Source organism: Pelophylax lessonae (assembly GCF_965119305.1).
Source record: "Pelophylax lessonae genome assembly, chromosome: 5".
Classification (NCBI taxonomy): domain Eukaryota; kingdom Metazoa; phylum Chordata; class Amphibia; order Anura; family Ranidae; genus Pelophylax; species Pelophylax lessonae.
In genome coordinates this window covers 27,289,223-27,361,311 of record NC_138772.1, presented here as the reverse complement: position 1 = coordinate 27,361,311, position 72,089 = coordinate 27,289,223, and the positions used below count along the sequence as shown (strand labels likewise).

Sequence of the window (72,089 nt, the reverse complement as noted above, 5' to 3'; positions counted from 1 at the left end):
ATGTTTTTTTGGGGTGTCATTTCACATATAGCCGTGGCATGTTTAAGTAATATATCATTTAAGTGACAACTCTGTGTAAAAAAAAAAATAATAATAATTTTTGGCATTTTCCCGATACTTGTGGAAAAATAAAAAATAATCTATGGACTCAACATGCCTCTCAGTGTCTACTTTCCAAAATGGGGTTATTTGTTTTTTTTTTTGCTATCTTGACATTTCAGGGCCTCCAAAACTGTGATAGGTAGTGAGGAAGTAAAATAAGCAATTTATGTCCTTTGAAAATGGTGTTGAAAAAAGGCGGTGATTGGTTTTCGGAGCCCCGTACACAGTTAGGCTCACAAAAAGTCTCACATGTGTGGTATGTCATTTTCCCGAAACTTGTAGATAAAAATATAAAATATTCCATGAACTCTCAACAAAAAGCTTGTGGTGTCTACTTTCTAAAAGGGGGTCATTTGGGGGGTGTTTGAACTGTCTTGGCATTTTATGCCCAATATTAGAAGAAGCTTATGTCACACATCACCCACTCTTCTAACCACTTTCCTTCCATTTTCTTGGTCTATATATATAACATTTTGCTTTAGTTAAATTCAAAGTGCTGCGCTACTGTAAATTACATAAACAAACATTAATATATCAATCAAAAATTGTGCATAATCCAGTGAATAAATATACATTCAGTCCAATGAAGTCCATGCAATACCAAAGTGACAAGTAAATCCGAATTTCCACACCAAGAATGTCTCCACCACCAGATAAATTCTCCAAAGGGCTTACCTATATATGACTCTTAAAATTTTAGAGAAGTCATATATTGCACAGTATGGGTGTGTCAGCTGTTACACCGGATCTCTTCCTTGCCATCAGCATCCAGACAACCCAAAGAGAAAACACTTCACAAATGCCCACCAAGATCCCATAAAACAAAAAAAGCAATAAAAAAAGTGAAAGCACTTGCATATGGTAAAACGAACAGCCCTGTCACATTTATAATCTCCAAGCCAAAAGACGCACTTCCGGGGACATGTCATGATGTCACAATGTAAAGCTCCGCACAGATGACATATTTCGGGCATTGAAGACATGGGGCCTCGTCCCACAAACTTCAGTCCCTGCTCATTCCTCTTGGTCACAGGCACCTTCCTGGAAAACAACAGATATTTGATGACCTGGAAAAAAGAAAGTTGTGCTTTTCCCCTGTTTATTTTGTGTTGTCACACATATTATTGCTGCTCAAAGTTGTATGCGCAGTTATTTTCCCACTTAACATTTGATAACCTGGGTCTGATCTGTTTGTAGGCTACAGAGTCTGTAACCGAGGGGGCTAGGACCATTAGAGATGTTTTCCAGCCAAACACATTTCTTAAAGGGATTGTAAAGTAAGGCCCGGAGCAGGAGCGGAGAGAATAGTGTAGGGCCAGCATGACTAGGTGGACAGGGGAGTGGTAGGGGTTAATTTATTAGGCACAAGTTTATGCAGGGTGTGTGTATGGGGGGGGGAGCCTAGGTTGTTTAGGCTTAGTTTGGGGGAGGTGGGGCTGGCAGGCAGGAAGAGGTGGGATCTGCTGGGTGCCAAAAAAGTCCCCTCACTCGGTAGAAGCAGCGTCCCTCCCTCCCTCCCTCCCTAATGTTCCAAATCTATTTTTTATGGTTTCTTGGTGGGGTTTGTTCTTTTTCTTTGTTTTGACAGGTTTGCCTGGGATGTCGTGGCAACTGTGGCGTTTTTTGTTGGCAGGTGCAAGAACCTTTAAGTCAAGGTAATGGTTCGGGACCCACTGGTGGTAGGCTCCCTCTGGTGCGTTCCAGTTGATGTCAGTTTGACTGGAAGGTAAAATGGGTACACTGCAGGTAGAGTGTTGTCTCAGAGCTGGCGTTTTGTGTTTAAGTGGGCCCGCAGTGTAGTATTTATCTGGAACATTAAATGGGGGGCCTCAAAGACCAACAAAAGCTTTAACTGTTTTTTGATGTTTCTGTTTTAAGGAATGTTTTTTTCCTTTATGTTAATTTATGTCAATTTAATTTGGAATTGGTTAATAAAAGGGCTGCTATGGCCAATGGTATTCCACTCACTGTGTCGTCTCGATTATTGGGATAAGGTAAAGGTAAAAAGGGGTGCAAGTGGGTGGTGGGTTGACCATTCAGCCAGGTTATAGTGACATCTGTTCTACACTAGTCAAGGCAGGAGGTTTTTTTTTTAATCTTAATGCATTCTATACATTAAGATTAAAAAATCTTCTATGTGCAGCAGCCCCCCTCAGCCCACCTAATACTTACCTGGGCCCATCTTTATCCAGCGATGATGCAGGAGTTTCTCAGCTGCCCGGACTCCCCTCCTCATTGGCTAAAACAGCAGCATGGTGCGATTGGCACCTGCTATTGTCAATCAAAGTCAGTCAGCCAATCAGGAAAGAGAGGGGGTGGGGCCGGGTCACGGCTCTATGTCTGAATGGACACAGTAAGATTTGACTCAGCTTGGGTGCTCCCCCCGTAAGCTGCTTGCTGTGGGGGCACTCAACAGGAGGGAGGGGCCAGGAGCACAGAAGAGGGACCCGAGAAGAGGAGGACTCGGGCTGCTCTGTGGAAAAACCAACTGCACAGAGGAGGTAAGTATAACATGTTTGTCATTTTAAAGAATTAAAAAAACAAGACTTTACAATCACTTTAAGGGGTGTGAATTAAAATAGAGAAACAGTATATCACAATTGGTGGCAGAGTGTAAATCCCTTCCTTTTCTTTAATCACTTCAGCCCCGGAAGGATTTGCCCCCTTTCTGACCAGGCTCTATTTTGGGATTCGGCACTGCGTTATTTTAACGGACAATTGCGCGGTCGTGCGATGCTGTACCCAAACAACATTTACGTCCTTTTTTTCCCACAAATAGAGCTTTCTTTTGGTGGTATTTTATAGCCTGTGCAATTTTAAATTTTTGCGCTATAAACAAAAAAATAGCGACAATTTTGAAAAAAAAAAAAAAAAAAACAATATTTTTCACATTCTCCTACATGACATTCCCAAAAAAAAAAATTTAAAAATCAAAATTTTTTAACATTTTAGACCAATTTACTTTCTGCTACATATTTTTGGTAAAAAAAAATCACAATAAGCGTATTTTGATTGGTTTGCGCAAAAGTTATCGCATTAACTAACTACGGGAAACATTTATGTTTTTTTATTTAAATTTTTTTTACTAGTAATGGCGCCGATCTGCGATTTTTAGCTGGACTGCGACATTGCGGCGGACAGATCAGACCCCTTACTGACATTTTTGACACTTTTGGGGGGACCAGTGACATTACTACAGTAATCAGTGCTAAAAATATGCACTGTTACTGTAATAATGACACTGGCAGGGAAGGGGTTAACCCCATGGGTGATCAATGGGTTAAATGTATGCCTCATGCTTACTGACGTGTGTGTGTGTGGGGGGGGGGGGGGGGTTGTGACAGACACAGAGATCACAGGTTCAGCTATGCTGGATCTAGTGATCTCTTCCTGTCTGTCACTGAGAAGATCCGCCTGCTTTGTTTACATAAGCAGGCGGGTCTTCTCACAGTTTCCCAGACGATCGGGGAAGGGAGGCGGCAATCGCCGCCTCTCCTCCTCCCGCCTGACTCCCGTTGTGTCGCCGCCTGAATCACTAGGAGTCCAGTGACGTAGGTCTACGTCGCTGGACCCAGGGGAGCCGCGGTGCCGCAGTAATATTACTGTTGGCAGTCGGCAAGTGGTTAAAGTGGATCTATCCCCTAACTGAATTGCCTTTTGTATCATAAACAATTGCCATGTGTTTTTTTTTTTTGGAAAATTGTGATTTGACCTTTTTTTATTCCTTTCCCCCATCTTGGTGCCGCTGATCTCCCTCTGGCTTCCTTCGGTCACCTCCTGTCCACATGCACACTCTCCAGTGTCCAGCTCATCATTCCTCTGGACCAGCTTCATGATAGTGAAATAGTGAACCATACCTGAGCCCGGCCATTTGTACTCTCCATCAGGGGAACATTGGACAGGGTGATAATGCAGGAACCCAATTGGGAGACAAATGTCAAGCAATAAATGGAAGTGCCTAGAAAAGGATCTTCATGCAGGAACACCAAGGGTTATTCTGGTGAAATCTGCAATTTGAAAACAACTTTTGAAATGAACTCTTTTTTTAGTGTTTTAGGTTTATGTCTACTTCAACATCTACCCCAGGATGGGACAAATTGAAGGGTCTCGAAAATGATGTCACAGATTAGTGGTGCAGTAGGAATGGGCACAGGCAGAAGTGAAGGTCAGGTACTAGCTAGAGTCAGCGCAGGCGGAGTAATGGAGTACTTAAGACAAGCCAGGTCAGTAACTGGAATGAAATGGGAACGCTGGGGACAAGACAGCACTGAATCATAGCACAGGCTCAGTTTAAATAGCCTGTTTGTCTCCGATGTGGGTGGCAGATGCACTTGCATGCACCTTTTCTAGGTGCTTATGAAGGACCATGAATTAGCCTATGACCATACATAGGAAGCCATCCAGAAGAGCCATATTGTCTGCTGTTATGCTCTTTCCAGAGGCGTAACTAGAACCTTCCGGGCCCGGGTACAAGACACCATAAAGGGCCCCCCTGACCCCCAGCCATTGGCAAAATGCTAGGGCCCGGTGACAAGTGCAACTTTTGGGACCCTGGTAGTTCAGCCACTGGTGTCATTATTTTTTTTATTTTAGTTATTTTATTTTTTACCAGTTTATTTATTTTTTTCACAATTTTATTTTTTTACAATTTTTTTACATTTTTTTTTTTGCGGGCACAAGAGCTTGGGGCAGCAGGCGGTGGATAGGAGGGGTGGCATATAGAGGAATAGACCCCCTTTATTTTCCTCCTGCAGCAGCTAAAAGGCTGCAGGAGGAAAATGAAGGGAATTGGTTCCTTTATATGTCGCCCCTCCTAGTCAGGTGTGCAGGTGGCTGCATGGGAACCCTGGAGCATGCAATTGTGGCAGTGCTGGTGGGGTAGGGGGATGAGCGGCAGTGCTGGGGGGTGGGATGAGTGTCAGGGCTGGGGGGGATAGGATGAGTGTCAGGGCTGGGGGGGATGGGTGGGATGAGTGTCAGGGCTAGGGAGGGGGGTGAGTGTCAGGGCTGGGGGGGGATGGGTGGGATGAGTGTCAGGGCTAGGGAGGGGGGATGGGTGGGATGAGTGTCAGGGCTAGGAAGGGGGGGGATGAGTGTCAGGGCTGGGGGGGGATGGGTGGGATAGTGTCAGGGCTAGGGAGGGGGGGATGAGTGTCAGTCCTGGGGGGGATGGATGGGATGAGTGTCAGGTCTGGGGGGGGGGATGGGTGGGATGAGTGTCAGGGCTAGGGAGGGGGGGATGGGTGGGATGAGTGTCAGGGCTAGGGAGGGGGGGATGGGTGGGATGAGTGTCAGGGCTAGGGAGGGGGGGGGATGGGTGGGATGAGTGTCAGGGCTAGGGAGGGGGGGATGAGTGTCAGGGCTGGGGGGATGGATGGGATGAGTGTCAGGGCTGGGGGGGGGGATGAGATAAGTGTCAGGGCTGTGGGGGGATGGGTGGAATGAGTGTCAGGGCTAGGGAGGGGGGGATGAGTGTCAGGGCTGGGGGGGGGAATGGGTGGGATAGTGTCAGGGCTAGGGAGGGGGGGATGAGTGTCAGTCCTGGGGGGGATGGATGGGATGAGTGTCAGGTCTGGGGGGGGGATGGGTGGGATGAGTGTCAGGGATAGGGAGGGGGGGGATGGGTGGGATGAGTGTCAGGGCTAGGGAGGGGGGGATGGGTGGGATTAGTGTCAGGGCTAGGGAGGGGGGGGATGGGTGGGATGAGTGTCAGGGCTAGGGAGGGGGGGATGAGTGTCAGGGCTGGGGGGATGGATGGGATGAGTGTCAGGGCTGGGGGGGGATGAGATGAGTGTCAGGGCTGTGGGGGGATGGGTGGGATGAGTGTCAGGGCTAGGGAGGGGGGGGATGAGTGTCAGAGCTGGGGGGGGGGATGGGTGGGATAGTGTCAGGGCTAGGGAGGGGGGGATGAGTGTCAGTCCTGGGGGGGATGGATGGGATGAGTGTCAGGTCTGGGGGGGGATGGGTGGGATGAGTGTCAGTCTCCAACATAAATTAGTTTCATTTGGAAACCAGTTATGGAGCTTCCTAGGCGTGACATACCACCTTGTTATAAGCTTATAGTTCATCTCTTGTATTCTAGTGCATCTAACTGGTTCACATGCCAGCCTCAGTATCCTCTGGATCTGGTCGTCTGACAGTTCACAGTTCAAGTCTGCCTCCCACTTTCTTACCCAAGGTAGTTCTGGTTGTTTGTCTGGGTTTGTTAGTAGGCCATAAGTGATTGACAGGGTCCGTTGTAAATTTCCTGATTTTACACATGTTTGTTCGAATTTTGTTAATGCTCTGTCAAAATCATTTGAGGTTGGCAGTGATGCTAAAAAGTGGTGTAATTGAACTGCCTGCCAAAATGGCATATTAAATGGTCCTTCCCTGTCCGTCAATCCGGCCACCGAAGGCCACTTTTTGTTTATTAAAAAAGATGAGGCCTGTTCCTGCCCTTTTTCCCTTAGTACTGTAAACTGTCTGTCGTCCATTCCCGGTAGAAACCGAGGATTGCCTAATATTGGGAATAAGGGAGATCTGTCCATTGTCAATTTAGAGTATATGTCTGGTCTTGTACAAATACGTAGTGTGTTTCCAATTATTGAGTGATCTTTCAATTTCTTAGGTATATCTTGGTAACACCACATAGCTCTCTTCAAATTTACTTCTGTTTGGGCCTGTTCCAGTTCTACCCACAGTTTAGTGCCCGAGTGGTGCCACCAATCCAGGACTCTACTCACATGGGTAGCCTGATAATATGCTTTCATATCTGGGATAGCTAAGCCTCCTATTTTTTTAGGTAACGTAAACGTTTTCCTGGCTATACGCGGTTTTTTGTTGGACCATATATATTTTACATATAAAGAATTTATTACCTGGAAAAACTTGCTAGGTATCTTCACCGGTAACGCCCGAAATAGATATATAAATTTTGGTACTATGATCATTTTCAGCAGATTACATTTACCGAACCAAGACTGCATTCCTCCCTGCCATTGTTCTAGGAGTCTTTTAGTTAATGCTATCAAGGGAGCGAAGTTGAGGTCATACACTTGCTCTAGTTTCGCCGGGATGAGTGTTCCCAGATATCTCACTGCCGTTTCATTCCATTTGAAATTAAAGTTATTTTTCAAAGCTCGTATTTGGGTCGGGGACATCCCCACTCCCATTGCCTCCGATTTCCCAAAGTTAATTTTTAAATTTGATATTGCCCCATACCTTTTAAACTCCTGTATAAGGTTCGGCAGTGAGATACCTGGGTTGGTAAGGGAAAACAACATGTCGTCCGCATAGGCGGCTATCTTATATTGCTTCCCTTTTACTCTTACTCCCTCTATATCTGAATTTCTCCTAACTGTACAGAGGAATGGTTCCAATGTCAATGCAAAGAGGAGGGGTGATAGCGGGCACCCCTGCCGTGTGCCGTTTTTTATTGGGAATGTCTCTGATAAAATCCCATTAGCCTTCACCCGCGCTGATGGGTTTGTATAGACTCTGGTTATCTTATCTACCATCGATTTTCCTAGTCCTATATATTTGAACACGGCGAACAGGAAGGGCCACCCAACCCGGTCGAATGCCTTCTCTGCGTCTGCGCTCAACACTACACATTGCTTCTTTTCCTCATTTACTATTTGTATCAAATTGAGTATCCTTGTGGTATTATCTTTTGCCTCTCTTGCTATCATAAAGCCCACCTGGTCCAGGTGTACTAATTTTGGTAATACTTTTGCCAGCCTGTCAGCTAAGACTTTGGTGAATATCTTTAAATCTACATTTAGTAGAGATATTGGTCTATAGCTGCCACATGCTGCTGGATCTTTGCCTTCCTTTAAAATCAGTGAAATGTGTGCCGCTAAGGTGTCTCTATTTAGTTCCCCGTCTGACTCTGTTGCATTATACAATTTTACCAGGTATGGGCCCAGGGTTGGAAACAGTAGATGGTAATATTGCATTGTTAAACCATCTGGTCCTGGAGCTTTCCCTGGTTTCATTGCCTTTATTGCCTGTTGTACCTCCTCTATAGTTATTCCTGTTTCTAGGGACTCCCGATCTTCCTCCGCCAATTTGGGTAGTTGTGACTGATCCAGGTATTTTCCAATCTCCCGGTGTGTAGGTGGATCTCTTTTTAGGTCATATAGGGTAGCATAGTATTCCTTAAACACTTCTGTTATTTGACTTGGTAGGGTTTTCTTAATCCCTCCTGCTGTTACAATATGTGGTATGTATGACCTCAACTTCTGCTCCCGTACAGTCCTAGCCAGCGTTTTTCCGCATTTATTTCCTGCCTCGTAATTCAGCCTACGACATCTCTGTATATCTGCCTTAGCTTTATACTGTAGTAAATCAATGATCTGTTTTCTAATAGATGTTAACTCTACCAGTATGTTGTTTGATAGTGAGTATTTATGTTTTGTTTCTAATACTCTAAGTCTATCCAATAACTGCATCATTTGTTCATTTCTTTCCCTTTTTATGCGGGCGCCATGTTTAATTAGGATCCCTCTCATCACTGTCTTGTGAGCCTCCCAGAGAATTCCAGTTCGACACTCAGCTTGATCATTAGTCTCAAAGTAGGCTTTAAGCTCTTGATTTACTTCTCTTAGAATTTCCTCTCTTTGTAATAGACTCTCATTCAATCTCCAACACTGTCTTTTCTGTAGGGCATTCGTTGTCAGGCTATATATTATTGTAATAGGTGCGTGATCTGACCAGGTAATGCTGTTAATGACTGAGTTTTTAACTGCCTGTAACTGGGCATGAGGTATCATAAAGTAGTCTATTCTAGAGTAGTTCTTGTGTGGATTTGAATAAAATGAGTATTCCTTTTCGGTGGGATGTTGTAACCGCCAAACATCAATCAGCTGAGCTTTGTATAGTGCCTTTAATATTCGTCTACTTATTCTAGTCGACAATGCTGAGGTTCCCGTAGAGGTGTCTACTGCTGGAGCTAATGGAGCGTTAAAATCTCCCCCCAGGATCAACTGACCCTCTGAGAAGCTCACAAGACTACTCAGTGTTTTCGATAAGAATACATCCTGTTTATTATTAGGAGCATAAAGGGTCGCTACTGTCACCTGTATTTCGCCTATTAATCCTTTCAGGAATAAAAATCTTCCCTCTGGATCTTGTCTGCTATCCTGTAAAGTCCAAGGGACATCTTTTGCTATCAGGATCGAGACCCCTCTTGATTTTGCATGTATGTTTGTAGAATGGTATGTATATGGGTATAGCCTATTTTTGAGGTAAGGTATTTTATCTGTCCTGAAGTGCGTCTCTTGTATTAATGCTATGCTGACGTTATGTTGCTTAATCTCACTCATTAGTATCCGTCTTTTTTCTGGGACATTTAGTCCTTTGACATTATACAAAGTAATTTTTAAGTCTTCCATCTTCAAATGTTCCTATCCCACTAGGAAATGGGGACTGAGAAAGGAGATACCAGAGGAGAGAGAGAGAAAGAGAGGAAGATAAGAGTAAGGAAAGAAAGAGAGAAAAAAAAAAAAAAAAAAAACCCCCACCCCTCTTCCCACCCGTCGGCGAGGGGTGGGAAGAGATCCGAGCTCGTAAGAGATCGGGTCTGTCCCTCGTCGACTCGGATAGTATTCCTATCCTTTCCTCACCCCGCACTGCTAAGTGCGTCCTGTGTGAGTTTCTTAAAATAAGGGGCTTGCACCGGTGTGACTTCCCGCCGCACTCTAGCATCTCCTACCCTTTCTTCTTCAAAATAAAACACCCGGAGAGAAGGGGGAAAAAGAAAAAAAAAAATTTGATGTCTCTTTAGATCCGTTTCCCCCTCTACCCATAGAAGTGGACCGAGTCCATGAAGAAGTGGAAGACAAGGGCGAGGAGGAAGGGCAAGGAACAAAAAGAACAATAGGGCTATCATTGTCCCACCTCCCCCTCCCCCCTCTCAACCTCCATATCCCATTATGTCCCTCTATTCAAACAGACATTCCTCTCCTATATCTCTCTTCTTATATAGTTCTTGTCTTAATACAGCCTAATACAGATTTTGTATTATCTCAAACCTCCCCAATAGTTGAGAGAGAGAAAAAAAAAAAAAAAAAGAGAAAAAATATACCAAAATCATATTTCGTGTGTTTATCTTGTAAGGGGTGTTATTTCCAAAAGTAAAACCCTCGCCTTTATTTCTTGTGTGAGAAAAAAAAAAAAAAAAAAAAAAAAACCCTGATGGTTTCCTTAGAGTGATTGTGCATTAGTAAATCCTAACACGTGACCTAATGTCCCAATAAAAAAAAAAAAAAAAAGAGATATGCCAAAATCATATCTCGTGTGTTTATCTTGTAAGGGGTGTTATTTCCAAGAGTAAAACCCTCGCCCATATTTCTTGTGTGAGAAGAAAAAAAAAAAAAAAACAAAAAAAACAAAAAAAAGAGATATGCCAAAATCATATCTCGTGTGTTTATCTTGTAAGGGGTGTTATTTCCAAAAGTAAAACCCTCGCCCTTATTTCTTGTGTGAAAAAAAAAAAAAAAAGAGATATGCCAAAATCATATCTCGTGCGTATATCTTGTAAGGGGTGTTATTTCCAAAAGTAAAACCCTCACCCTTATTTCTTGTGGGAAAAAAAAAAAAAAAAAAAAAAATCCTATCCCTCACTAAACTCTATATGGGATATACTATAAATTACGAAAGTCTCAGTCCTATTTTTTTTTTAGTTCTTCGTGAATTACTCATCTTCTGCTTAAATCTTCTCCTCTTCTCGCAGTTGTCCCTTTCTCATGCTGTTGGGGATACTGAAGCGGTCCCTCTCTAGGTAGGGAACTCAACCAGTTATTGATCTGTATAGGTTCTGTTTCTATAAACCGGAAAAATGCCATTCGGTCTTGATACGTCCTCAATTTGTAGTGCCTGTCATTTCTACGGAACTTTATGGAAAAAGGGAAGCCCCATCTATATGTGCACCCTGCTTTCTTAGCTAATTCCATTAATGGTCTTAGAAGCGCTCTTCTCCTTAGTGTCCCTCTGGAGAGGTCTGCATATACTTTTACTGGTTCTCCTTTCACTGTTATGTCCTGGGCTTCCCATGCCGACTTCAAGATCATTTCTTTGTGTGAAAAATAATGTATTTTACAGATCACATCCCTAGGCCTCCTGTTCTCCTTACTTCTAGGGCCAAGAGTTCTATGAATCCTCTCTATTTCCAATTTTTCTGGATATCTGTCCTTCAAGATCTGTTTAAAGACCTCCTTTGCTGCCTCCGCTAAATTTTCATTACTAATAGTTTCAGTGATGCCTCGCAGACGAAGATTACTACGTCTACTCCTATTCTCCATATCCTCCAGCTGTAGTTGTATTGCGTCCTCTGTCTCCCTCTGTGCTTCACATTTTAGTTCTAAAGCTGACAGTCTCTCCTTTATCGAATTAATTGAGGCCTCTTCATTTTCTAAGCGGGTTGCAATAGTTTGTATATCTTTTTTAACTTCCTGGATCTCTTGCTGGTGCTTCTCCTCTATTCTATTGATCATTGTTTCTATATCCGCCTTAGTCGGTAGTGCTTGTAGTAAGCTTATCAGTTCCGAGTTTTGTGTAGCGGTCTGTGTAAGCATACAGGGTATCGGCGTCTCTCTATGGCTGCTCATTGAGCTATTAGGTTCCCCTGTAGCCGAGAGAGAGGTCTCTAAAGAATTTGGTATATCACTAGCCTCTGGGCTTGTGGGTGCCATTTTTTTACCTTTGGAAGCTTTCTGGCTATTAGAAAAAAAACGCTCAATTTCTCCCTCCGTTTTACTTGCTTGCGTCTTTCCTATACTCTTTCTTCCTCTCCGCCTTTTAGCCAGTGTCATCCTTCTCTTTTATCTCCTCAGTAACCAGGTTCCTTACTTTGGAGGTGTATTTTGGTAAGTTAAATTCTCTTACCCTTGAACACTTGTATAATTTTTAGGGATATTTGAGAATATTGAGAGTAGGGTCCCGCACCTCCGCCACCCAGCTTTAAGATAGGGTATCTTGCTTCGTGTTCAGCGTCACTCCTTATGCCCCAAATACATCGTGATACTCACGGTTCCTGATTTAGTTACCACCTTCCTCAGGCCCTTTTCTCTTTTTATGTAAGGTCCGATATTTTCAGACTTTGTAGGGAGCGGGGAGCAGGAATATTCCGGTGTAGGGAGGGGTGCAACAGTCTCTATAGTCCGGAATCAAGATATATGTTCCCCAAAAATGGGGGTAGAGATGTATGGTCTATAATGCTGGTGTTATAAGATCTCTATCAGACAGAGCTAGGGTGCCGAGTCCCAGTTCGAGGGAAGCCGAGGGTGCAAAGTCCCTGTCTATAGGTACAGAGGGACCCAGAGTCTCTATACCTATCCACAGGTATGTAGGGTCTGTGGAGGTGGAGGTACAGAGTCCCCTATAAATATACAGGTAGGGGAGCCCAGTGGGTGTATATAGTATTTAGAGGTTTTGCATAGTAATGTCCAGGGTCAAAACAGCGTGGTCCAGACAGCAGGTTAAATCTGTACTGATATTCCCATAGCTCCGTGGCCCCAAGGAAAATTACACTTCTTACTATTTGCCGCGTCTCCCATACGAGTTATATGCCTTGAGCTTCAGAGCAGCATGAGCGGGTGGCTGAGCCAGCCCCTGGTGTTATGCTATGCTTCCCGCCTGGAATGTATGTTAGACTCGAATTGAGTGTATAATCAATAGGTGGCTTTGCTCACCGCTTTGTCCAGGGTCGATGCTGGTGTCTCGGCGGGTGCTCAGTCACCTCCGCTCTTCCAGATCGTCTCCACACCGTGTGGGGCTGCTCCGCTCATATCAGCCCCGGCTTCGGCTTCGGCTGTGGCTGCGGCTGCGGCTTCGGCGGGTCTGGCTCTCCCTTCTCTCTCCGAGTTTGCTCGTGGAGACGCAGATCGCGGCGGCGCTCGTCACCCAGCGGCACTCACATTACCGCTTCCGGTGCACGCCCCTCCTGCATGCACCTTTTCTAGGTGCTCATGAAGGACCATGAATTAGCCTATGACCATACATAGGAAGCCATCCAGAAGAGCCATATTGTCTGCTGTTATGCTCTTTCCAGAGGCGTAACTAGAACCTTCCGGGCCCGGGTACAAGACACCATAAAGGGCCCCCCTGACCCCCAGCCATTGGCAAAATGCTAGGGCCCGGTGACAAGTGCAACTTTTGGGACCCTGGTAGTTCAGCCACTGGTGTCATTATTTTTTTTATTTTAGTTATTTTATTTTTTACCAGTTTATTTATTTTTTTCACAATTTTATTTGTTTACAATTTTTTTACATTTTTTTTTTTTTGCGGGCACAAGAGCTTGGGGCAGCAGGCGGTGGATAGGAGGGGTGGCATATAGAGGAATAGACCCCCTTTATTTTCCTCCTGCAGCAGCTAAAAGGCTGCAGGAGGAAAATGAAGGGAATTGGTTCCTTTATATGTCGCCCCTCCTAGTCAGGTGTGCAGGTGGCTGCATGGGAACCCTGGAGCATGCAATTGTGGCAGTGCTGGTGGGGTAGGGGGATGAGCGGCAGTGCTGGGGGGTGGGATGAGTGTCAGGGCTGGGGGGGGGGATGGATGGGATGAGTGTCAGGGCTGGGGGGGATAGGATGAGTGTCAGGGCTGGGGGGATGGGTGGGATGAGTGTCAGGGCTAGGGAGGGGGGTGAGTGTCAGGGCTGGGGGGGGGATGGGTGGGATGAGTGTCAGGGCTAGGGAGGGGGGATGGGTGGGATGAGTGTCAGGGCTAGGGAGGGGGGGATGAGTGTCAGGGCTGGGGGGGGGGAATGGGTGGGATAGTGTCAGGGCTAGGGAGGGGGGGATGAGTGTCAGTCCTGGGGGGGATGGATGGGATGAGTGTCAGGTCTGGGTGGGGACGGGTGGGATGAGTGTCAGGGCTAGGGAGGGGGGGATGGGTGGGATGAGTGTCAGGGCTAGGGAGGGGGGGATGGGTGGGATGAGTGTCAGGGCTAGGGAGGGGGGGATGGGTGGGATGAGTGTCAGGGCTAGGGAGGGGGGGATGAGTGTCAGGGCTGGGGGGATGGATGGGATGAGTGTCAGGGCTGGGGGGGGGATGAGATGAGTGTCAGGGCTGTGGGGGGATGGGTGGAATGAGTGTCAGGGCTAGGGAGGGGGGGATGAGTGTCAGGGCTGGGGGGGGGAATGGGTGGGATAGTGTCAGGGCTAGGGAGGGGGGGATGAGTGTCAGTCCTGGGGGGGATGGATGGGATGAGTGTCAGGTCTGGGGGGGGGATGGGTGGTATGAGTGTCAGGGCTAGGGAGGGGGGGATGGGTGGGATGAGTGTCAGGGCTAGGGAAGGGGGGGATGGGTGGGATGAGTGTCAGGGCTAGGGAGGGGGGGATGAGTGTCAGGGCTGGGGGGATGGATGGGATGAGTGTCAGGGCTGGGGGGGGGGATGAGATGAGTGTCAGGGCTGGGGGGGGATGGGTGGGATGAGTGTCAGGGCTAGGGATGGATTAAATCAGCAGCAGTGGTGGGGAATGGATTCAGGGACACTTACTTGCTGTAAGTGTGCACTGGGTTCCCCCTGCATTGCTGTCTCTCTTGGCTCCCTCTGCTCCACGTGTCTCCTGTGACATCCATCCTCATCCAGCATCACAACCAATCCCCCATCACTGTACTGGGTCAGCAGATCGGCTCTCAGACAGAATGCCCCTTCATCAGCCTGCAGCTGCACGGACCCGGCAGAGACTGTGTGGGCGGTCCGCTGCGCTGTGCAGCAAGTGTCTCTGTTCCGTCTGGAGTATAACCTAACCAGAGAAGTCAGCGGGCCCCCCACAATGGCGGGACACCAGGGCCCGGTCGCAAGTGCGACTGCTGCACCCCTGGTAGTTCCGTCACTGGCTCTTTCTGCAACTCCCTGGCTTACAATCAGTGTTCTAATTCATCCCAAAGGTGTTCAGTGGGGTTGAGGTTAGGACTCTGTGTTGGACACTTGAGATCTTTCCACACGAAACTGGTGAAGCCATGTCTGTATGGAGCTGGCTTAGTACACAGGGGCACACTCATGCTGGAACAGAAAAGGACCTTATTTTCACCAAACTGTTACCACAAGATTTAAAGAGCACAATAGTAAAAAATGTCTTTGTTTTTTTTTGTAGAACAAATAGTATTCTTCACTGGAAACACTTGAGCTCAATCATTGGAAGGATGCCGGCATAATTTTGGCTGCATATTGTATTCATGCCGCCGGCAAATTGCAGCAAATTTCTGTAGTATATACAATGCAAATTTATTTTGTGTACTTTTCCATCCTTATAATTAAACAATGGCACACAATACATACACTATTTCCTGTACACAGAAGCAATGTTTGGATGCTGTTAAATTTGTAATTGTACAATTATTTCTATATAAAATAATACTTATTATGGAATGACCACCCTAAATAAACCGTACAACAAAAACAACTGGACACAAGTGTAGAAAGCAGTATCTTAATGTATCCTAAACCAATAGTAGTGTGAGACATTTGTTCACACACATTGGGGTTGATTTACTAAAGGCAAATAGACTGTGCACTTTGCAAAGTACAGTTGCTCCAGATCTTAGTAAATGAGGTAAAGCTTCACTTTGCAAAGAATACCCAATCACATGCACGGAACATAAAAAAAAAACAGCATTTTTTTGCTTGCACATTATTGGATGATGGAGGTTGGCAGAGAATCTGCTTATGTCCTAAGCTCTGGAGCAACTGCACTTTGCAAAGTGCTCAGTCTCTTTGCTTTTAGTAAATCAGCCCCATTATATCTGTATTTTTTCTCCATAGAAGTTAAAGTGCATGCCTGGACAAAATAAAAAAAAATATTTTCAATAAATCTCTGCATTATATGGCTGTTGCCCCATGTTTTGCATCAAGTACAGAAAAAAAGTTGTTGGTCTGCTAGAAATCCAGTGAGCTCCTAACTTCCTGTACACTCTGCCCATTCTGCACTAAAATCAATTATTCCTCGCCCAATTAGTACCCTGATTTGTCACACTTTGCCCATCTCACAACCACAATGATGCACTACTAGATCTATGTCTATGGCAGGGGTCTCCAAACTACGGCCAAGCAAGCCACATCTGGCCCACTAGGAGATTTTATCTGGTGTGCAGTTAGGGTCAGTGGTGTATCCTCAATGTGCAAAGACTGAGAATGCAGGTCAGCAGAGGCTGCTTATGGTCTCTGCCAGGGGAGGGCTGCAAGCCTTAGGCCTGGGGGGCAAATCCAGTCAACTGGCCCATTGAACCATCCAATCAGCTCACCATCCATGCCCACCTGGTTTTATAATGGATATTCATATTATGAAGCAAGACAAATATGTTACAATGTGGTAACATAATTTATTGTTAATAGAAACAAAGGAGGTTTAACAAAAATACAGTAAATTGCATCACACCAAGCGGGGCCTAAGAAGATCCTTTCGGGCAGAGTTCAAGGGAAGTGACTGTGTTAGTATTGTGCTGGCCGGGTGCAGGAGCATGCTCTGCACACTCATATCGCTCCGCTGCAGCTCTGCAAATATAACATTGTGTAGTGGCAATCGGCAGCTGTATACAGTGTCTGGCCCCTACATTTGTCCAGCCCTGAGTGCAGCCTTTTTACCCAGCATCAGAGTGGCCCGGGGGCAATTGCCACCCAGCCCACCTTCCCAGTCCTCCCCTGGTCTCTGCCTCCTCCCACCACCCCCAACCCGCAGTCTGCAGTCCAGATTCACACTGGCGCCCCAGCAACCAATGATTTGCTTGCCCTAGTGTTAACAATTGAACATAACTTCCTTCAGTCAGACCAGCCCTGGCTCCTGGCATAATGTTACAATGTGCTGTAAGCCTTACAGTGGTGATGGGGACCCTGATGTAGCAGAAGATTGATGTAAGAGAGACTCTGATGGAGACCAAGGCAGAAGCCTCTGAGACGGGCAGGTCCTGATTACACCCCCTTGTGAAATCGAATTGAATTACTGCACTTTGCATATGAGTATTTTTTTACGATAATGCCCATATCTACATTTCTTAAGATAGGGAAGGAGACATAAAAAACTGGCTCTACCAGCACAGTGTTGGGGTAGTTACTCAAAAAATGTAACTAGTTACTAATTACTAGTTACTTCTGTAAATTGTAACGAGATTACTTTACTAGTTACTGCATTTGAAAAGTAACTTCACTACTTATTACTTTACTTTCCTCTTTCTTAATTGACCGTGTAGAAGAAGATACATGACACTCTTTCTGCATAGAGTTTATTGTATAAACACAGGCTTTGGGAAACATGAGAACAAAACCTGAAAAAAACAGAATAAAACAAAGTGCAACAAAAATTCATAAACTTCATCCCTCTCTATTCTTCCAAATAACGATTGTATCGCACGGCTTGGGTAACGCAGGAAAGCGCGTTCCTATAGCCTAGTAAAGTAGTGTAGTTACCAATATTAGTATTGTAACTAGTTACTTTACTTCGTTACAAAAAAAAGTAATGTAGTTACTGTAATCAGTTACTTTGTAACTAGTTACCACCAACACTGCACCAGCATAGCAGGTCTTCCATCTGCAATGGCTCCATAGTTATTGGAGTCCATTTAGGAAGTCCACCAGTGCCCCTCTAACTGTAGAGATTACTTTCCAGCTACATACATTTTCTAAGATATACAGATTAACAAAACAAAACTCAACTAGTCCTACACATATATGTAGCACTGCCCCCCTGGGAGCTGCTGAGAATGGATTTCCCTGGGTTACCCATAGCAACAGTCCATGAAATCTTAGGCCTCTTTCACACGGAGTGGACCGTATTTCGATCCGCTCAGGCACTTTTTTTTTTGTTACGGACACTTGTGTCATCCGGTCCGTATGTCCGCATATCATCCCATCCGTTTGCGGATGATATATGGACATAATGTATGTCTATGGGGATTGCGGATGTCAGCGGATGACACCGCTGACATCCGATTTTGCTTCCTTTCCGTTTTTTAAATGGAAGAAAAATAGGGTTCTGTTCCGTTCCAAAAAACGGAACAGAACTGAAAGGACGCAAATCGGATGTCAGCGGATGGTCATCCGCTGACATCCGCAATCACATTGACATGCATTATGTCCGTATATCACCAGCAAACGGATGGGGTGATATACGGACATACGGAGCGCCCATGTGAAAGAGGCCTTTGTACTTTAACACTTGGCTCAGTCAATGAACAGTCCAGGGGAGTTGGTTTTTTGTATTTTATTTGGAACCGGGATGGGGGAAGGGATGAGTGGGATACTCCAACTTAGTAACTATACACAAACTTAAGGACATCTAACTGCGGTGTGTGCGGCAAGGCCGCTGCTTCACTTTGCCACTGAGGTGAAGATTTAACCTTCTCAGCGGTATTCCCGAGCGTGGCTCGGGGTTAAATTTCAGAGCCGAAAGTGGTAACCGCAAGCCACACTCGGGGTACCGCCAGAAGCATCGCTGGATCCTGTAAGCAGGGTTACTTACCTTGTCACCGGGATCCAGCGATGTGTCTCGGCGATGTGCGGCGGCGGTTCTTCCTCCCGATCCTCTCCGTGCCCCGGCTTCCGTCTCCTGCGACGTGACGTTTGCAGGGGGGTGGAACCGGCGGCAAATTCAAATGTAAAAAACACCAAGCACACTGATACCATTCAAAATAAAAAAAAAATCACATTAGTTTGCCCCCCAGTGCCCTTTCCTGCAGTTTTACTGTACTTTTTATGTATATATATATATGTATATAAATATATATATATATATATATATATATATATATATATATATATATATATATATATATATATAATAAATGTATACAGTTGGTTTGGGCTGCTCATTCACAAGAATTACATGCAAAATAATGGTACCGCTTTCAGCACCTAAAATCCGAAAGAATCATACCGCCAGGGAGGTTAAAGAATGGACTTTACTTTAGGTTTCTCTTCAGGGTCTAACTTGGCACCCCCTTTCTTACTCGCTGCGTGGGCTGGCACCTGTCCACTGACTCTCCCTGGAGTGGTCCCCTTCCTGGGCAGACCCCTGGCAAGCTTCCCGGTACTCACGGACACTGTTTTTCCTCAGGTAGCTCTGCCACTTACTCCACAGTCAGTATCCTGGACTTCCTGGCTCAGCTCCACACTTCTGGTCCACCAGGCCTACTGCCTGTGGCCACTTTCCACACTGACATGAGGAGAGACAGCCATCACCCTCCTCCTGGGACCTGGCTTTCCGCCCAAAGACACCCTGTCACATGTGCCCCTGGCTTTTATGACCAATCCCAGGATGCACTGCGGTTGTGCCCTCCTACTGGGACAGCCACAAAAGCCTGTGTGTCACTGGCTGGGTTTCCTTCACTGTCCAACAGGCTCACCTATTGGATACAGTGGGGGCACTCCCTCAGACCAAGTGAATCACACCTGGACACATGTAACAGGCAAAACTAGAAATCCTGCTCCTTGATAAGCCTTGATAAAATGCCTTTACCTAGCACCTGACTAGGATGGTTCTACATCTATATGTAGTGCTACCCCCGCAGTGGCCACTTGGTAATTTGGTCTTTCTGTTTTGCATCCCATTTCCAAGAACAACCCTAACCCTCTGACACCCCTGGTTGAATGAAAGTAACTGCAAGCACTTATAAGAACATAACAATATAAGATTGTCTACACCAATCAATTATGTCCATAAAGATAAACCTCGTTTACCAATAAATCTATAAATAAATGGTGGACTTTAAAATCATCTATAATACCATAATGTGACCAATTTGTAATAACAACCTAGTAAAAAGGTGAAATATGTATCTCTGTTTCTATATAAAATTGGTGACTTTTAGTGATGATAAAATTGCAATTACTTGTGTTATAAAACCTTATGTGACATAAAAACGCATGTAATTAGCAATAAAATCTATAAAATCTGTAATTCATTTGTGTTTTTGTGTAATAGGTGAAAGTAGGGCTGGGCGATTTTGCCTAAAAAAAAAACTTTGATTTTTAAAGAAAAATTCGAGTTTCGATTCGATTTTCGATTTTTTTTTCCAATGCACTTAAAAAATGACTTCAGACATCAGATATAGTGTCAAAAGTGCAACTTTATTGCTATTTTAACTCCTCAAGAGTTAAAATGCGTAGAATCCCAAAACAATAGACTACTAGACATTAGACAGTAAAAGAAGACGCGGGGGCGTCGCGCTGAGCGGGGAGGGAGGAGAGCTCACTGTGTTGAGGGAGGACTGAGGAAGGAGAAGCGCTGTATATGTGTGTCTGACTCTGACGGACCACCGCCGCGCCTGGATGTTGTGACGTCAGCTGCCTGTACAGACGCACCGCCCGCTTCCTCTCCCGGCAGCTGACGTCACATCCAGGCCGGGGAGACTTTACCTATCACAGCGCGCCGCAGCCCCGGCCTGTACAGACGCACCGCCCGCCCCGCAGCTGAGGTCACATCCAGGCGCGGCGGTGGGGAGTTCGGCTGCAAGGGAGAAAAAAGTATTGTACACGAGTTTACAAAAAAAAAAACGTTTCTAACTAAAAAATCGACAAATCGATTAAATCGATTTATCGCCCAGCCCTAGGTGAAAGAGAGTCCGTGGTAAATTGCAATTAGTGACACTTGTGTTATAAAACCTTGTGTGACATAAAAACGCATGTAATTAGCAATAAAATCTATAAAATCTGTAATTCATTTATATTTTTGTGCAATAGGTAAAAGAAAGTCTGTGGTGACTAAATACAATCTTCAAAGTGCTTTTGTGCTCCAATTTGTGCTCTTGATAAAATTCAGCAATATTTGCTTCTTATCAGATGGCTTTAGGCCACAAGGACCTTGATTGCTTTTGATCCCTTTAAGGCAGGGGTGAGGAACCTTTTTTCTGCCAAGGGCCATTTGGGTATTTATAAAATCATTCGGGGGCCGTACAAAATTATCAACTTTAAAATGTGCCTGTTATATTTGGTCAAACATTTAACTCACCCCATGTGATGGCTGCAACTGCTTCTCTTTGGTGAGGTGTGTGATGTTAGCTGGTATTGATGATGTTGCTACTCGCAACTGGTTTTCCAGGTTTGAGTCGGTTAGTCTGGAGCGCAGTCGACTCTTTGTGGTGGTAAGTTTTGAAAATAACTGCTGGCGGGTACTGCTGGTAGGTACAGCTGGCTGGTACTGCTGTGAGTACTGCTGGCTCTGGCTGGTACTGCTGTGAGTACTGCTGGCTCTGGCTGGTACTGCTGTGAGTGCTGCTGGCGGGAAATGCTGGCTAGCAGCGGGGCCGCGCTGGAGGAAGAGGCGATGTTTCCTGTATTGGTCACAGGCGGAGTGCATTTGATATCACTTCGCCTGTGACTCACTCAGACTGTCAGAACAGAGCCAAAACTATACAGGAAGAATCGGCTCCATTCTGACAGATCAGCTGAGAGACACAGATTCAGCTGCATGGGGGGCCGGACCAAATGACTTCGAGGGCCGCATACGGCCCCCCGAACATAGGTTCCCCACCCCTGCTTTAAGGATAGATCAATCCTCCACCGAGTTTATCCAATGCTGGGATAGGTGGTAGATGTTCCAATCTGGATCTGGACCGCAGGATAGGGTCTCAAACAGATGTATATGGAAAAATATGATAGGGAAGCCAAAATATAGTGTAAATCCGTTTTTATTATAGTGAAAAAATAAAAGATAAAATTGGCTGCTTACAGTGTGTAGTGCCTTCTCCTGGCACTAGGTGGAAGCGCTGCAATATGTTTAGGGTGTATGGAAGTGACCACTCTGGTGCTCTGTAATAAGATACAGTTTCCTTCCCAGCCCCTGTAGTGTGGCGTGCGTTCCAGACCAAAGCAGGAAATGACGTCGCTGGTTAGCTCAGTTTCCGGTTTACAGACCACAATGCATTTCGCGGTCACTAATTGCAATTTACCACGGACTCTCTTTCACCTATTACACAAAAACACAAATGAATTACAGATTTTATAGATTTTATTGCTAATTACATGCGTTTTTATGTCACATAAGGTTTTATAACACAAGTGTCACTAATTGCAATTTTATCATCACTAAAAGTCACCAATTTTATATAGAAACAGAGATACATATTTCACCTTTTTACTAGGTTGTTATTACAAATTGGTCACATTATGGTATTATAGATGATTTTAAAGTCCACCATTTATTTATAGATTTATTGGTAAACAAGGTTTATCTTTATGGACATAATTGATTGGTGTAGACAATCTAATACCCCCATAACACACCTGGAACACATACTGATTACCAGCGCCTACTTTTTCACTTATCTACCACTTGTATTTTTTTGGCACACCACCATTAAAATAAAAAAGGGCAGCAGGTTTTTGCATTACATCAAGGGCCAAAACATTAAAACCAGGCGCCTTCACCATCTATAATCTACTATAATAATATAAGAACCAAATCTTGCTTGAGTGAAGACAATTCCCGTTTCAGGGAGGCCACGTCCAGTGCGAGTTCCAAAAAGAGAAGGCTGGTTGCACTCTGATTCTCTCTTGTAGGGCACTCCAGGCTGGAACAGTTTACAGTCCTACCACAAGCTGGTCCCTCAACAGCTGATCTGAGTTGGTGATATCAGCACAGCCATGGGCATCCCCCTTCTCCAGGACTTTTTAGAGGTTTTGGAGTGCTACCGCAAAGTGAGTGAGGCTCGCATCTTCTTATTGTCTCTGAACAACAAGAATTTGCACGTCATTTCTGGGATTGTAATTTGTCACATTCTCTCCGAACAGGCCCTCTAGGCATGTCATGATCCCTACTAAGGTGGCCTAATCTTCTGCTGGCAGAGCCATCACTGCTCGGTGGGCATCATCCTCCAAGGAATTAACAGCCAGCTCCGCAATCAGCTGGGCGGGAACCTGATACAGACATGAATTGTTTCAAGTCTCTCCTCCCACTCAGCCCAAAGAATGTTGGAGCCATTAAACCGATCCTAGGAGAGCCATGATGATTTATGCTCCTCCTTTTGTACCTGCTGTAAGAAGAGCCATATCCTGCTGAATGCCGCCAAGTGTGGGGAGGTGCAGCGTCGTGCAGCAGCAGTAAACAAACAGATTCTGGTTGCAGAGAACAGAACTTGTATTAATGCAGAAAACAACAAACCCGGCTTAAAGGTTCCCAACTGGGAACACTCACGGCATATAACAGCAATGGGCAGCAGAGCAGGTCTCAGATGTATCAACAGCATTTGTTTTGAGGAGCAGAATGCAGCCTGGCAGGTCCAAACCCAACTCCGGAAAGATGGCATTTCCCCAGCCGTTTCATACTTATCTGGAACTTCTCCCTGCTGCTGATCACTGTCTCTGTTAGATGGGTGACTTGTCCCTACACTACCCACACAAGAAATGTGCACCAAGCCTGGGTGTAAGGGCCTCAATAGGCTCTGCCTGGCAGAAGTTAGCAGCTAGAGTCATATGGGAGGGCAGCATCCAATTGGATAGCTTCCCCAGTGACCCTGGAAACCATAGAGGAACTATGTTCCTCTTGACTTCCTCTCTCACTGCAATGCCACTGCAGAAGTGCTCCATCTGTAGTGAAGAAAGTAGACTGCCCCTGCCTGCATACAGTTCCCACAGTGCATTGCTGCCTGCCTCAGTCTGATGAACTCTTCCTGCTCAGCAGCTCGCTCCTCTTGCTGATATAGCTGTTAACCAGTTCAGCACTGCAGGGCAGGAGGTACAGAGAGCAGCTGCAACCAGTGTTTCTCTCACTCTCCATTCTTAGCCAAGCACCTGGCTACACATACATTGATCCCCAAATTAATGAATACTGTAGAAAGGTAGCATTCAAAAATATGCATTCATACTAAGAATAAAACACTAACATTACATAATGTATTGCTACTCCATTCATATTAAACTGTTGTTTACCCCTAAAGCATATCAAAACCCAAGAACAAAAGCAGCAGTTTTGAGTGACGGAGGCTCTCTTTAGCGCCTCCTCAGCTCAGATCACATGGCATAGCCATAGGACTTAATTTCACTCTGAAATACCTGGTTTGGTAAGTGGAGGGGAGAGCTGAACTGGGGGGGGGGGGGGCTGTACTAGGGGAGCAGTACTGGTAGAGAGTATGAGAGAGCTGTATTGGTGGTGGGGGTGATCTGTACTAAGGGGAACAGTTCTGGTGGGGAGGGGGGAGGGGTCTGTACCAGAGTGATTGTACTGGTGTGTGGGAAGAGATCTGTACAGGTGCAAGGGGTAGCTATACAGGTGCAAGGGATCTGTACTTGTGGCAGCTTTACTGGTGTGGGAACTGTACTGGTGTGGGGGATCTGTACTGCGCTGAGCTTTACTGGTTATGGGGGAGAGATCTGTACTGGGGGAGCAGTACTGGTACTTGGGAGGGAGCTGTACTGGTATAGTTGGTGGGGAGTACACCCTGCCATAACAAATTATTATGTTAGCTTTTCATCCTCCTCAATTTATAGAGGTATGGATTTGGGTTAGACTCTAACCCTAGAAATGAACAAAATCTTTAATGATATTTCTTTGAGTGTGCTTAAAAGCACAGGTCTCACCAGTTGGTTTGGTTTGAAATAAAGTTGCATCTGAACCTTTTTGCAGTGGTTTGGAATTTCAATTTACATTTCTGTTACATTACACTACAAGACAAGAAAACCATTGAGATCTTCAGCCTTTTCCCAACCCTTTTAACACTGAGGAATCCTTGAAATAACTTTCGAGGCTCAGGGAACCCCTGATAATTATTGATAATTATTACTATATACACGTTCATTCTCGCTACATTAGTGTGACGGTCAATAAGAGAATGCTCATCACATTGAGATAAAAATATCTCAATGGGGATCTCAGCCTAGAAAAAAAGCTGTTCAGTCGAAGGGATTGCATGAGGACTCAAGGGCACACAATGCGATTAGAGGAGAAGCGTTTTAACCTCAGGCAACGTGGAGGGTTCTTTACTGTTAGGGCTACAAGATTGTGGAATTCTCTACCACAAGAGGTGGTCTCTGCGGGTAGTATGGTGGCTTTCAAAAGACTCTTAGACATACATCTCAAGGATCAGAACATTCAGGGGTATGTGAGATGATTACGGACACACACACCTACACAGGTTGAACTGGATGGACTATTGTCTTTATTCAACCTCACCTACTATGTAAAAAATTTGTGGTCAATAGGAAGAATCCCCTTGTACAGATCGGTAAAAAGATCATTGGTGTCAGTGGAAACTTATCTGAGATGCAGAAATTTCTCATTGCTCAAGTAACTCCTAGCAACCTCTGGAGGAACCCGAGGGTTCCACAGAACCCTGGTTGAGAAAGGCTGCTCTCGGGTGTCAAACCTACCTGCTCTCAAACCAGATCACCTACACCTACTTCAACATCAATGCCTTGTCATAAAATACCAATACTAATAGGAGAACGGTAAAGGATCAATACTATTTTTATATGGACCAGTTGTTCCAATGGCTAGTTTGGTGTTGGGATATCTGACACCAGCACATCACAAGCAAGGTCCACATAACTCATTTTCAAATCCCTGTGACTACTGTTTTGGATTGACGCAATCAGACAGTTATGTGCCTCCTATATGGGGACCACCAGGTCCGAAGGATTCTTTTGAGGGCTTTAGAGATGTAATTTGATTATATTTATTGACAACAACAAGCCTACAGAGATTCACTAGCACCTAGGTGAAAATTTAGGTCTGCAAACCTATTCAGGTTCTAAACTCTGAGCATTTGTCCATCTAAATCAGTTAGGATATCATCCAATTTCCTATATATCTAATGTTACAGTTTCCCTATTTTAATGGCAGTGCTGGTTAGGCAACCGGTTAGTTTCTGTTTCCAAAGAAACACTTTTCAGAACAAGTTCCCCCCCAACCCTCCCCAAAATAATTCGGCATTAGGTGACGTTATAGCATTCTTGCCAGGTTCTTTACCCCCAAGGCAGTTGGCAATGTGATGTGGGAGGTTATTTGTAAAGCAAAGAGTGGTATAAATACACGTTAGAGACTGATTAAGTTCCAAAAGCTACAAGACTCAGTACAGGTAAGTACCTTCCTATGCAGTAATACCTGCTGGTGTACATAAGGGGAGGGGCATAACAGTGGAAACTAAACTGGAAGTGACTAAATACTCTTTGCTTCCAGTTTCTTAGGCTTGGTTCACATCTATGCAGTTTGCTTTTGGTCATTACTGCAATGCTCTTTGCTGAGCCTTTTCGCACACTTGATTTTGCAAGGATTTTGCCCTAATTTGCATTTTGCATTTTATATGCTTTTTTTTTTTTTTTTTTTTGGCTAATTTATTGTTGGGCGGATAAAAAAATGCAGATTACAGCAAATTTGCGGCCAAAATCATGGCAAAAATGCACTACATGTCCCATAGGACAGGTCCATAGTGCGTTTCTGCACTGCAAAAAGCACCACAAAACGCATAGGTGTGAACTAGGCCTTGGACCATAGAGACCATAGAGACCTTGGGGCCATTCTGGTTCCCTGATCAGCTCTATGATCAGCACGTGGAACTGCTGGCTGCAGACATGGTTCCTCCGGTGGAATGGGTGGCAGAAGGCAGCAGGGGGGGATGGCTATTTAGCTGCTAGGAATGCTTCACTACACATCCCATTGTCCATAGCTCATCCTGGAAGTGAGCAAGAGAGGGTGGCTTCATTCCTACATACAGGAGGACCATGGAGTATGAACGTCGCCACCTTCTAACCAGAAGTCAGACCACAGAAGCAAAAAGACATTTGGAGGAGGGTGAGAGCAATAGAAGGGACTTTCCAAGTTAAGAATAAATACCTGAAAATAAATTTATTTTTTAAATCAGAGTTTAGTGCCGCTTTAAATGACCCTGATAATATTTTGAATTTTAAAAAACCCAAAAGAACCCGCACCACTGAAGTGTGAAAGAAAAGAGGGGCAGATACACTACCAAAATGACCCTTTATAGAAAAAAAGCCCTGCACTGCTAAGAATATGTACAAATGTTATATAAGGTCTAATTCTCACATACATTGTAAGACGCTTGTCACCACCAGGACACACAGAAAACAACTGTCTTCTGTATGTCCCATTCACACTGCAACTCAGCCTGGAAATGCTCTGCAGCGTACTGTGAGAAAATGCAGGCATGCATGGCACTGTACAGCAGTGCAGTGCAAATAAAGTTTGTACAAAAACAGCCAAAAAAAAAAAAGTGAGCTGTGTGATGCGCTGTATCGTGCACCACACTGCCCCCTACCGCACTCGGGAAAGGACAGCTGCTGAAGAGGTAAAATGCTCAGGCAGCTGTCCATTCTAATGTGAATCTTTTTACATTTTGCTGGCTGGAAGTTAAAAAATTTGGAAATTTGAGTGGAGAGTTAAAAAACAGGAGTTGTGCTGGTGACTGCTTGTGGTGGCAATTAGACATGTGCAGCTCGTTTTGTTCTGAATCTAAATTCGGGTGAGTTTTTCCTTATTAGAAAATTTGGATGTATTCAAATTTCTGAATTAAAATAGTAAAGAATTTTAACGAATCTGAAATAACGAAACAAAATTTGAATTTGTATCAAATTCAAATCGAATAAGAAATCAAATTTGAAAGCAAGACTAAAATAGAATAGAAAATAAAAGAATAGAATCCAATATAATATAAAAAAGGGGAATAAAAAAATAAAATTATAGAATAGAAAATAAAAGAATATACAATAACAGAATAGAATAGAATGGGAAATAAAAGAATAGAACAGAATAGAAAATAATTTAATAGAATAGAAAATAATAGAGTAAAATAGAAAAAACTAGAATAGAAAATAAAATAATAGAATAGAAAATAAAATAAAAGAATAGAATCAAATATAATAGAAAAATGAGGGAAACAATATAAAAGAATAGAATAGAAAATAATAGAATTTACAATAACAGAATAGAATAGAATGGAAAATAGAATAGAAAATAAAATAATAGAATAAAATAGAATAGAATAAAAATAAAATATTAGAATACAAACGAATATAATGGATTAGAATAGAATAGAAAACAATAGATTAGAATAGAAAATAAAAGAATAGAATAGAAAAGAATAGAAAAAAACAATGGCATAGAATAAAATAGGAAGAATATAACCATCTTCCGAAAGAGGGAAAAACGAATTGGAATTTAAATAGAATAGTTTAGAATAGAATAGAGAAAAAGTAGAATAGAATAGAAAATAAAAGAATAGAAAAAAAATAATAAAATGGAAAAAAACAATAGAATAGAATAAAAAGAATATAACCGTCTTCTGAAATTCAAATTGCGATTAGAATAAATTCAAATTAGAATATAATAGATTAGAATAGAATAGGAAAGAATACAATATAAATGAATAAAAAATAAGAGAATAAAAAACAATAGAATAGAACAAAAAAAAAAAACAATAGAATAGAAAGAATATAACTTTTCACCGAAATTTGAATTTTGAACAGAATAAATTCAAATTCGAATTCTAATTCAAACTTGAATGTCAGTTCGAATGAAATGCCGAATTGGAATATAATTTGAATCAAAAACTAATAAATAGATTGGAACGAATTCCGAAAATGAATTTAACAGATTTAACTAAACAAAATTATTTAAATAACAAATTGAATCAAAACTAAATGATTTTTTCTGTCACCTTTTAGAACAACATTAGTTTTCTTCCCTTCCCTCAGCGTGCTAATTAAGGGGCGTGGTTTATTGTTTACGGGCGCTGCAGGTCCTATAGAACTTTCTGTAGAGCTCACATTAGAGTTTGCCAACATTTTTGCTTGCCGGATATCTGGCAAAGTGGGAAATTTGACAAAGTGATGAGTTATAAAACAGGAGTTTATAGCAGGAGTCTTCTAACCTGTAAGTAACATTTGAAATTTCCTGTAAGTAATATTAATATTGTAACTGGGATGAGTGCTAGCGGGGTTGAGGGGTTTGTGCAGTGCGCAGTGTACCGCATGTATACGATAGCCCCAGGATGGATACCGCTGTGAAAGGGGTGAGCGGGTTGCCCTTCTAGAAGCTCACATTAGAGATTTGGAGGAGCAAGTTGCAACACTGGGCAGAACTGACAACCTTGAAAGGGGTCCTCTGCTCACTGAGAAGGTGGTTAGTAGGGTTGATGTAGAGGGGTAAGTCAGGATTATCAGGTAGGAAGATGGGTTACTGTAGTCAGAGGGAGTGGTAGGAGATCACAGAAAAGGAAGGCCAGCCCTGGGTTTGAGCACTCAAACAGATTTGCCAAGTTGGGTGAAGATGTGGGGGTGGCAATCCCAGAGGTGGCAGCCCTGGATGTCACTGCTACCCTTAACAGCCAGGAGAGCAGCCCAGTAGGTGTGGGAAGGGTAGTTCAAGAAGGCCTAGACAGTTGGTGGTAACTGGGAATTCCATAATCAGAAGGACTGATAGAATAATTTGTTGCCAGGATCGCCTCAACCCAACGGTTTGCTGTCTCCCCGGTGCCAGGGTTCAGCATGTGATGGACCGGGTTGATAAATTACTGGGCATGACCCAGCAGTCTTGGTCTACCTTGCACCAATGACAGATGCAAGGAAGGTGGGGGCACCTTAAGAATCAATTTAAAGAACTAGGCTACAAGTTGAAGGGAAGGACCTCCAAGGTGATATTCTCTGGAATATTGCCTGTGCCATGCACAACATAGGAAAGACAGGGGGAGATTAGAGAGCTGAATGCATGGCTAAAGACCTGGTGTAAGAAGGAAGGGTTTGGGTTTTCAGAGCACTGAGCTGACTTTTCTTTGGTGTACAACCTATATACTAAAGATGGTTTGAACCTAAATGTAAGGGGGTCTGCTGTGCTGGGGGAGAGGTTTATTTAGCTAGGATTGAGGGGGAGGGTGAATTAGATTATAATGAGGCAGATCAGTGAGAGAGAGGTCAGTCCTTAATGATGGGTGGAATGGGGAAAGATGGGGGGAGGGCTATGGCAGGTGATAGGAAGGTTCCCATGTTACAAACAACCACTGGAAATGGCACTATTTATACTACAAAAAGAAAATGTGCAAAATGTGACAATGAAATAAAGTGTTTATTCACCAATGCCTGAAGTCTGCTAAGCAAAATAGGTGAGTTGGAAGCTCTGATGCATGAAGAATGATTTAATTAGTATTACTGAATCTTGGCTTCATTCTTCACATGACTGGGCTATTAATATTCCTGGCTATGCTCTCTTTCGGAGAGACACGGTAAAACGGAGGGGTGGTGGTGTCTGTCTCTATGTGAGAAATGATCTCTAAGCGAGTGTGAAAGAGGACCTGGAGGATGGAGAGTGTGATGAGGCTGAAGCATTATAGGTGGAGCTGGACCTGGTAATCTCAAACAATGCAGAGTTTGTTACTAATATTCTATTCTCTTTTATAAAATAAAATGATTGCTGTATACAAAAAACGGTTCTCATCTTTCCCCTGTATTGTACAACATTGTATATATTATGTGCACACCTATAGCATTGTATATATTGTGTGCACATGTATAACATTGTATATATTGTGTGCACATGTATAACATTGTATATATTATCTGCACATGTATAGCATTGTATATATTGTGTGCACATGTATAACATTGTATATATTGTGTGCACATGTATAACATTGTATATATTGTGTGCACATGTATAACATTGTATATATTGTGTGCACATGTATAACATTGTATATATTATCTGCACATGTATAGCATTGTATATATTGTGTGCACATGTATAACATTGTATATATTGTGTGTACATGTATAGCATTGTATATATTGTGTGCACATGTATAACATTGTATACATTGTCTGCACACGTATAACATTGTATATATTGTCTGCACATGTATAACATTGTATATATTGTGTGTACATGTATAACATTGTATATATTGTGTGCACATGTATAACATTGTATATATTGTGTGCACACGTATAACATTGTATATATTGTGTGTACATGTATAGCATTGTATATATTGTCTGCACATGTATAACATTGTATATATTGTGTGCACATGTATAACATTGTATATATTGTGTGCACATGTATAACATTGTATATATTGTCTGCACATGTATAACATTGTATATATTGTCTGCACATGTATAACATTGTATATATTGTGTGCACATGTATAACATTGTATATATTGTCTGCACTTGTATAACATTGTATATATTGTGTGTACATGTATAACATTGTATATATTGTGTGCACATGTATAACATTGTATATATTGTGTGCACATGTATAACATTGTATATATTGTGTGCACATGTATAACATTGTATATATTATCTGCACATGTATAGCATTGTATATATTGTGTGCACATGTATAACATTGTATATATTGTGTGTACATGTATAACATTGTATATATTGTGTGTACATGTATAACATTGTATATATTGTGTGCACATGTATAACATTGTATATATTGTGTGCACATGTATAACATTGTATATATTGTGTGCACATGTATAACATTGTATATATTATCTGCACATGTATAGCATTGTATATATTGTGTGCACACGTATAACATTGTATATATTGTGTGTACATGTATAGCATTGTATATATTGTCTGCACATGTATAACATTGTATATATTGTGTGCACATGTATAACATTGTATATATTGTCTGCACACGTATAACATTGTATATATTGTCTGCACATGTATAACATTGTATATATTGTGTGTACATGTATAACATTGTATATATTGTGTGCACATGTATAACATTGTATATATTGTGTGCACATGTATAACATTGTATATATTGTGTGCACATGTGTAATATTGTTGCTATAATTTACTGAAATGTCTGCTGAACTGATGGACAATGTAATGTTTGTATATCCTTAAATCAGTAAAATGTTTCTGACTTTTTACAGCTGTATAAATACAGAGAGGAGACTGAAAATTTCAGAAGCTGCAAGACTCTGAACAGGTATGAAGAACCTTGGGGAGTTTAGGGTGCAAAGCACAGGGGACACAATGGGGTCGAATTACTAAAGGCAAATAGGCGGTGCACTCTGCAAGTGCAGTTTCTCCAGAGCTTAGGAGATGAGGGCAAGCTCTGCTGAATTCCATCATCCAATCATATACAAGCAAAATACTGTTTTTTTTTTTTTTTTTGTTTCCTTGCATGTGATTGGGTATTCTTTGTAAAGTCAATATTCACCTCATTTACTAATCTCTGGCACAACTGCACTTGCAGAGTGCACAGTCTATTTGCCTTTAGTAAATTAACCCCAAAATCATCCCAAAGATAACAGAAATTAAAGCGTTTCTAATGAGAATTTTCTTTTTTCGTTCACAAACCTTTTATTTATTTATTTTTTTATATATTTTAGTTTTTGTTGTATTATAGATATAAAATCACAGATCTGATGTAAAGATTAATGTTAATGCTAGTAAAAGGTATTTCAAAGTTATAGAGAGAGGAGCAAATAAAATTGAGATGTAGAATATTCTTTGTAACATATTATGGTAACTGACTCTCTGTATTCTGATGTCTCCTCCAGAATGAAGACTCCGGTGGCTTTGGTTTTGCTGGTGTCGTTGGGTCTGGCTTGGTGCTGCAGCCCCCCACCTGGAGGTAAGAATAATGTAAAGGTAAAATAAAAAAAAAAAGGAGAACTAGATGAGGAGGAGGGTCTAAGTATACCCTCAGCTAGTTGACCAAAAAAGCTCCTTCAGGTATTTTAAAGAAATATGTAATACCTAAAATCAAGACCAAATACAAAATGTTTATACAGAGTCTTTTCCAATATCTCATTCTTAGTAAAATACAGCCATGTGAAAACATAAAAACACCCCATGGAAGTGGTTGACTTTTTTAATATATTTGAACAGACAGTCATTGGATGTTAATTCAAATAGTGCCTAGAGATAAACATAACATTACAAGGCTGTATTCATTTTCTTAATCCATATTTTTCATCTGGTAAAAATAAGTACACCCCTACATTTACCCATGCCTCGAATCCATGAAATTAAACTTGGGTGATGCAGACTGGGTGCCAATGATAAGAAGTATGCAGGTGGAACCTGTCTAATTTATTTCTCAGATATCTCGGTTCTGGTGGTCACTTTGCTATTGACATGTGTGGTGTCATCATGCCAAGATTAATAGAGCTCACTAAGGCCATCAGAAAGTTGTGGATACCTATGGGTCTGACAAGGCGTTAAAAAGATCGCCAAATATTTGAAATAAATTATTCCACTGTAAGGGAAAACTCTATAAGTGGTAACTGCTAATTGGTCCAGAACTGGCCAGCCTGGCAATTTCAGCCCAAGAGCTCATAGTTTGATGCTAAAATTAGTCTCCAAGAACTCCAAAATTTCTTTGTGGGATGTTCAGCTAACTTTTCCAAAATTGGGATTCATAGTGCACACATCTATAATCAGAAAGGATGGCATCAACTTAGCCAGCTAGGGGGAGAGGTGTTAAGAAAAATCCTTTGCTGGCCAAAAAGAACATCGGAGCAAGAATATAGTTTAGCATTGATACAGGCAAAGACCAGGCCTTCTGGATTAGAGATGATCGAACTTTTGAAAAGTTTGGTTCGACCAGAACACCCGAACTTCCCGAAAGTTTAGCCCGGATTTCAGAACCCCATTGAAATCAATGGGACCCGAACTTCGGTAATCAAAAAACACCATTTCGAAGCCCTAAAACCCAATAAATGCCCCTAAAAAGTGCCTAGGGTTCTGGGTCATGCCTCAGGGACAAAAAAAGTTCTTAAAAATTGTCATTTTTTATAGAGAGCCAATTATTGAAAAAGTTATTGAAAAAAAAAATGAGATTTCTTTGGATTTAGTGTCTGGGGGGTCTAAAAAGTGTACCTGTGAAGTTTCAGCTCTGTAGCATGTCCAGAACCAGAAAAAAAAAGTTTGCTTGTATTAGAATTGCAGTAGAGCAGGATAGTGGCTTCGCTATTTTCACACCCGGCTTTTTATAGGGCTTTTGTGTGGACGTGGTTGGAGGCAGGCATGACATCTGAACTTCTGTGTAGGGGGTATATGTACACACACACATGTATGTATATATACACATACACATATATAGGTGTGAAAGTAGCAGAACCCTATGCCAGCGCTAATGAAATAATTAGCAGCCATAGAGCTTCGCTCCTATCACACCTATATGTGTGTATGTGTCTAAATTCATATAAGTGTGTGTGTATATATACCCCTATACAGAAGTACAGATGTTATGCCTGCCTCCAAAGATGCCCAAAAAATGACCCAAAAAAACGCCTGCAACAACACACCTGGGCGTTTTTATTGCAGGCGTTTTTTTTGGGCATTTTTTGCGTGTCTTTGGAGGCAGGCATGACATCTGAACTTCTGTGTAGGGGTATATATACACACACACATGTATGTATATATACACATACACATATATAGGTGTGAAAGTCGCAGAACCCTATGGCTGCGCTAATGAAATTATTTGCAGCCATAGGGCTTCGCTCCTATCACACCTATTTGTGTGTATGTGTATAAATACATATAAGTGTGTGTGTGTATATACCCCTATACAGAAGTTCAGATGTTATGCCTGCTTCCAAAGACGCCCAAAAAATGCCCAAAAAAAACGCCTGCAACAACACACCTGGGCCTTTTTATTGCAGGCGTTTTTTTTGGGCATTTTTTGGGCGTCTTTGGAGGCAGGCATAACATCTGAACTTCAGTATAGGGGTATATATACACACACACATATATGTATTTATACACATACACACATATAGGTGTGATAGGAGCGAAGCCCTATGGCTGCAAATAATTTCATTAGCGCAGCCATAGGGTTCTGCTACTTTCACACCTATATATGTGTATGTGTATATATACATACATGTGTGTGTGTATATATATATATACCCCTACACAGAAGTTCAGATGTCATGCCTGCCTCCAAAGATGCCCAAAAAAACGACTGGAACAAAAACGGCCGGGTGTAAAAGTAGCGAAGCCACTATCCTGCTCTATTGCAATTCTAATAGAAACAATCTTGTTTCTATTGCGGTCACCCTGGCATGGAAGGGTTTGGTCACCCTGGCATAGCAGTCAGAGTCAGTTCACCCTACACTACACTACGGTCACCCTGGCACATAACACTTTCCCTACAGAAACTAGATTTTTGAATCTAACTATAGTGGAAAATAGTACCCTAACTACACTAGATATCCCTTTCCTCATACTAATAATTGCTAAATGACACTTTTGAAGCAGGAGTAACAGAACTGCTTCCACTCTCTTCCACATCCCTGTATTACAATGCTAGCAAATTGGCGGGGCTATCTTATATACTGGGGGGCGTATTCACTACTGATTGGCCTCTGGACCCCCTAGTCACTCCAGTCACATTCCTAGCATCCTCCTGCCCCCTCAATTGGCTTTTACTGATGGTTCTGGTCCAATCACGGGCTTTTAAAGCCGAGTTCCTGTCCCATTGCATTTTGGTCGGTTCTGGTTGCCGAATTCCGAACTTTTTCAGCAAAAAGTTCGGAATTCGACCGAATTTGGAACAGCCAATGTTCGGGTCGAACCGATGGTCGACCCGAACCGTTCGATCATCCCTATTCTGGATCAATGTGTGGATGACTGATCCTACATAGGGTTGTTTGGTCATAGTGTAGCACAGACTCGATACTGGTCCTGCTGTTTGGTCCCAGGTTCCATTCCCTGATAGACACATAGCAGCCAAGCACACCCCATTTTCACAGTCACTTTAGTCAAGGATCAGGCCCTGTATGCCTTTTTTTGTGGTTTAAGAACTGGGATAGGGTGAGGTTGAGCCTTGGGATACTCAAAAAACTTCTAACAAACAGCTAACAGAGGACACTAAATCTGCTCTGCTGAATGTGAAAGGCAACTAGATTTCAAGCAGTAAGTCCTCAACTGAAGTATAATCCTAAGAGTCCTGCTGTAAGTTCTCCTGAGGTAGTGCAAAAAAAGTCTCTAGAATTCACATGGCAGGTATTCACTATGTACTGAATACTGTGTTGCCACCTGCTGCATAAGTCAGTTTCTGTACTTGTTGCTTGTGCCCTGGATTCCTCAGATGAGCTTTTTGCAAGTTTTAGGCGGTTGGGCCAGAGTTTTCAAAAAGAAAGTCCTCAGTGTAGAAGGTAGCCCCCCAAGGATGCCACAGTCCTCAGGCTGGGTCTTACTCCCAAGAAGCAAGAGGTAGCTGTTCCAGGCCTCTGCCTTTTTATACCTCTATCAGCCCCTTGCTGGTCACTCACTCCCCTGACCAGGGATTGGCTGCAGAGGCAAGAATATGCAGACCAGGGTCAAAGCTCTTCCACCCACTATATTTTAGAATTCAGTGAGATGCAGGGGAAAGCAGCTGTGCCCACGCCAGCAGAACCGTGAACAGACACTAGCAAGTGATCACTGCTCTCTCTGATTACAGGGAGGCGAAAAATACATTTACCTGACACCTGTTGCCTACTTAGGGGCACTACACACCTATTATGTTGTTATTGCTGTCTGTATCCCTTTTAGAGAGAGTCACCCTCTATATTTGTAGAGTTCACCATTATTATTAAAAGTGAAATTAGAAGAAAATTCAAAATTTTGGGTTGTCGCCAGAAATGTAATAGAGGGAAAATCTGGCACACTTGTTCTGGTGACCTGGGGGGTCCCAAAGGATTCCTTTAAATACAGGGATTTCCTCTCACTTCTTGCTTGGCTATGGGACAGGAAGTGAAGGTAACTCTCCCCAATTGGACACAGATGGAAAAAGAAAATATAACCGGGGTTATAACCCTGCCTTACTCTATCCAAAATAAAAAAAAAGTTCTACTTTAAAGAGTATTTCCCAAGTCATCTTCCAGGACAGCTTACATGAGAGAGAGAGGTTCCATCCACAAGAAAACACATGATCCACTTTTTCTTTTACACCTTCCTGCCCAGGCTATAGCACAATGACGGCCAGTCAGTGGCCCTCTCGTTCTGACTGGACGTCATATGACGTCCAGCAGAATGAGCCACTCATGCATGTCCCCGGGGAAGCCCACATGGAAGAAAAATATATTTAAAATATATTTTTAAAAACATTCATTTTTTTCCCCCAAAATATATTGGAAATATATTTGAAATGCTACAATTTTGGCCATATTCAATATATTTCTAAAAATAGTTCCCTAAATATATTGGAAATATATTTTCCTCCATATGGGAACCTACAGCTGTGCGTGCGCATGTGCATTTGCTCAACCACGCACTCAAGCACCCGCACACATCATCTGTGTGGGACTACACAGATGATGTGTGGGACTACTCAAAGGGTGAAACAATGAAAAATAGTAGCAGAAGGTCTGCCAACAGAACCTGTCTCGAGGGGCGGAATGTGGCCTGGCTGGTCCATACCCAGGTGGGGAGGCTTCCAGAAAGGATGGCCTGTCCCTGCACTTTCCCTAGTCTTCTGGAACCTCTTCCTGATGCGAAGCACTGTCCCTGACAGATGGGTGACCTGTCCCTACTCTAGCCACATGCAAAATGCGTGCCAACCCATAGAGTCATGATCTTGAATAGACTCTTACTGACCCAAGATGGCCCCAAATGTCACATGGGACACCAGCATCGAATTGGATGCTGCCTCTCTTTGACTGAGGAGACCATAGAGGAACTAGGTTCCTCTCAACTTCTTCCTCCACTTGCATTGCCACTGTGGATGAGCTCCACCTACAGTAGAAAAAATAGACTGCACCTGTCTATGAGCTCCTACAGGAAAAAAAAACCTAAGTTAGACTTACCGGTGATGGTATTTCTAAGAGCCTTTCAGGACAGCACCTGGAGAGAGCGTAGCTCCACCCATTTTAACAGGAAACACTGCAAGTTTAAAAGCTCCACCTCTTTCACCATGCCTCAGTTATAGGGTATCCTCCGACATGCTGGAAAACATAAAGAAACATAACAACCACCACAGGTTAAAATTGTCAATGCAATAACACAGAAAAGACCAGGGAGGGTAGTTGCTGCTGTCCTGAAAGGCTCTTAGAAATACCATCACCGGTAAGTCTAACTTAGGTTTTCTCCAATCGCCTTTCAGGACAGCACCTGGAGAGGATAAGCGAGTAACTTACACTTAGGGTGGGACTACTGCCTGCAGAACCTTTCTGCCGAAGGCCTGATCCATAGCTGACAACAGGTCCAACCTGTAGTGTCTAAGGAAGGTTGAGAAGCTAGACCAGGTAGCTGCTTTGCATATCTGTTCAGGCGAAGCCCCGGCCCTTTCAGCCCATGAGGTCACCACTGACCTTGTGGAATGGTCCACAACACCTTCTGGAGGTTCTTCCCCCTGGGCCAAATAAGCTTGCTCAACAGCCCATCTAAGCCATCTTCCTAGAGTGCTTTTGGATGCTTTCTCTCCCTTATGAGGACCCCAAAAAGAGAACAAATAAGGCATTTGTTTTCCTGAATTCCTTGGTTACAGAAAGAAAACGAAGAAGACATCTTCTTACATCCAGTGTATGGAAGGATTCCTCCTGCGTGTTAGAAGGAGTTGAGGAAAAGGTTGGGAGCACAATTTCCTGGGTACGGGGAAAATTGGAGACAACCTTTGGAAGAAAATCTGGATCTGTACGGAGTACTACTCGATCCGAAAATACTGACAAAAAAGGATCCGCAACTGAAAGGGCCTGAATCTCACTAATTCTCCTGGTCAAGGTGATAGCTATCAAAAAGATTGAACTAAATTCATCAAAGGAACTTCTTCCAAAGGTTCAAACGGAAACTTGGTTAACCCCTGTAATACGATGGATAGATCCCATCTAGGGAACACCTTGAGGGCTACTGGTCTATTGCGGGCTAATGCTTTAAAAAAATCTTATAATTAAAGTCTCTTGAGATAATGTTCTCTCAAAAAAACTGAAAGAGCCGCCACTTGGGTTTTAAGGGTGCTGGCTGCCAGGCCCAACTCCATTCCCTCATGGAGAAATTCCAGCACTGAAATTAAATTCAAAACTTCATATTTCTTAATGGAACACCATGAATTATACTTTTTCCAAACCTTCATATAAATGTCCCTGGTTACCTTCTTCCTACTGGAGAGAAGGGTAGCAATGAGTTTCTCAGAAAGACCCCTGGCCCTTAAGAGGTCTTCCTCAGAAACGACGCCGTCAACTGAAGTCAATCTGATTCCGGATGGTTCAGGGTCCCCTGTATCAGAATATCCCTTCTGGACAAAAGCTTCCAAGGTGGTTTTAAGGTCAGATTTAGCAATAGAGCAAACCAAGGCCTTTTTGGCCAAAAGAGCGTGATTAGGATTAGATCTGTGGATTCTTCCTTGAATTTCCTGAGAACCAGTGGTATTAGCTGGAAGGGAGGAAACGCATAACACAGGGGGAAGTCCCAATGATGGGCCAGAGCGTCCAGACCCCAAGCCTGATCCTCCCTGTGGAGGGAAAAGAATTTTCCAACCTTGGCGTTTTGCTGGCTGGCGAACAGATCTATGTGGGGACACCCCCAAGCTTCTGTAATCATCACAAAAACTTCCTGATTCAGACTCCATTCTGCCTCCACCACTTTTCTTCTCCTTAGAAGATCTGCCAGGAGGGTCTGAGACCCTTTCAGGTGAATCGCTGTTAAAGAGGCCACGTTTTGCTCTGCCCAGAAAAGTAGCTGCATCGCCAAATCCAAGAGATTTCTGCTCCTTGTCCCTCGTTGTTTCGAGACATAAGCCACTGCTGTTATGTTGTCTGAAAGAATCTGGACATGTTGAGCCCTGATCACCTGCTGAAATTCCTGAAGACCTAGAAATATAGCCTTCAACTCCCTCCAGTTGGATGACCTTCTGGTTTCCGGCTTGGACCAAGTCCCCTGCACCGTCCGACCATCTAGATGGGCTCCCCATCCCCAGGCGCTGACGTCTGTGGTCAGGCGTTTGTTCTGGGGGAAAGACCACATCAGACCCTTCTCCAGATTCCTGGTATCTCTCCACCACCAAAGAGCTCTTTTTGCTCTTTCGGCAATTTTGATGGGTTTGTCCAGTGGTTCTAGATGTGACCACTTCTGTAGGATATCCCACTGGAAGAGACGGGAATGAAGCTTCGCCCACTGAACAGCTGGGATGGATGCGGTGAGTAGGCCCAGAGCCGCCATAGTGGACCGAATTGACACTTGGGCATTGGTCTGCATCTGAGCGACTGCAGCCTGTACCTTTAAGATCTTCTCTTGAGGAAAAAACTCTTTGAAGGACTGAGTCTAACGTGTATCCCAAAAATCTTATCCTCTGGGAAGGAACTAGATTGGACTTCTCCAGATTTAGGAGCCAACCCAGGCTCTCTAGATGGATTCTTGTCTCTTGAAGGTGTGCCAAGCACTGACTGTTGAAATCTGCAAAAATTAGGAGATCGTCTAGGTATGGGATGATGGAGACTCCCCTCAATCTCAGAGGCTGCAGAGCTTCTGCCATCACCTTGGTGAACACCCTTGGAGAGGAGGAAAGACCGAAGGGAAGGGTCCTGAATTGGAGATGCCAGACCGAATCTCCCAGATTGATCGCCAATCTTAGAAACTTCTGACAGGATATGTTTATCGGGAAATGCAGATAGGCGTCCCTTAGGTCCAATAGAACCATGAAGCATCCTGGGGACAGTAGCTTGGTTACAGAATAAATGGTGTCCATCCTGAAATGCTTGTATCGGATTGACTTGTTTAAGATCTTTAGGTTTAAAATCAACCAATACTTGCCTGAGGGCTTTTTCACCAAAAAAATGTGTGAATAAAACCCCGACCCTCCTGACCCCTGGGGACTTGGATTAAACCTCCTGAAAAATCAGCTCTTCTAAAAGAGATATCATTGCGGAGGCTCTTTCCCGATCTCTTGGAAGAGGAGTCACCCAAAACCTGCTTGGAGGGGTTCTTGAAAATTCGAGATTGTAACCCCGAGCCACAATGTCCCTCACAAAAGGGCTTGAGGTTACTTCTTCCCATTGCGGGAGGAACCTTAACAATCTTCCCCCCACTGGGAGGGGAATGTCACTTGTTCTTTGCGGACTGCTCAGGTGGTTTGAACAATATACCACCTCTTTCTCTTCCTCTTTGTGAGGACCATCTTGATCTCTGGTCCTGATCCCTAGATCTCTGGGCTTGCTGAAGAGGACGAAAAATTTTCTTGGGTGGTGATTTCTTCTTGGAAGAAAAGGCCTTTTTCCTATCCGCCGTTCTATCCAGGATAGCCTCCAAATCTGGTCCAAAGAGCAGATCTCCTGAAAACGGCAAACCACAAAGCCTGACCTTAGAGGCCGAGTCACCTGCCCAAGTCCTCAGCCAAATCGCACGCCTGGCAGAGTTCACCAGAGCCGATGATCTGGCTGCCATTTTTATTGATTCCGCTGGGGCGTCAGACATGTACTTTACAGCCTTAAGAAGCAGTGGAAAGGATTCAAGAAGGTCTTTCCTAGCCGCTCCAGCCTCCACATGCCCCTTGAGCTGTTCCAACCAGCATTCTAAGTTTCTAGCTACCACTGTGGAAGCCATGGCCGGTCTAAGGCTGGATGCAGAAGAATCCCAAGCCTTTTTAAGGAGGGAGTCTGCCCTTTTGTCCATAGCATCCTTCAGTATCCTCATGTCCTCAAACGCCAGATCTGTTCGGCGTGATACCTGAGAAAAAGCAGCGTCAACCTTGGGCTTCTTATTCCATGGATGCGCCTCATCCTCCTCAAAAGGAAACCTTCTCTTCAGGGATTTGGAGAAAAAGGGGGCCTTCTCAGGATCCTTCCATTCACTTTTAATTGATTCCGTAAGGACTGTTGAACGGGAAGACCCTGTGTTTGGTTTGATCTAGATCCTGGTACATTTTATCGTGTACGGACATCTGTACCCTTTCTTCAGGAATTTCTAAGGTAGTATACACCGCTTTAAGGAGTTCATACACTTCTTCAAGAGCCAACTTATATCTAGATGTTCTAGCAACTTCTTCCTCTTCATCAGAATCTCTGAGGGAGAGTAAAGTACTAGCTCTTTCTTTCTCTGTGTCATAAGCTTTAGCCGACTTAGAGGTGGATGCCTGGGAAACTGCCGAAACATTCTGCTGGGAGTCTGTCTGGGAATCTGTCTGGGAAGTTGATCCCTTAGATAAAAGGGAACGGACAGAAGACAAAGTATCCTTAAGCTCCTGAACAGAGTAAAAAAGATCACTATTCTGCCGTGCTGTTTCTTCTTTCAATAAATCAGAAATGCATGTTTTGCAAAGTGGTTTAGGCCAGGTATCCTTAAGAGGATTTTTGCAAGAAGGGCACTTCCTTGACATTGCTGAAGCCCTGGCTTTAACTGTGGCTTTGACCTAAGAGGAGACACAACAAAAACCACCCATTAGCTAACTACCCTAGCAACCTGACAAATCCAAAACAGCCCCCCAGACAGACCAAAAAATCCTGCAAGACTGAGGACATACACCTTCGTCTGCAGGGCAGGCTCCAAAGGAGGAACGATAAATAACCTTTAAGCCCAATAGTAGAAGAAAAAAGAGGCACCCCTGTACCTCAATTACCTGGGCTGGGCCGGTGCTGATGGCGCCTGCTTCCACCGACGCTGTGGTTCTGTCTTCCATTGCAGAGCCTGCAGCAAGCTGGGCAGATCCTCCCTGCAAGAGGTACTTTTAAAAATTTCCGCTTCCCTCGCCCCCTGCTGGAGACCGGAAGCGGAAGCACCGACCTGCCGCCGCCCTCTGCGCTTCCAGTGGCTGGAACCAGAGCCACCACACCCCCACCGGAAGTCCCGCCTACCTAAACTGACGTCCCCCGTCACCCGGGACAAGGGACCGACATGCGGAAGAAGGAGAAACTTCCGCCTGAGCTGCCTGCCAGCCCGATCCGTGCGGACCCCCAGTGCACAGGCGAGACCCTCCGGCGAGGCTCTGCTCCCCTGAGCTCGAAAGGACGGCCGCTCCGGAACAACCCCTTTGTCCTCAGGGAGGGGTGCTGGGATGGTCTTAGAAGATAACACCAAAACAATAGGGGTAAGTCCACCCTGCTCCACCTGGAGAGAGCAAGCACAGCCCCCACACCGGTTCAATGCAGTGTCTCTCCATGGTGGAGGAAACACAAAAACTGAGGCATGGTGGAAGAGGTGGAGCTTTTAAACTTTCAGTGTTTCCTGTTAAAATGGGTGGAGCTGCGCTCTCTCCAGGTGCTGTCCTGAAAGGCGATTGGAGAAAATATGCTGCAAAAAACCAACATATAAAAACTACAATGTGTATTAATTTTCATGCTCCATATTTTTATGGTTAAAACAAGTATACCCCTACATTTGCCACCATTTCAAATCCATGAAATGAGAATTGGGTGTTCCAAATTGGGTGGCAATGATTGGAACCTCGTTAAGAAGTATGCCGTGGAACCTTATTTATATCTCAGATATATCGGGTCTGGTGTTTTTTATGCTTTTAATGGTTTGGTGGTGGAAATGTAATAGCTTGATGATACTTTGCTGTTTCAGGGCTCTTCTTTCTTCTTTATCCACTTCCCACTCAACCTCCCCACCCTCCTTTTTCTCACTTTTCAGCCACTGTATTGCTATTGATGAGGCATCTTGCTGTGTATAATCTGGTATATTTTGTTAAAGAAGATGTGGTATTCTAAGCTAAATTTATTGGAAAACTCACCCATGCCTTCATGCAGGTTATATCTCTTCTGCAAGGAATCGTGTCCATGTCTTCTTTCCTGGATACCTTTCAGTCTCTCGCATACTTTCAGACAGCCTTTTTTCCTTCTTGGAGCTTCGAGCTGCCTGTGTGTGAAGTAGCAGTGTTCTATCAGAATACCGCTACCTATAAGATTTTGCAACCGGAAGTGACGTACGGACTAGAACAACTTGGATTTCTTAATGTGACAGAACACAAAGCAGAAGCGGACATCTGCTTACACCCACTCAAGTCTTGAATTTTACATCTGATAGAACAGCGGCACGTCTGGGTGGAATTCCTTTGGTGGGAACATACTCATAAGGGTGGCTCCAAGGACCCTGGAGGGGAACTGAGCCAACCTAAAAGTGGCTGTGGAGGATAGGAAAATTGTATATGGACGTTAAAGTGGTAGAAAAGGCACAAGGTTTTTAGAATGCATGAAGGTAAAAAAGCCTTCTGAGTGCAGGAGTGTTAAGTTTAGTCTTTCAATGAAGGACTTCAACGCCAATTCAGCTTTCTTTATCTTTATATGGTTTATTCAGAATATACAATGTCATCGGACCACAAGCAAGATGCAGTGTGGTAATGCCATGTTTGGTAACAGCAATCTTTATACACATATTTTTGGCATCTAAACTATGGCCACATATCAGGGACAGTGGACATTTCCTAACTGACCTTTAACAATTATCATGATCATGCACAGATGTCGACATGTCCTCGTCACTCATTGTTTGAGCCAAGTCTTTAAGGGACACAGACCCCATAAATATAAATAATTAAAAGGACAAATGGACAGTTTTAATCAAATTTGACATGGCGTAAAAAAAATCCCTTAATTAATCAAAGATTCCGGGAATAGATCTTTCTATGTCAAACTAGACATTATACCACACTAGGACATTTCTCAGAACTAACTTTTAAAGTCCAAAATCCTCAATACTTACAGTCCAGCTGCCTTATTACAAGGAAATCCAGAACACAAGTTACTTTAGTTCATCTACCTTATTCCAAGGAATCTGACAAATACATGCATTACAAGTTATGTAATAAAGTTCTATATATAGAGATTGCTGCGCTAAGTGACCATAGATTAAAAGTATATAAATGGTCATAAAAGGATGATAAAGGATAGCAGCCACACGAAAGATTCAGAAAAATCAATAAAACAATATTAAAGTAGAGGTGTAGCGCTAATCACATAGATAAGTCCAATATATATAAAACAAGATAACACAGGTAATGGTCAAATAAAAGTCCATAAAGGATCTTGGATATCCCAAACGGTGATTCCACACTGGCAATCTTGAGAAATACAGAGTGCTATAGGTCCACCACCAGAGGAAAGAAATCTCAAATGCCCTTACCGGACTGTTAGACCAACAAGGTCATAAACAGCAAAAGATATAATCTGATGATCCGCAATTTGAAGTACAACGTCCTCAGTAGAAGTGTCCCCACAGATTCCCTACTCTGCATATGCACTCTCATGAAAAACAAGAAGGGCAAGAAGGGCCTCTCATAGTGTAGAATATCCAAACAATGTTTATTAAAACCGAAGAGAGCAACTTACAATCTTGCAGAGTGGTAGCAACATGTCTGTATATATTGTCACAGCGTGGTATCTAGTTTCTAGCCATAAAGATGGCCGCCGACCTCCTCAACCGCGCATGCGTCAAACCGTCCACCAATAGGATCCACCGATGGTCCTGGCTCCATGTGTGAATGGACACACAGAGGGGGTTCAGGAGTGCACCTGCTTGGTGCCTGCTCTGGGGGCAACCAGCTGGAGGGAGGAGCCAGGAGCGCCAGCGTGGGACCCAAGAAGAGGAGGATCGGGGCTACTCTGTGCAAAACCACTGCAACAGAGCAGGAAAGTATAACATGTTTTTTTTTTTTTTAAAAACATGGATTTAATATTGCACTAAAGCGAGATGACAGGAAGAAAGCAGAAGGCAAACATCAGAGTAAATGCAGATCTATACTATGTCATTTTTAAATAGAGATTTAATAAAGCTATGGTATTATTATTAGTAGTATTATTATTAATTAATATATTATCAACATTTCAGAATAACAATTATAGGCACCCAATGGGGTTGATTTACTAAAGGCAAAAATACTGTGCATTGCAAGTACAGTTGCTCCAAAGCTTAGTAAATGAGGTAAACATGGCTTTTTTTTTTTCAGCGGGATTGTGGGGGAGAGCAGTTCTGGCACCTCCAGAACCGAATGTATGTAATGGCAAGGAGTGCTGGGGGTGTGCTGAAGGGTCTATGGATGCTGGCTGCTGGGGAATCTATTGTTGTTGTATGGGATTTTTCTTGCAGAGGAAGGGGGACTATTGTTGCTGGGGAGGTCTTCTGTTGCTCATGGGGAATCTATTGTTGCTGGGGCGGGTCTCAAGTTGCTGGGGTGGTCAGTTGTTTCTAGGAAGGATTTACTGTTGAGGGTAGGGTCTTTGTTGTTGGCTGCTGAAGGGTCTATTGATGTTGGCTACTGGGTAATCTGTTGTTGCAGGGGGGAAATCTATTTTTGCAGGGGGGCCTATTGTTGCTGGGGTGGGTCCTATGTTGCAGGGGGCTAATCGTCACTGGGAGGGATCTGTTGAGGGAGGGCCCTATTGTTACTGGGGAGGTCTATTGTTGCTGTTGGGGGATCTATTGTTGCTGGGGTAGGTCTTATGTTGCAGGGGATCAATCGTGGCTGAGAGGGATCTACTGTTGAGGGAGGATTCTAATGTTGCTGGCTGCTGGAGGGTCTATTGATGCTGGCTGCTGAGGAATCTATTGTTCCTGGAGGGGATCCTTTTTTGCGGAGAAAGAAGGTCTGTTGTTGCTAGGGAGGTATATGCAAAAATTGAGACGTGATCCAAAATGTAGTGGTGCCACATCCCATAAAACAAATGAACAAAAATAAGGGGGGAAAAGGAACAATAGCCCCCAAGGATAGTAGAAATTTATAGGCAGCCACTGGTTAATCTCACAAAAAAACATACAATCTTAGGTAGTGTAAATGTATACAAAATTTATTAGTATAAAATTACATAAAAAACATCACAAAAGAAGAATAAGCACAACAGTGCAACAACATACTCCTAAACAAAAAGAACCCATATGTGGTCCGACAATTCACAGGGTCTAGGGACCAAAAATATGGTCGATCTCCTGTGCCTGGATCAACAGGTTCTAATGTGCAAATATACCCAAGGAATCGCTACGCGTTTCGCTATTCAGCTTCTTCAGGGGATTCCGTTGGAGCTAGGAGACATAGCATAATAAGTATACAAGGATATTCATCAAAAGACAAAATTCATAGCATAATCAAGTGTAAAAATATTTTAACAGCAATTGTACATATTGAATATTTAATCAACATTTATATTTTTCATAATTTTCCAGCATTAATATATATTTTTTAATCCCAGGTACAAGGGAGAGACAGGGCATACCCATGATGCTGGAGAAAAAAAAAGAGAAAAGGGGGGGGGGGAGAGAAAAGGGAAAAAACAGCCAAAAAGGGATGTAAATGGAGGGGCCATATAAAAATTCAAAAAATGCAAACAGTATATTTCTCCCAGCAAACATTCACCCACAAAGGGGTATTAGGGAAGTTGGTTGTAATCCTATTTATGACACATAATTCTATAAGATACAGGAGGTAGATAATCTAAATATATAGTCTAATACATTTCTGAATTAAAATACCAGAGGGTAAGAAAAAAGAGAAAAACGTATTTAACCACTTACTACCCGCCCGCCGTCAAATGACGGAGGAGCGGTGTATCTATTATCCTGGGACGCCGTCATATGATGGCGCAACCAGAACAGCCTCTCTTGCGCGCACCCGGGATGCGCGGAGCGGCGATCGTTACTGCGCCATGTTGCTAGGACACGGCGCGATCTCGATCTCGGTAAAGAGTCAAGAGACTCTTTACCCATGTGATCGGCTGTGTCCAATCACAGCCGGTCACATGTAAATGAGGAAGTGCCATTATTCGGCTCTCCTCGGCTCACACTGTCAGTGTTGTGAGGAGAGCCGATCAGAGGCTCCTCCTCATAGGGGACACAGGGAAATGTAATCAGGGCACTGATCACCAGTGCCCTGATTACACAAGAGTGAAATAAAGTGCCATAACTGCCCACCATCAGTGCCCACAGTGCCCATAGTGCTGCCAGTCAGTGCCCATCAGTGCCTGCTCATCTAGGCACTAATGGGCACTGACTGGCAGCAGTATGGGCACTGAGTGTAGGGAACTGATGGTGCTGCCCATCAGTGTCCATCAGTGCCTCCCATCAGTGCTCATCAGTGCCACCCGTCAGTGCCCATCAGTGCCACCCATCAGTGTCCATCAGTGCCGCTTGTCAGTGCCCATCAGTGCCGCCCGTCAGTGCCGCCTCATCAGTGAAGGAGAAAAAACTGAAAATGTATATCAATACTTACCATAATTTTCCTTTCCTGATGGACTCCATGGCAGCACACGTATGGGTAGGCTCCGCCTCCTCTCCTACCCTATAGGACCCCACTCCCATAAATCTTTGCTCCATACCAGGAGCCGTGTTCCATAAATAGACTACTCCAGCAGATGGGAGGTAACTCCTGCTGCCATGGAGTCCATCAGGAAAGGAAAATTACGGTAAATATTGATATAAATTTTCCGTTTTCCTGACAGACTCCATGGTAGCACACGTATGGGAAATAACTAGCCATACACACCCAGGCGGGTAACTGCTGGTTTAACAGAAAAAGGTTTAATTTGCAACAACAGACAAGACTTTTAAACCAAAATTGACCGAAGACAAAGAAGCTGGTTCAACACAGTAATGCGACATAAAGGTATTGATTGATGACCAAGAAGCCGCTCTGCAAATCGTCAGGAGCTACATGAAGAGAAGCTGCCCACGACGTAGAGATCCCTCTAGTGGAATGAGCTGTCACCACCTCTGGAGGAGCCAGTCCCTTGGCTTTTTTATGCCCACTGGATGGTCTGAACTATCCAACTCGCTATGGATCTTGAGGAAGCTTGTTTGCCTTTGTTTTTTCCGCAGATGAGGACAAAAAGATGGTCTGACTGGCGAAAAGGAGCCGTAGTCTCCAGATATAGCCGTAGAGTTTCCCCCACATCCAAAGGATGGATAGAATTTTCATCCTGAGATTTGAACGTAGGCAAGACAATTTCCTGGTTGACATGGAATACCGACATCACTTTTGGATTGGAGCCAAGCATCGGAACCAATACTACCCGATCAGGGAAAAACGTAAGGAATGGTTCCTTGTAGCCCAAGGCACTGATTTCAGAAACCCGTTTGGCTGAAGTAATAGCCACCAGAAAGGCAGTCTTCATGGAGATATTTTTAAGGAAGAGTGGATCCTCCCGATTCAAGGTGACTGAGGAAAGAAACTCCAATACCATAGGAAGATCCCACTTAGGAAACCTGGGCTTTCTAGGAGGTCTTAGCCTGGTAGCACCTCTGAAGAACTGGCGAACCAGAGAGTGTTTCGCCCATGCAGTTCCAGTGAAAGCCGAAATGGCTGAAATTTGGTCTCTAAGGGAACTTACTGCCAATGACAGGTCCAGCCCGGACTGGAGGAAGCCTAAAATATCCTGGATTCCTGGGTCAGTAACAGAACCAGATCTGCTATCCACATAATCCTTGAATTTGGACCAGATTTTTTCGTAGACTTTGTTGGTGCCGGGTCTTCTGGCACTCATCATTGTAGAGATTGCCTCGTTTGGACAACCAAGCGCTTTCAATCTTTCCCTCTCAAAAGCCATGCCATGAGATGAAGCTGTGCTGGGCAGGGATGAAGAATAGGCCCTTGGGACAGAAGGTCCGGCCTGGCTGGCAGAGGTACCGGGTCCCGACAGCTCAGCTGGAGCAACAGAGGAAACCACGGTCTCTTTGGCCAGAAGGGGAGAATCGCTATGATCTGCACTCTCTCCATCCTGAGTCTTTGAAGAAACTTGAATATGACTGGCACTGTAGGAAACGCGTAAGCTCTCTGAAAATTCCAATGATCCGTCAGGGCATCTACCCCGTAGGCCTGGGGATAACGCCACCTCGTGTAGAATCTCTCCAGTTTGGCATTGCTTGGAGATGCGAATAGATCCACCTCTGGACGGCAACCTAGAGACATGATCCATTTGAAGGTCTCTGGATGGAGTGACCACTCGTTGTTGTCCAGAACAGACCTCGAAAGGAAGTCTGCCTGGACGTTCTGGGCACCCGGAAGATAGGCGGCCGACAAGTTGGACAGATGTCTTTGAGCCCAATCCATAATCGGTTTCACTTCTTTCAGAAGAGAAGAACTGCGGGTGCCCCCTTGTCTCTTGATGTAGGCGACGGCTGTCGTATTGTCCAGTCTTAGGAGGACCGAGGCATCAGTCGCCAGATGCTGAAAGGCCTGGAGAGCACAGAACACTGCCCGAAGCTCCAGCACATTCGAGACCACCCCGCGGGCAGGGAAATCCCAGCTGCCCTGGGCCACCTCCGACAGGCAGTGCACACCCCATCCCGTCCTACTGGCGTCCGAAGTCACGACCAACCAGGACGCTGGAATAATTGAATGGCATTTTAAGAGATTTTCCCACTGAAGCCACCAGGTTAAGCTTTCCCTCATGGATGTTGTTATCCGAATGAGGACTTCCGGATTCTCGAAACTCCACTGTTGGAGAAACCCCATCTGAAAAGGCCTCATCCTCCACTGTGCCCACTTCACCATGGGAGCCGTGGAGACCATGGTCCCAATTATCTTCATGCACTGGGATGCCCGGAGATGAGAGGCTGATAATGTCGGACGAATCCTGCTGCAAATTATCAGAATCTTCTCTAATGGAAGGGAGATAGTGCCTCTGGAAGTGTTGAAGAGGGCCCCTAGGAAGACCAATCACTTTGTGGGTTCCAGATGGCTTTTTTCCAAATTCAGGAGCCACCAAACTCTTGAAGGGTGGAAATTACTTGAGATCAGTGAAGCAGGATTTGATCTTGGTAATTTGACAGAAGGAGCAAGTCGTCCAAGTAATGGTAAAGACGAATCCCTTTTGCTCTGATCAGGGCTACTACAGCCAGTAAGATCTTTGAAAAGATTCGAGGTGATGTGGTAAGCCCGAAAGGGAGACAGGTAAACTGAAGATGCACCTGACCCACTGTGAATCAAAGAAATTTCTGCATTTCTGTTGCGACTGGGACGTGAAAGTAGGCATCTTTCAAGTCTATGGATCTCATCCAATCCTCTGGCTGCACCACTTGACGAATTGTAAAAAGTGTCTCCATCCTGAACCTCTCTTTCTTGATGAAGAGTCGCTTTTCTTCAAGACCATGAAGAGCGGAGAATAGATGCCTTGGAACCTTTCCTCGGTTGGGACAGGTACTGCCGCACCCTGGGCAACCAGGGATTCTACAAATGATAGAAGAATCAACTAATTTTCTTCTGAACGGGGTAAGGCCGTAGGAATGAAGCGAAGAATGGGACTTTTGTCGAAGATCCACACATGCCCGTGTGATACGGTTCTGACAGTCCACTGATCTTCGACCGAGGCTGCCCAGACGTGCGCAAATTGAAGTAAGCGTGCGCCTACCCGCACTGTCTGGACAGGCTCGATATCAAAAAGACTTAGCTGTCTCTCGGCTTCCAGAAGACTTTCCTTTGGAGAACTTTTGTCCTGTAGACTGAGGGCGCTTCCAAATCTTCCTGAACTCACGGCCAGGCCTGTAAAAACTAGCCTCTCTGGCACGATCAGGATTTTGCCTGTTTTGAGGTCTTCTCTGGTCTATCAACCGGCGATCCTGGGGAAGGAACCCCGATTTACCACCAGTGGCACGGGTAATAGCACTGTCCAGTTTATTACCAAAGAGAGAGGAACCCTCAAAGGGGATCCTGCACCAAGCCTGTTTAGAGGCAGGGTCAGCCAACCAGGGGCGCAACCACAGGGCGCGTTTGGCCGTGACAGAGGACAGCATGACCCGCGCCGCCAAGCGGATGATATCAATGGATGCCTCACCCAAGAAAGCCGTTGCCAGCCTCAACTCTTGAATGGCCGAGCTCCTGGCCACTTCTTCGGAGACACTCTGAAGTGTAGCCTCCACGCTGTCCACCCAGGCTTCCATTGCCTTGGATGTGGCTGCCAAAGCCAGGGCCGGCTTACATGCCATACCTGCGGAGAGATAAATCTTTTTAAGATCTGTGTCGATCCGCTTGTCAAGAGCGTCTTTGAAGGAGACTGAGTCTTCTAATGGCAAGGTCACGTGTTTCACAACCTCATCAAGGCCGCATCCACCGTGGGAGCGGAATCTAGATGTTTCACTTTATCATTCTTAAAGGGATACATCCTGGAGACCTTGGATGACAAAGAATTTCTCTTTTCAACTCCCTGCCACTCATCTGTAATAATTTCTCCCAACTCCCCTAGAAGGGGAAAATGGGAACGCTCTTTCTTGAGATGTTTGAAATATTTCTTTTGTTTAGCTGGGGATTCAGCTGGATCTTCCCATTTTAATGCCTCCTTAACCGCTTTAACTAGCGGAGGGACCATAGCAAGTTCAAAACCTACATTCTGGTCTCCCAAATCATCCTCGCTGTCTGTAGAATCTTCCGACAAACGACTTGGTTGCAAAGTACCTGGCTCCAAATCATCCCTCGGGAGGAATCCAGGAGCCTCTGAAGAGTGACCAGACAGCCTGCCAGGATCCCAGTCTCTGAGGGATTCCTGTACGATCTGCCTGACCATAGACTCCACTGGTTGCACAGTGTCTTGCTTCTCCCTTAGTGCCCTGGAATAACAGGTATCACATAAGGATCTATCCTCAAGGACACGGGCTCGACAGTCCCAGCATGATTTCCCTGAACTGCGGTCAGAATGGCGGGATTGTCGCTGTGCGACCGAACTGGTAGTGTCTTCATGTCGTTTAGACCTGGAACTAGACCTATGACCAGACTTTGATGAAGAGTGCCGGTGGACTGAAGGAGAACGATCCTTTGATCCAGAAATGGGCCGTTGGTCAGACCTAAAAGGGCTGAATAGAGAAAAAAAAAGACACACTTAGGCTCCACACACCACCAGCCAACGCAAGCAGGTAAGGGTTAAGGTAACTAGCTTACCTGTTGTGCAGGAACTGGCCACCGGGGGGTGGTGAAGCATCCATTGCAGATAGAAGCAAAAGCCTGCACAGGAAGAAAGTAGGCATACATGTACTGACTTTCCTCTCCACACCATCCCCTTTACCCCAAATGGCCTCTGGTTCAAAGCATTACTCACCGCTGAAGAGCAGAGAAACAGCACGGGGAAGCCACCGCAACGCCCGCAGACATCCCATTGAAAACAGGTTTGACAGCTGCTTAAATCTCTCGAGCCGCGCAAGGCCACGCCCCAAATGACGCAATAGCGTCATAGGAGATCGGGAGCGATGCGCGCGCATGCGCAGATGAAACCAGAGCCAAGCCTCATCCTGAACGACCAATCGAAGGTTTGGTGAGGCAGGGGGAGGAGCCTAAGCGACGATCTGGAACGCAGGAGCGCTCCAGCCACACAAACAGGAAATACAATGAATTTAAAGAAAGTTTTATACTTTACCACCATGATGATAACCGAACAGTCTCAGGCCTGGATAAATTCATGCGTGTGTCACAGGGCATCAGGGCCTATCCGCTCAATAGCAAGGACGTATTGGCCAACAATGCAGCCCACCTCTCATGCAGGATTTACGGCATCTTCAGCATTTAAGACAATATTGCCCGGGTCCACCCGATAAATATCGAGATTGCTGGACATAAAACAGGAGGCATACGACAGCAGGAAAGGTCCACACGCCACCAGATCGCCTGAAACCGATAGACATCCTATAAGGTAAGACTTCCTTCTTGCAGGAGGAGGACAAAAAAAGGAACACGGCTCCTGGTATGGAGCAAAGATTTATGGGAGTGGGGTCCTATAGGGTAGGAGAGGAGGCGGAGCCTTCCCATATGTGTGCTGCCATGGAGTCTGTCAGGAAATGTATTTATTTTCAAATTTTACTCACAGAAAATAAGAAAAACTTTTTTTTCTTCAAAATTTTCTGTCTTTTTTTCTTTTTGTAAGAAATAAAAAACCCACCAAAGAAAGCTCTATTTGTGTGAAAAAAAAGATAAAAATGTCATATGGGTACAGTGTAGCATGACCACGCAATTGTCATTCAAAGTGTGACAGTGCTGAAAGCTGAAAATTGGCCTGGGCAGGAAGGGGGTGAAAGTGCACTGTAGGCAAGTGGTTAAAAAAGCAAGAATAAAGGGCACCACAGAGTCTCCTGAGAGGGGGCTTGCAGAATAGCACAAAAAAATGGAGTTGTTCCAACCGGAACTAGCATTGCATATGTTTCCTTAAAAATGTAAACAGCAAGAGAAAAACATGAGTATTCAAACCAAACAAAACTGAGGGTGTTCCAATATTCAAATTAGTAACTAAAACCTTCCTGTCATAGAGTTCCAGCTCCTGGGGATGCTGATCCGATCACAGCAATTACAGCCTATCCGGCGGGGAGATGGTGGAGGTGTCCCCTAGGACTCACTCCATCTCTCCCCCATGTATATATGGGGGAGAGAAATGGCCACCCATTGAGAGCTCCACCTCCACGCCCCACGCCCTCCGTGCCACATCATTTCGGCCAGAGGCATGGGCGGATATGTCTCCGGATGTGCTCGGCTGCAAAGAGAGCCGCGCACATCCGGAGATGGTGGGACCGGAGCATAGGACCGCCTCTTTACGTCACTTCCGGTAGGATGTACATGTGTAAACACTCGTGCATCGCACCATCATTCTAAGTCATAGACGGTGGAACAGGGGTGGCGACAAGGCTCCTGTCCCACCAAAAGCTGCATAACAACTGCAAAAGGCGGAGAGTGGAAGTGGAAAGGAAGAAAAAACAAAAAAAAAAAAAAAAGGAAACAGGAAAATCCAAGGAATTAAAAAAAAGGGGGGTCTATTGTTGCTGGGGTGGGTCCCATGTTGCAGGAGGTTAATCGTTGCTGGGAGGGATCTACTGTTAAGGGAGGGGTCTAATGTTGCTGGCTGCTGGAGGGTCTATTGATGCTGGCTGAATCCATTGTTGCTTGGGTGGATCTATTGTCTCTGGGGTATCCATTAGTGGTGGCTGGTGCTCAATTTTTTTGAGGGGCCGCAAACAAACCTGGCCCCCTTACTCCCCCCCACCCCCCTTGATCGATCGTCCGCTCGATCGCCACTTCATTCGCCCGTCACCCGCCAGGCCGCCCACGAGCCCTGAACTTATCCCGTTCAGGTCATGGCTTCGGCCCCAGCATCTCCTCCTGAGTCCCAGCGGCTGCTTTTCCCCTCGACCAATCAGGTCTAAGGACTCCCAGCCAATCGGGTCTCAGAATCCACTTCCTGACTAGCCAGGAGGAGAAGCAGAAAGACATTAGCAAATATTAATTTGCTGTCACACAATTGGGTGGGCTTGGAGCGCAGTCCTCAGTGCCCAGAGCCTACCCTTTTTGAAGCTAATTAGAGCCTCAGGCTCTAATCATGTGCTTGAAAAAAAAAAAAAAAAAACATTGCAATCCATGCATTTGGCACCCTGCATGGAGATTAGGGGCCAGGTGCATGGATTAGGGGGGCGGTGCCCCTGTACCCCTCATGAGCGGCTGCCACTGGTGTCCACTGTTGCTAGATCTATTTTACTGCCTTTCTTGTTATCATGAATAAATTCCATACAAAATAAACCACAAAATGATACTTGGTTCTGTATTCTCTAAAAGGGGCAGTACTGGGAGGTGGGTAAGAGGTGGAACCAAGGGACAGTGCTTGGAGGTGGGTAGGGTGCGGAGTCAAGGGATGACTCAGAAGGGAGGAGTTCCTGCAACTATTCTCTGAGAAAAAAGCCCTGGAGGTAAAGCTTCACTTTGCAAAGAGGACCCAATCACATGCAAAGAAAATAAAAAAAAACAGCATTTCTGCTTGTACATTGTTGGATGATAGAATTCATCAGAGCTTCCCCTCAGATTTAGAGTAAATGCACTTGCAGTGCACAGTATATTTGCCTTTAGTAAATCAACCCAACAGTCTCAGTCAAATTTTTTACCTCATTGCAGTTTACCGTTATTTTCTTGGTGAAGGGCCGGCCCCTTTAGAACAATGGAAATACTTTGTACAAGATGTATAATCACTGTGACAGAACCCACTGTCACTGTGTGTTTTGGAGGGGACTGTGCGCAAGCCTCCTACCGACAGACTATGTGCCAGAAGATACTGGAGACCTGGGGACATGCTGGCAGTGAGTTAATGTAATGTAATGTAATGCTACAGCCCTTCTTCCCCCATCCCTCCCCCCTCCTGTTTCTGTGTCTAATTGTGTGGATTCATGACACATAGACAATGGTCTGGACTGGAGACATCTCTCCGCAGGGGGTGTGTATTGAGAGACTGCCTGTTTACCATAATCTCATTAGGTTATCTGCAGGGCAGCCATCAGAAATTGTGGGGCCCCTTACACAGCTTTAGGCCTGCCCCCCCCCCCCCCCCCGGGCCTGACCACCAACATTCAGCAGGGCCTGCCCATGGGCCATCCCACCAAATCCACCCACTAGCTATAACAGTGAGCCCTTCAGTGCACACTTTTATTTTAACACTCTTACAACGTAATATATGAAAATGATATTCCAAGTCATCAGTGCTATCAAGATTTAACAGTAAGGAATTATATTTTGTCGGAAAAGATCCCAATTCAGCAGCTGTACGCACTCAGCCCCCCTCACACGTGTACGCACTCAGCCCCCCTCACACGTGTATGCACTCAGCCCCCCTCACACGTGTACGCACTCAGCCCCCCTCACACGTGTACGCACTCAGCCCCCCCTCACACGTGTACGCACTCAGCCCCCCCTCACACGTGTACGCACTCAGCCCCCCTCACACGTGTACGCACTCAGCCCCCCCTCACACGTGTATGCACTCAGCACCCCTCACACGTGTACGCACTCAGCACCCCTCACACGTGTACGCACTCAGCCCCCCCTCACACGTGTACGCACTCAGCACCCCTCACACGTGTACGCACTCAGCACCCCTCACACGTGTACGCACTCAGGCCCCCTCACACGTGTACGCACTCAGCCCCCCTGTATATATACACCTGTATATATTTCACACACACATGTACAGACACACACAGATATGTACGCACACACAGTCATGTGTACACACACACATGTACACTCACAGATATATACACACACAGACATGTACACACACACACATGTACACTCAGACATGAACACACACAGACATGTATACACACACAGACACATGTACACACACACACACAGACATGTACACACACATATACACACACATGTACACAACCACCCCCCCCCCCCCTTCAGTTGTAAAACAGCCCTTACTTGTAAGGTGGTCTTCCCATCCCCCGCACTTGTTTCCCCATCTGCTTGTGACAGAGAGGAGCTGAAGTCCGGTGTAACGTTAGAAAAGCATACCTCGTGAAAATTCCATACCCACGTCACTTACTGTCAGACACGTAATGGAACAGCTGAGCAGTGTAGCAGTGCGCATGCTCACAGCTCCGGATACGTCATTGAACAGCTGAGGAGCTTACTAGTGCGCATGCTCGGAGGGTATGGAATTTTGACGGCAGTGTGTGTAATGTTACACCGCATCAGCTGTTGCGGCGGTTACATTAAAACATCTCGGCTGCAACATGAATCATCTCCGCTCCTACCCCTGTCACTTCCCTGATCTCGGCTAGTAAATGTAAAAGCGGCGGCGGGTGTATGAAATCTAAATCACGGAGATCTCGGCACCGTGATCCGCTTTTACTTTTAGTAGCCAAGATCAGGGAAGTGACAGGGGTAGGAGCGGAGATGATTCATGTTGCAAAGGAGATGTTTTAATGTAACCGCCGCAACAGCTGAGGCGGCCGTGCACATTCCCTACCCTCCGAGCATGCGCACTAGTAAGCTCCTCAGCTGTTCACTGACGTAGGTGCTGATGTAGGTGCACCGGAAGTGAGGAGGGTATGGAATTTTTAAGGGTATGTTTTTTTCACGGAACACCGGGATACAGTACAGGCAGCACACACGAGGAGTGCAAATGCAGGAAGTAGCCAGAGGTGGCAGCAAAGAGCCCGATGTGAGCTCAATGACACAGAGACGCAGCAGCTGCCGACTCAGAAAGCCAGCGCAGTCACGGAGCTCCTCTGCACCCACCCCCGCCTTTTCCCATCCTCGCCGGGCACGTCCAGGTGCTCAGGCCCCTTACAAGTGTATGGGCTGTACCCCCCTGATGGCAGCCCTGGTTATCTGTAGCCTGTTTCAATGTACAAATGTTCAGTTCCCATTGGTTGTTCCTTGTCCCCTTCCCCCCTTTGGCCAGGCTAAGGGGAGTGTCCCTAACTGTGTGTAAAACGGTATGTCTTGGAATTTAATAAACAGTTTAAGCTCTGCATGTTTAAAGCGGTTGTAAACCCTAGAAGAAAAAAAAAAAAACCTGCAAGACAAAGGCATAATGGGCTAGTATGCATAGCATACTAGCCCATTATGTGTAACTTACCTTAGAACGAAGCCCCCACACGGACCCCCCGGCATCGCTGCGGGCCCTGCCATGATCCCTCGCCATCTCTTCCGGGTTCGGCAGCTCCGGCGCGGTGATTGGACGGAAGAGACGGCTCCGGCGCGATGATTGGCCGGAGCCGTGATGACGTCACTCCCGCGCATGCGCGCGGGAGTGATTTTCCGGCAAGCTCCCGGCAAGTTAATTGAAGGTCCCCCCGGACCTTCAGAGCTCATGCGCCGCTCGCGAGAGCGGCTGCATGCACTGTAAATATCTCCTAAACCATGCCGGTTTAGGAGATATTATTTGTACCTACAGGTAAGCCTTATTATAGGCTTACCTGTAGGTAAAAGTGTCAAAAAGCGGGATACTACCGCTTTAACCCTCAACACCTGTGTGGATTGTCTCGTGATTGAGGGGTTAAGGGCTGGGTATGGCTTCTCCGCAGTCTGTGGGTGCGTTTGGAGGACAGGAGACACAGGTCCGGCGGATGTGCCCACCTGGGGTACTAAGATCTGTTACAATCACTGAGTGTGTTTTGTTTTTCTTTCTTCAGCCACAAATATCGCCAGAAGCGGGGAAGCCTCGCAGAGTTCTGATTTTCCGCTCGAGCCTATTGGTTACGCTAGCAAGGCCATTGATGGTGTGAACGAAACCGACTGGTTTAAAGGCTTCTGTACCCACACTAATGCAGACCTGTCACCATGGTGGAAGTTAGATCTGAAACAGAAATACAAAGTGAATGTCGTTGTAGTTACTGGCCGGTCGGATTGCTGTTTGGAGCGGATGACTGGTCTTGAGGTCCGAATTGGAAATTCTCCAGACAATAACAACCCAGTGTAAGTACCACAGGGACAGGACACCGTAAGGAGCTACGTCAATGGGCTTTGGGCTTGTGTCGATTGCATCAGTTTGAAAGGCTTCTGAGATAATTAGAATTTTACCTTCTGCTGATCTGCAATAACCTGCTTCAAGAGGGGTTTGCATTCTCATAGACTTGTATGAGACAAAAGCCTGATGACACAGACCCTAAGCACCACCCTGAACCCTAAATAAGAGACATTATTGCATGACTAGATTGTGTCTATATACACACACACACAGTATCTCACAAAAGTGAGTACACCCCTCACATTTTTGTAAATATTTTATTATTTCTTTTCATGCGAGAACACTAAAGAAATGACACTTTGCTACAATGTAAAGTAGTGAGTGTACAGCTTGTACAACAGTATAATTTTGCTGTCCTCTCAAAATAACTCAACACACAGCAGTTAAGGTTTAAACCTCTGGCAACAAAAGTGAGTACACCCCTAAGTTAAAATGTCCAAATTGGACTCAATTAGCCATTTTCCCTTCTAGTGTCATGTGATTCGTTAGTGTTACAAGGTCTCAGGTGTGAATGGGGAGCAGATGTGTTAAATTTGGTGTTATCGCTCTCACTCACTAATACTGGTCACTGGAAGTTCAACATGGCACCTCATGGCAAAGAACTCTCTGAGGATCTGAAAAAAAGAATTGTTGCTCTACACAAAGATGGCCTAGGCTATACGATTATTGCCAAGACCCTGAAACTGCGCTGCAGCACGGTGGCCAAGACCATACAGCGGTTTAACAGGACAGGTTCCACTCAGAACAGGCCTCGCCATGGTCAACCAAAGAAGTTGAGTGCACGTGCTCAGCATCATATCCAGAGGTTGTCTTTGCAAAATAGACACATGAGTGCTGCCAGCATTGCTGCAGAAGTGGAAGGGGTGTGGGGGTTGGGGGGGGCAGCCTGTCAGTGCTCAGACCATATGCCGCACACTGGATCAAATCGGTCTGCATGGCTGTTGTCCCAGAAGGAAGCCTCTTCTAAAGATGATGCACAAGAAAGCCCACAAACAGTTAGCTGAAGACAAGCAGACTAAGAACGTGAGTAACTGGAACCATGTCCTGTGGTCTGATGAGACCAAGATAAACCTTTTTGGTTCAGATGGTGTCAAGTGTGTGTGGCAGCAACCAGGTGAGGAGTACAAAGACAAGTGTGTATTGCCTACAGTCAAGCATTGTGGTAGGAGTGTCATGGTCTGAGGCTGCATGAGTGCTGCTGGCACTGGGGAGCTACAGTACATTGAGGGAACAATGAATGCCAACATGTACTGTGACATACTGAAGCAGAGCATGATCCCCTCCCTTCAGAGACTGAGCCACAGGGCAGTATTATAACATGATAACGACCCCCAACACACCTCCAAGACAACCACTGCCTTGCTAAAGAAACTGAGGGTAAAGGTGATGGACTGGCCAAGCATATCTAAAGACCTAAACCCTATTGAGTATCTGTGGGGCATCCTCAAACAGAAGGTGGAGGAGCGCAAGTTCTCTAAGATCCACCAGCTTTGTGATGTCATCATGGAGGAGTGGAAGAAGCTCTGGTGATCTCCATACCCAAGAGGGTTAAGGCAGTGCTGGAAAATAATGATGGCCACAAACCAGAGCAGTACCACAGAGCATTACCCAGCAGTACCAGCCTGAGCCAGCAGTACCCAGAGCATTACCACCCAGCAGTACCCAGAGCATTACCACCCAGCAGTACCAGCCTGAGCCAGCAGTACCCAGAACATTACCACCCAGCAGTATCAGCCTGAGCCAGCAGTACCCAGTGCATTACCACCCAGCAGTACCAGCCTGAGCTAGCAGTACCCACGACATTACCACCCAGCAGTACCAGCCTGAGCCAGCAGTTCTCAGGGCATTACCACCCAGCAGTACCAGCCTGAGCCAGCAGCACCCACGACATTACCACCCAGCAGTACCAGCCTGAGCCAGCAGTACCCATGGCATTACCACTCAGCAGTACCAACCTGAGCCAGCAGTACCCATAGCAGTACCCACAGCAGTACCAGCCTTAGCCAGCAGTACCCACAGCAGTACCATCCAGCAGTACCAACCTGAGCCAGCAGTACTCACAGAAGTACCCACAGCAGTACCAGCCTGAGCCAGCAGTACCATCCAGCAGTACCAGCAGCAGTACCAGCCTGAGCAAGCAGTTACCACAGCAGTACCATCCAGCAGTACCAGCCTGAGCCAGCAGTACCCATAGCAGTACCAGCCAGCAGTACCCACAGCACAGTACCAGCAAGCAGTACCAGCCCAAGCCAGCAGTAACCACAGCAGTACCAGCCAGCAGTACCCAGAGCAGTACCAGCCAGCAGTACCCAGAGCATTACCACCCAGCAGTACCAGCCTGAACCAGCAGTACCCAGAACATTACCACCTAGCAGTACCAGCCTGAGCCAGCAGTACCCAGAGCATTACCACCCAGCAGTACCAGCCTGAGCCAGAAGTACCCAGAGCATTACCACCCAGCAGTACCAGCCTGAGCCAGCAGTACTCAGGACATTACCACCCAGCAGTACCAGCCTGAGCCAGCAGTTCTCAGGGCATTACCACCCAGCAGTACCAGCCTGAGCCAGCAGTACTCGTGCATTACCACCCAGCAGTACCAGCCTGAGCCAGCAGTACCCACGGCATTACCCCCCAGCAGTACCAGCCTGAGCCAGCAGTACCCACAGCAGTACTAGCCTGAGCCAGCAGTACCATCTAGCAGTACCAGCCTGAGTCAGCAGTACCCACAGAAGTACCCACAGCAGTACCAGCCTGAGCCAGCAGTACCCACAGCAGTACCATCCAGCAGTACCAGCCTGAGCCAGCAGTACCCACAGCAGTACCAGCCAGCAGTACCAGTCAGCAGTGTACCAGCCTGAGCCAGCAGTACCCACATCAGTACCAGCCAGCAGTGCCCACAACAGTACCAGTCAGCAGTATCAGCCTGAGCCAGCAGTACCAGCCAGCAGTACCCACAGCCATACCCACAGCAGAACCAGCCAGCAGTGTATCAGCCTGAGCCAGCAGTACCCACTGGCAGTACCAGCCAGCTGCACTCACTAACAGAACCAACAAGCAGTACCCACCAGCAGTACCTGCCAGCAGGTAAACTGCAGTGCATCTGTGTGAAAGCAGCATTAGGCCCCTTTCACATGATCGGTCTGATTATATTGTGGGGATTGGGGGATTGCAGACTGTGTTGTGTGGGCAGGGTGATCACAGATTGTGTTTTGGGGGATTGAGGGGGAATACAGATTGCAGATTTTTTAGGGGGAGATTACAGATTATGTTTTGGGAGGTTGGGGGATTGTAGATTATGTTTTTTGGGGGGTGAGGGATTGCATTGTGTTTTTTTTTTTTTTTTGGAGGGGGGGGGGATGAGGGATTGCATTGTGCTTTTTGGGGGGTGAGGGACTGCAGATTGTGTTTTGGGGATTGGGGGATCGCAGATTACATTGTGGGGATTGCAGATTGTGTTGAGGGCAGTTGCAGACTGTGTAATGAGCTGAATGTGTGCCAATGAGCTTGTCTGTAGTGAGCATGTGTGTGTCAGTGAGCTTGTGTTTTTGTATCTACCATGACACAAAAACTTACACGGCTGGCATGCATTTTATTTCAGGACTGCTTTGCTTTCCCAGTCAGGACCAACCCAGAGGATAGTAAGTGCCAGGGAGGCGATAGTGTTAGCACACACTGGATAGTTAGTTATTAAAACTATAAAAAGTGATGTGACATCATATAAATGGCCACTACAAATTTTTAAGTTGATTATTCTGTACGGCCCCCGAATGATGTTATAGATATCCAAATGGCCCTTGGCAGAAAAAAGGTTCTCCGCCCCTGATGTAGAGCAACAATTCTTTTTTTCAGATCCTCAGAGAGTTCTTTGCCATGAGGCGCCATGTTGAACTTCCAGTGACCAGTATGAGAGAGTGAGAGCGATAACACCACATTAAACACACCTGCCCCCCATTCACACCTGAGACCTTGTAACACTAAAGAGTCACATGACACCAGGGAGGGAAAATGGCTAATTGGGTCCATTTTGGACATTTTCACTTAGGGGTGTACTCACTTTTGTTGCCAGCAGTTTAAACATTAATGGCTGCGTGTTGAGATATTTAGCAAATTTACACAGTTATACAAGCTGTACACTCACTACTTTACATTGTAGCGAAGTGTCATTTCTTCTTCTTCCTGGTCATTAAGGGGGTAAAACCTTCTGGGGCTGAAGTGGTTAAATACCGCTTACATATGTGGGTGTGACTTGTGTGTGCGTTCACTTCTGTGTGCGAGCTCGGATTGAGGGGGCGCTTACATTTTTTTTTATTTCTTATTTATTTTCCTTTTTTATTTTTACACTGTTCCTTTAAAAAAAAAAATGTGATCACTTTTATTCCTATTACAAGGAATGTAAGCAGCCCTTGTAATAGAAATAAGCATGGCAGTTCCTCTTTAATGAGAGATCTGAGGTCAAAAAGACCTCAGATCTCTCATTTACACTTAAAAGAGAAAAAAAAAGTAATTTTACTTTTGCTAATAATAATAAAAAAAAAAAAGTTGTCCCTTTAAGGCTGTTGGGTGGAAGTGACGATTGTCGCTCTCCGCTCCTCCGGGGGCATAGAGTCGAGTGAGGGCAATCTTAAGGGCATTATAGGCCCCTGGGTAATGCAGTGCACTGGGGCCCCGCCTACACAATCACCAACGAGAATAAAAATGCAAATTGTCGATAAGACGATATTTATTGGTACCTCCAAAAAAAAATCAGTATTTAAACATTAACACAACGTTCGGACAATATAACACAAGCTTGAAAAACAAGAAATGACAGACTAAAATGGCAGAAGTAGGAAAGCACTATGAATTATGTATTACATTTTCCATACTTCTGTGTAGAGAATTCTTTTATAATTGGCTTTAAGTCACTGGTCTTCATGATCTCTTTTTCTATACACAATGAGTGAAAGCCAGTTCAAACGCTGCTGCCCAATGGTGCTGTGAAGCTCATTTGTTATTACACAGCCCCCCATGGACCCCTTTACTTTACACAGCCCCCCCACAGACCCCTTTACTTTACACAGCCCCCCATGGACCCCTTTGCTTTACACAGCCCCCCCATGGACCCCTTTACTTTACACAGCCCCCCATGGACCCCTTTACTTTACACAGCCCCCCATGGACTCCTTTACATTACACAGCCCCCCATGGACTCCTTTACATTACACAGCCCCCCCATGGACCCCTTTACATTACACAGCCCCCATAGACCCCTTTACATTACACAGCCCCCCCATGGACCCCTTTTACTTTACACAGCCCCCCATGGATCCCTTTACATTACACAGCCCCCCCCCATAGACTCCTTTACATTACACAGCCCCCCTCCCATTGACCCCTTTACCTTGCACAGCCCCCCATGGACCCCTTTACATTACACAGCCCCCCCCACCTACCTATGGACCCCTTTACATTACACAGCTCCTCCCAGCTCTCCCCCTTCCTACCTTAGTTATAAGTGCATGCAGAGCGGGAGACACGGGAGAGTGGAGCAGGGAGCAGGAGGCACTAAGGAAGAATGAAACAGCAGCCCTGATGAGACAGCATGAGCTGCTGGAGTTACCTATCCAAGTTAACAACAGGTGATTGGTTTCTAGGGGGTCCTAGCAACCAATCACATGCTCGTTTACTTAGGAAGTAAACATTGGCAGCTCCCGCCGTCTATTCAGCGCTGCTGTTTCTCTCTCTCCCGTTTTGCCACAGTGCCTCCTGCTCCCATCTCTAGTGATAGTGAGTGGCAGAGGCAGTCCGGCAGCTGGCTTTGGGTGTCACCCATCAGGTGGGACACGGCTGTCATAACTAATGCTTGGTTGGGGCTGGGTCGCTGGGCAGGTGGGGCCCCCTGGGTAAGTGGGGCCCCCAGTCAACTGCCCAGTGTTCCCATGCGGCAAGATGGCCCTGACTCAACTTCCTGCCCATCAGTGCACAGAATCGAATAGGTTTTGCCACTACCGACTACTCTGGCAAGCAGGGAAAACGTCAGGAAAGCAGCGGGAGTGGGGGGGGGGGTAACTCTCCCGCTGCCCATATAAGTGATCCTGTGGCGAAGCTGCCGCCGGGACCACTTTTATCAGATTCTAGATCGCCAGCTGTGTAACGTCAAAGTACCAACGTAAGTACACAGTGGGCGGTCTGGAAGTAGTTCAATTATTTTTTCCCAATAAAAATCAAGGTAATATATATTCCTTCCTTATTCTGTGAAGATATAGCCATATGGCTGTTAACATTTTCGGAGTCGATTGTTTCTCTTGGAAGCTTCTTACTTTTGTTTTTGCATTTTTTGTAAGCTGCTGACCCTTTGGATCATTTGCATTGTTTTCTCATATGTCAATAAAAATTGTTTGTAAAACAAAAATAAAAAATCAAGGTAATAAAAAAGGTATTCAGGTTTGATACCATATAAAGCCCTATCTGTCCCAACAAAATTAGGGTAGGCTATAAATCCAACACGATATAACATGAAGAACCGAGACATCAATAAAAAAGAGGAAATGTTTTGGGGCTCAAGGGGAATCAGGATAAAAAAGAAAAGACCGGGGTAAGTAGTTAAAAAGATTTGTTTTAATAGGGACAATAAGTCAGTCCCCCAGAAACCACTCTGTCCAACTCTATTGCCTAGTTATTGTATGATTTTGTGCTTTTTTTAATGGCTAAGTTCCCTTTTTCCAGAGAATAAGCTATGCAGCCGATGGACTTTAGTAGTTGTTAAAAAGTGTGCAGCTTTGTAAAACATTCATTATCATTATAGTCATATCTGTAGGCCATTTAGATTCCCCCCAAAACCTAAAAAAAAAACCCCATGTACTATTTTGTTGCAAGGATATGAAAACCATTGGACTTTCACTCCCCACTTCCTGCATTATTGCTAGGATGTGAAAATCATTGTTTTTCACCCCTGTAATGCTGGATGTAGAGGTTGCTACCTGGGAATTGTTTTTTCCCCTGCTTCTGGGGAAACCTAAATGTCCTATAGGTGTGACAATACAATTAATGAACATTTTGGACCCCATTAGTAAACCTCCTCCAAGTGTAATTTCTGTATCATTGTATTGGTCTCTATTTGTTATCCACAGGTGCGGTAGTGTCACCCAAGTTACTAATCCCACAATAACTTTCTGCTGTAATGGGATGGAGGGTCAATTCGTCAGCGTGGTGATCCCGGGACGCGAAGAATTCCTGCACCTGTGTGAGGTGGGGGTCTATGGTGACCCTGTAGCTAAGGAGAAGGAGAAGTATGCCTGCTGGTAAACCTCAGAGGACCAAGACAGAAGGAGTCCTAAATTTTATCATCAAATTTTATGTCCATCTTGAAGACACTTCTGTTTTCCTATCTAGCTTGAGGAGGATGCTTTCTATTATACAACCTTGTAATCCTGTTTTAAGAAACTCTTCACAAACATATCCGAAGAATCTAATTTTTAATTAAAAAAATGTGTATTACACGTAGGGAGCGGTTTATAAATGTTTTCACCAAAGTGTCACCCAACTTTTACCCAGGATTCACCCATTTTTCCAGTAGAATCCAATTAGAAAAATGTGTGAATCTTGGGTAAAGGTTGTGTGATTTTTGTGGAAAAGCATTTAGTTAAAGTCATATAGATTTGAATAGAGCATAGAAGGTTGGAACCACTTCTGTCTGTGTCCTCGTTGGGGAAATTTGCCTTATACTGTATATTTGTCCTGGTGACTATAATCAGAAAGAGATAAGAAACCTCAAATGTAAGAAGTCATCGGAACAGAAATAGAGGGGATTCTTCAAACTTGCTCTACTAATGATTGTCTAAGACCCTAATGTCCAAACTGGGACATGAGGGACATATTTGGCCCTTTGGGCATTATTCTGTAGCCTGTGTTTCCTTACCTAGCCAATAAAGTTTCTTTCACGCTATCTTATTTTTTTCAGTGTCCTCCATCTCTGTTCTTTTTTTATGTATTTTTTTTTATTGTATTTGATTTTGTTAAGAGATATATTAGATTAACCACTTGCCTACTTTGCACTTAAACCCCCTTCCCATCCAGACCAATTTTTAGCTTTCAGTGCTCTCACACTTTGAATGACAATTGCGCGGTCATGCAACACTCAACCCATATAAATTTTTCGTCCTTTTTTTCATAGAAATAGAGCTTTCTTTTGATGGTATTTATTCACTGCTGGGCTTTTTATTTTGTGCGCTATAAATGAAAAAAGACCGCAAATTTAAAAAAAAAACGTTTTTTTTTTTAGTTTCTGTTATAAAATTTTGCAAATTAGTAATTTTTCTTCATAAATTTTGGCCAAAATGTATACTTCTACATATCTTTGGTAAAAATAACCCAAATAAGTGTACATTATTTGGTCTGCGTGAAAGTTAGAGAGTCTACAAGTTATGGTGCTAATCATTGAAAATTGATCACACCTAATGTACTGACAGCCTATCTCACTTCTTGAGACCCTAACAAGCCAGGAAAGTACAAATGACCCCCAAATGACCCCTTTTTGGAAAGTAGACATTCCAAGGTATTTAATAAGAGGCATGGTGAGTTTTTTGAAGTTGTCATTTTTTCCCACAATTCTTTGCAAAATAATTTTTTTTTTTTTTTTTTTTTTACAAAATTGTCATATTCAACAGGTTATTTCTCTCACATGGCATATGAATACTTACAACTACACCCCAAAACACATTCTGCTACTCCTCCTGAGTATGGCGATACCACATGTGTGAGACTTTTTTACAGCCTGGCCACATACAGAGGTCCAACATTGAAGTAGCACCTCCAGGCGTTCTCGGAGCATAAAATACACTTTTCATTTCTCAACCACCTATTACACTTTTGAAGGCCCTGGAGCACCAGCACAATGAAAAAGCCCACTAAATGACCCCATTTTGGAACGCAAACACCCCAACGTATAATCTATGAGGCATAATGAGTCTTTTGAACATGTCATTTTTTTCCAGAATCTTTCGGAAAATGTGGAAAAAAAATGAAGACGCATTTTTTTTACACAAAGTTGTCCATTTATAAGATATTTCCAACACATAGCATGCACATAGCAAAAATGACACCCCAAAATACATTCTGCTACTCCTCCTGAGTATGGCGATACCACATGTGTGAGACTTTTTTACAGCCAGGCCACATACAGAAGTCCAACATTGAAGTAGCACCTCCAGGCGTTCTCGGAGCATAAAATACACTTTTCATTTCTCAACCACCTATTACACTTTTGAAGGCCCTGGAGCACCAGCACAATGAAAAAGCCCACTAAATGACCCCATTTTGGAAAGCAAACAACCCAAGGTATATTCTATGAGGCATAATGAGTCTTTTGAACATGTCATTTTTTTCCAGAATCTTTCGGAAAATGTGGAAAAAAAATGAAAACACATTTTTTTTACACAAAGTTGTCCATTTATAAGATATTTCCAACACATAGCATGTACATAGCAAAAATGACCCCCCAAAATACATTCTGCTACTCCTCCTGAGTATGGCGATACCACATGTGTGAGACTTTTTTACAGCCAGGCCACATACAGAGGTCCAACATTGAAGTAGCACCTCCAGGCGTTCTCGGAGCATAAAATACACTTTTCATTTCTCAACCACCTATTACACTTTTGAAGGCCCTGGAGCACCAGCACAATGAAAAACCCCACTAAATGACCCCATTTTGGAAAGCAAACACCCCAACGTATATTCTATGAGGCATAATGAGTCTTTTGAACATGTCATTTTTTTCCAGAATCTTTCGGAAAATGTGGAAAAAAAATGAAAACGCATTTTTTTTACACAAAGTTGTCAATTTATAAGATATTTCCAACACATAGCATGTACATAGCAAAAATGACACCCCAAAATACATTCTGCTACTCCTCCTGAGTATGGCGATACCACATGTGTGAGACTTTTTTACAGCCAGGCCACATACAGAGGTCCAACATTGAAGTAGCACCTCCAGGCGTTCTCGGAGCATAAAATACACTTTTCATTTCTCAACCACCTATTACACTTTTGAAGGCCCTGGAGCACCAGCACAATGAAAAAGCCCACTAAATGACCCCATTTTGGAAAGCAAACACCCCAACGTATATTCTATGAGGCATAATGAGTCTTTTGAACATGTCATTTTTTTCCAGAATCTTTCGGAAAATGTGGAAAAAAAATGAAAACGCATTTTTTTTACACAAAGTTGTCCATTTATAAGATATTTCCAACACATAGCATGTACATAGCAAAAATGACACCCCAAAATACATTCTGCTACTCCTCCTGAGCATGGCGATACCACATGTGTGAGACTTTTACGCAGTCAGGTCACATACAGAGGCCCAACATGCAAAGACACATAGCATGCACATACCATGAATTACCATGAATTACACCCCACAATACATTCTGCTGAGCAAAGGGTAAACAAAAGCTAACCTGTAGTTTTAGAAGCGCAGTTGTCCACGGGAGTTGAGTCCAGGCAGCAGGCAGGGACTTGATCAGCAACAGTGCATGCAATTCTCCAGGCAAGGATACCAGTCCAGTGTCAGTGCATGCGGCAGGCAGAGGCATGATGGCAGTAAGTCCTGCAGGCAGAAGTAGGGCCTCTGTCGGGATAGAATGGGGACAGGGGTAGAGGCTTCTCCCACCCAAATCGCTTTGAAGCCTCCGGGATCCAGACCCTAATCTGAGAAGAAGAAAAACAAAAAAAATTGTTTTCTTCATCCAGAAAAACATTTCTGGTCCCCTCACATATGCGAGACCCCTGTGGTATGAATCCCACTACTTCCAGAGGCAGGCAAAAATCGTGGTCAAACAGTCCAGGGTCAGTTCCAGAGCAGGCAGAGGTAGGTACAAAATCGGCAGGCAAAGGCGTGGTCAAATAACAGTCCAGGGTCAGTTCCAGATCAGGCAGAGGTATGAACAGAATCAGCAGGCAGAAGCATGGTCAAAAAACAGGCCAGGGTCAGTTCCGGAGCAGGCAGACATAGGTACAAAATCAGCAGGCAAAGGCGTCGTTGTATAACAGTCCAGGGTCATTTCAGGAGTATACAGTGGCATAAGGGGTGAAAGCGGAGGACTACGTTTACCATACTAATAATTTAGACAAGTATGGTAACGGCGGAAACAGTCGTCTACACAGAGGCCTGGTTGGGAAGGACACTGGGGACAGTAATAGCGGGTGTCTTTTCGAATTCCTGCCTTGGTACACACCCTACATTTTTTCTGCCGTTTTTGGTCTCTTTGTGTGGGAGGGATTTTACTTGGAAAATGGCGTTCAGACAGTCTGCTTATTACGTCAGATCTAATGTTTTCTGGTGGGCCGTTTGGAAATATGAGGGTTGTGAAGATTTCCTCCAGGTAATAAAGGAAGGGTTGGGGGCTTTCGGTGGATTTGCGGTATAAAATGTAGGAATTGTATATGGCCAAATGAAAAATATAAATTGCTACTTTTTTGTACCAATGATAGGTACGTCTTGTGGGTAGATAGGGTTCCATCATTTGGTCGTTGAAATCCACTCCCCCCATGAATAAGTTGTACTCATGTACACATGTTGGCTTTCGGACTGGGCCATTCCTTCGTCGGGATTCCACATAGTTGTCATTGTGGATCGAAGACAACATGTACACGTCTCTTCTGTCCCTCCACTTCACAGCCAGAACTTCCTCATTTCTCAGACTCGCCGTCTCCCCTCTTCTCAGCTTGGTGTTTACTAGCCTTTGAGGAAAGCCTTTCCGGTTTTTTCGGACCGTGCCACATGCAGGAGTCTTCTTTCTGTGAAGGTTTCGGAACAGGGGCAAACTGGTGTAGAAATTGTCTACGTACAGGTGGTAGCCTTTTTCAAGGAGGGGGTAAATGAGGTCCCAAACGACTTTCCCGCTTGATCCCATGTAGTCCGGACATTCAGGGGGATGCAGCTGGGTGTCCTTCCCTTCGTACACCCTGAAGGCATAGGTGTACCCTGTGACTCGGTCACATAGTTTGTAAAGCTTCACCCCATAGCGGGCCCGTTTGCTGGGAATGAATTGTTTGATGCCCAGCCTGCCAGTAAATTTCACAAGGGACTCATCCACACATATATTTTGGTCTCCGTAAAAATTAAACGGAAGTAGTCAATTGGGGCAAAGTTCTCAGTGTTGACCTGGACTCCTGGCTGGGCAGTGAAAGGGGGGATGATGGCTTCTCCTGAGTTGGGAGGAAGCCACAGGGGGTTCAGAAGGGCATAGGGAAGGCTGGCGTTGGTCCTAACCCTTTGGGGGCGAGGTGACACCCCACTTGAGCTTGGCCTTTCTTGCCGAGGCACTGTGGTGCTGGTGGATGGCACTGCGGAGCTGGTGGATGGCACTGCGGAGCTGGTGGATGGCACTGCGAAGCTGGTGGATGGCACCGCGGAGCTGGTGGATGGCACTGCCTCCTCCTCACCAGAACGCCTTCGTTTGGCAGGCGGGCAGTATTCCTCCTCGTCGGAGTCGGTCTGCGTCCCGCTGCTAATGACCGGCTCGTAATTTACTTCGGAGTCAGAATCTGACTCCGAAGATTCCGAAGCAGAAAGCTCCCTGTCCATGTCCTCACTGATTATATTGAAGGCCTCCTCGGCTGAGAAAATTTTTTTTGCCATCGTTGGTGACACTGATGGGCACGGTGACACTGATGAGCACTGGGCGGCACTGATGGGCACACTGGTGGGCACTGGGCACACTTATGAGCACTGGGCGGCACTGATGAGCACTGGGCGGCACTGATGAGCACTGGACGGCACTGATGAGCACTGGGCGGCACTGATGAGCACTGGGCGGCACTGATGGGCACACTGGTGGGCACTGGGCACACTTATGAGCACTGGGCGGCACTGATGAGCACTGGGCGGGCACTGATGGGCACTGGGCGGCACTGATGAGCACTGGGTGGCACTGATGGGCACACTGGTGGGCACTGGGCACACTTATGAGCACTG

The 72,089-nt window shown here is 44.9% G+C and overlaps 1 protein-coding gene across 1 annotated transcript; it reads left to right on the top strand.

The window, feature by feature from the left end:
- Positions 1-32,569: 32,569 nt before the first annotated feature.
- Positions 32,570-66,411, top strand: LOC309555559 (fucolectin-like; the record flags this gene model as incomplete). The annotated part of the gene is made up of 3 exons (XM_082257622.1): positions 32,570-32,642; positions 58,793-59,075; positions 66,237-66,411. The coding sequence occupies 3 exons, from the start codon at positions 32,570-32,572 to the stop codon at positions 66,409-66,411; spliced, it is 531 nt and encodes a 176-aa protein (XP_082113748.1).
- Positions 66,412-72,089: the final 5,678 nt, after the last annotated feature.